The sequence below is a fragment of the Saccostrea echinata genome, unplaced genomic scaffold (genome assembly GCF_033153115.1).
Source record: "Saccostrea echinata isolate AGI-Se365-2 ecotype Australia unplaced genomic scaffold, CSIRO_AGI_Sech_v1 ptg000023l, whole genome shotgun sequence".
Taxonomy (NCBI): Eukaryota; Metazoa; Mollusca; class Bivalvia; order Ostreida; family Ostreidae; genus Saccostrea; species Saccostrea echinata.
Genome location: NW_026889772.1, coordinates 7,531,242 through 7,603,330, shown reverse-complemented (window position 1 = coordinate 7,603,330; position 72,089 = coordinate 7,531,242). Strand labels below are relative to the sequence as shown.

The window sequence follows — 72,089 nt, the reverse complement described above, 5'->3', positions numbered from 1 at the left end:
CCCAGTTTTTAAAAATCGATTTTCCTTATTCACACATTGTCTAGTTTAATGTAGATAATAAGAAAGATATATAAATGACATTTTTATTGGGTGTAAAATATTTTGATTCACTGATTTTGAGGTAGATTTTCTATTTCCGCTCTTCCGTTTGACTAACTCTGTTTATGACTCAATTTCTATGAGTCAATCCTTCAAATTTTATTGTTCAATACCGAATACTTTGACTAAGTAGGTAGCATAAGAAAACTTGCTGACCAGCAACCAAAATTATGTTTTTTTTTTAATCTTTGTGTGATTAAACAGTTGATCTTGATTACCTTCTATTTTACACAGCTGTTGAATATTTAATGATTTAAAAAAAAACACAGGAATTATCCTCCTTATACCTATTTTTCTGTCTTGAAAGTAATTTGCCAAAGATTTTTTGTAGCCCAAATGTCTTTACAGATGAACATTAAAAACATGACTTTTTGTTAAATTGTGCGATTTCCCATCTCTTTAGATAATGTTTTGCCCTCGGATATTTGCTCTAACGTTCTTCTAAAGTTACATCTTCAAATTTTTACATCGATTTTGGCACTTGTTAAACCGATTATGTATGCCCGCAGAAATACAAGTCATGCAGTTAATTTGAACATGCTGTCTATATAGCCTAGATGGCTACAAATATCAAATGTAACAATCATCTTATTAATTTGATCGTCTTTCTAATAAACGGTTGAATAATCTGATAATAGGCAAAACAAAATACATGTGAATATAACAGTTATACAAGTTTTAGACACGACGAAAGCTTCAACCTCCTGTAATTGTAATGAAAATGATACTTAATGACATTCAAAAGAAGGAAACTTCTTATGAGAATTATAAAAAAAAAATCTAGTTATAAAAGAATCTGTATAACATCGCTTCAAAAAGAAGGAAAACTTTTTATACAAAGGACCTTTGTTCTAGACATATTCATCAGGTTTAACATATGAATGAATATTATTCCAATTCCGATACGTATTTTAAAAACTGTACGCCACAAAAATAAAATGAATTGCACATCTACAACAAAAGAAATCTAAATATATTTCGCAGAAGAGTCAAGATTCAAGTAACGGGGTATACGAAACTATTAATTACAGTTTTAACTGAAGTAATGATAAGCGTATTTTGAGTATAACCTATTATGACGGCAACAGATAGACGAATAATGCCTTAAGCACGGTCATACCCACTTATTTAACCCCTATTAATGAAACTCTGGCACAACAAGTAATTAAGTGTCATCATTTATAATAATAAGATGCTACTGCAGACAGGACCCTTGTTAATTGAAAATAAAGTGATTTGGGAATTCGGAAGGCGTGACTGTTAGGATTCTATGTTGTATATCATACTGCCAACAATATTGACCTTCAGTGACACGAGGACGAAGATGGGACGAATGAGGAAAACTAATAGTGTATCTTGTTACAGTCGCCAAAATGATCACTTCCTTTGTTCCTGGGTCAATATGTCTTACAGCTGTATTCTTAAATTGATACTTAATTTAACTTCGTGATCAGAAGGGGATTTAAGGGTGGAGCGGTGGCGTTCTATCATTTTAATTGACCTGCAACTAGATGTATATATTTCACTTGAAATGTTAATTTATTGTCTTGTTTTCAACGTAATTTGTCCACGTGGTTGATCTGCCATAATTTTGATTATTTCCAATTAATAGAATGATAAAATTGAAACTAAATAAGGCAATAAAATGAAAATAAGAAATTTTATGCACAGAGATTTAATATAGCTTTTGTATACACTTTGTCAGATAAACGTTTACACATATGGTGTTTCAAGAAGCTCTCGCGCATCTTGTCTAAAGCACGATTTGGCGATATCATTATCTCGGCGATAATCCCACCTAATTTCCACTGATTTTTCCGATCACACACACTATAGCAGACATCTTTGATCACACTGTGCAGCAACTGATATGAGATGGCATTCTTAATGAGAGAAGTCGTATTATCTGTCGCGAACGATAAATACAAAGCCGAAAACATATTCGAACTTTCCTCTCATAGAGAGAATATTTGCAGCGAATGTGAAGGAATTATTCTGTTTTGAAAACCTAGATATTCAATCTTTTTAATGTAAAGATACGCGCATGAAATTATATAAAGCGGAAACAAATTTACAAACGACTTTTTAAAACTAAAATATAATACGTTTAAAGAAGGACATGTTATAGCAATGTACTCGCAACTTAATTATATATGCAGCCAAATGAATTAGGGTACAAAAACTTATTTATGTTAGGCCATCTTTAAAATAATGTTTGCTTGCCCTCTCCCGACTCGCAATAAAAAATTGGGTCGGTAGGTAGGAAAGAAAATCTTTTTTGCAGAAAATTTTGAAATATTTGTTGACGGGATGAGAAAATTCAGGAATAGAAATAAAAAAAAATATCGTGCTCTGGAAGGTTAAAAAAATTTTTTTGAGTCGGGTCATTTCTAGCCAGTCGGTGGGGAGAGGGCAACCAAACAATTTTTTAAAGATGGCCTTAACATGTACTTTTCTTTATATCGACATGTATCTTAATTATGTTGACAAGCAAAATAGTTATATGTAGGTCCAAGATTATACGACTTTCAGTCAACTAAATAATATGTCAGCTTTTGTGAAATATTTCATAATTTTTGTCTATATTTCAACTCTATTTCTTTAAATGCTTCAAGCAATTAAATTATCTTATTATATCAAGCGTATGAAATCCAGCAGTCTTATAAATGGATTTTTTGAACGATTTATGGGAATGTCGTTTTTGTTCCATTATTTTTGTTTTCGCCAGAGATTATTTTTTTAGTATATAATCTAAACAACCTTGGCTGTAGTAAACAACTTTGACCTATCTACATGTAGTACTTCAATTAGAGAGTACTATAAGCGAACATTTAATTGCCATACATGTTCACATTAACTGCATATTGACATAATTCATGTTAAAATAAATCACATGTGCATTTTGACACATACAAGTTCCGTTATTGGTACAAGAGTAACATATATATTGAACATTATTGCATTGAAGTCAAAGGTCCAACAGGGAAACAGGACAAAAACTGAATAGAAATAAAGAAGCCAAAGGACCGACAGAATCATGAATTTTCAAGGTAAAGATACGGAAATTTTTGCAGAATTTTTTTGTGGATTTACATTGATTCTATAATTTAAAAACATTAGGTCTTTGAGACTAATAATTGCTGAGATATACATGTAATCTTTCCTTATATGAAGTATATACATTCCTATATAAAATTTTACATTCTATAGGATACAGTGAAACTCATCAGCAATTCGAACATTATAACACAGTGTACAAAGTCTTTAGCAAACTGTAATCACATGCCATCTCAAAATTTTACTGGTATAGTTTGCTCTACAAAATTTTAAAAGTATTTTTCTAAACTTTTAGATAGCCTTTTGATGCTTTTTTTTGCTGAAAATTTTTGTACATTTCACCCCTTCAGGAATTATTTACATCAAGTTTTGGAGTAAATTGATCTTAGAATGTTTGCTAAATAAAGGAAGTTATCCATTTAACATTGATATTGACCTCTTGTTCATGCCATACAACTGATACACTACTCCATCATACTACAAAATCTAATTGCTGCTTTGTTAAATCTCCATCACATGTTGCCATGTTACCATAAATAAATAGCATGTCATTTATATAAAAGTTGCAAGATGAGATTCTACGTTGTATTTTTAATCTAATTATCCTGTTTGTTGACAATTTAGTTGATATGTTATGTGTCATTATTTTTTCCTTTTCCTTTTGAAAGGGGGGGAGAGGTACATCAACTATTAGAAATTTTGCAGATTTGAATATAAGCGTAAAACACATTTAAACAACCCTTGATTTAGGTAATAATGTAAAAGGTAAAGATAACAAACAGTGATTAAACTCAAAAATCCAGTAAAGAATATGATTTCGTACAGGGAAAAAATATGGACCCTTGGAAACACCAAAGGTGGGATCAGGTGCCCAGGAGGAGTAAACATCCTCTGTCAACGGATCACATCCACCGCGAGCCCTTTATATTGATCAGGTAAACGGAGTTATCTGTTGTCAAAATAAGTTAACAATAAGTGGGAAATATGTCTGTCAAAGCAATGCGACCCAAGGATATATGTATTTGCGAACGACCATAAAAATTGCGAAATGCTGATTTAAAAAGAGAAAGTAAAAAAAAAAAAAAATGAAACGTCAACTCATTTGTAAGAACGCTGCCTAGGTTTAGAAATAATCATACTCAGAACATGCTCTTGCATACCATATTACTTTTAAGATATAAACAACATTTTCAGGTGATTGTGGAACATTACTTCATTAATAGGGAAAGTTGACGATGGATAAGCTAAATTCTTATTGTTCTATATAGTTTTGTTTTTAGTTGGCATTTTTTTTTTATTCATTCATTTATTTATTTTCACGATGTGATTTAGACACATAAAAATTACAGTTTTTAGAATTTGTGAATTTATTGGACAATCAGACTTTTTGTGTCGAATGTAACTTTGTAATAGTTTTCTTTAAACATCGTTTTTTAAAACTTAAAGTCTCTGATTTGTGAGGTGGACAAAGAACAGGAACTCTCCTTCAAAGAATAACAAGGTGAGTTTTTGAATCTCTCTCTCTCTTCCAAGATCAATATATAGCGCTCACAATGGGTGTGACCGGTCAACACGTGATATTCACTCCTCCAAGGCGCCTGATCCTACCTTTGAAATTTCCGAGCGTCCGCATTTTATGCCCTGTTCAAAAAGATATATACTTTAAAACAGTTTTGAGATCGATCACTGTTCACTGTTCGCTATGTTCACCTTTTTCATCTTTCTCTTATATTATATTTCAGATTCATTGTAAGAAGAAGAGACAGACAAAAATTGAAAATATTTAAATCAATCCTTCAACGAAATCATGTTCATGTAAGTTTTTAATAACTGGCCTGTCAGAAAGCCATGCGATACTGTCAAAATCGAAGGTTTCCTTTGGCTGGTAGGAAGACCACCTAACTTGTAATTGAAAAAACCTAAAAAAAATTCCCCTTCACCCAACATGGCCGCCATACGAAGCGTCACATTTTGCACATATTAGTGCCAATTCACATAAATTGATTGATTGAGTGTATGTTGTTTTACGTCCCATTCGAGAATTTTTCTCTCATAAAGAGACGTTCCCACATACCAGTGAAGGGCTTCAAATTTAGACTTATACTCGGCAACTCAGGGCCATCGAACAGTAAGGGTTCTTTAACGTGGCAACGCCTTTCCTGACGTGGGACCTCAGATTTTAAGGTCTCATCCGAAAGACCCGTGACTTTCACTTCCTATGTCGGGCGCTTGGCGATGGAACAGTCACCACCTTTGTTTACGTCTTAGGTTTGACGCGGCGCGGCAAACGAGAATTAAACTCGGACCTTACGAAGCGAACGCCCTAATTCATGTAATAATTCAAGTAAAACGATAAAAATAACATTTGATATTTTTTTTACTCAGAATTAAATTTGTATTTCCTTTAAGGTATATTAGAGTAACACATGACCATGTTTTTCTAAATCTAATATTTGTCATAATCAAATATTCAACATCTCAAAGGACAGACAACTCAGAAATATACTATGAACGTACTTTTTTTCCCACGTGGCTATGATTCCGTGGAATCACAATTACCTTTCGATCCGCATGTAGAAAATTACGTGGATTCCTCAAAAATACACAGTTTTTACTTAAATGTACTATAAGTTCGCTGTGACAAATTTTCGCGGAAAATTTGAGACAGCATAGATAGCGTAAATTAATACCACGCGGAAAAATGTACTTCTAGTGTATTAGAGAACCGTATAAGAAAATTAAAAGACAATATGCGAACCATCTATTTTCCGTTTTCACTAAATCAGAGGTGATAGAAAATCGGAAAGACTATATGAACAATATGTTATTGTTCCATCAGAGAAGGCTTGTGACAATATCGTCTCTGCTTGTAAGGCTCATTATTATAACTGATTAAAACTATATAACTACGTCTGGAATACTCACAGTTTACTTTCTAAGGAGGAAATTCTTCAAAATCATATTTCAGCGTTCAATACTTTTAACATTCCAGTCAACCAAGCTGAGTTGGATCTACCCTACCTATACTTCATATAAATCCTTTCAAACAAAGGTACACCGCCGGGTATAGGAAATGCTCAACCAAGCACCTATCTTTACTCCTTGCAAAAATATTAACCGCTGTAAAGAAGAAACTTAATTCAGACCTATTGTGCTACAGTATATTCTAGAGGCTGTGTAAATCAGAAGTGGATTCTCAAAAACTTCAAAGAACCTTTAGAAAATTTTAAATCACCAAGTTTTTCCCTAAAGTCAATATTATAAAAACGTACAGCTTTTCTACACTTTATACAATCATTCCTCGCGATATGATAAACACCAGGCTTTATGATATAAGATAGACAGCTGCTGCTTAAAAAAATGAAACTCGGAAATTTTCATATTCTCTGATAGATCATCAACAAAATTACTTTGTTAAAAGTTACTCTGATTCTACACAAAAGTACTCTGAAATTGATATTAAATATACGCTTGAGTTTCTCATTAACAACAATTATGTAGTCTTCGGGGACCGGGTCTTGCAACAAGCTGCTGGAATTCCGATGGGCACTAATTATGCTCCTTGTAACCGACATGTTTTTGTATTCCTATGAAGCAGAATTTATCCAAAAACTTTTACAGAAGAATGAAAAAAAATTGCTGTGGTCTTCAACTCGACATTCAGATATATCGACGACGTTTTATCAATTAACAATAGTTACTTCCATTCATATGTCAACTTGATATATACCATTGAACTTGAAATAAAAGACACCACAGAATCTGCCACATCTGTTTCATATTTGGATGTTTTACTGACTCAAGACGATAAGAGCCAACTAACAACTAAACTGTATGACTAACGAGATGACTTAAGCTTTTTCATTGTCAACTTTCCTTATTTATGTAGTACTATTCCGCTATCACCTACATATGGTGTTTACGTATCCCAACTTATTCGATAATGAAGAGCATGCTCTGATTACAACCAATCTTTAAAGCGAGGCAGGCTTCTGACAGGTAAGTTGACTTAGTTTCAACAACCTCTTTTAAAGTTAGCATTTCGTAAATGCTATGATCTTTATATTGACCTTGTTTACCAATATAACCTATCATTGGATCGTATTTTGGCTGACATGTTTCATAAAAATTGTTAGGCCTTTGATTTTATACCAATTCTGACTATGGAATGTTCCTTAAATTTGATCAACACATAGGGCTCACAGCTGATGTGACCGGTCAACAGGGGATGCTTACTCCTCCTATGCACCTGATCCCACCTGGGATTTCTGGGGGTCCGTGTTTTATTTCCTATTCACAGATTAGTATTGTTTGTAGATTTTTTGAGATCGATCACTGTTCGTTATCTTCACTTTTTTCATTAGGGAAATTAATAAAATTGAAAAAAAAATCATGAAAATTCAAAATTAAATTAAATGTTAATAAAAAGAAAATTACCCATCATATGAGGATTGACATTGTGCCAATTGTTCAGGAACAGAATGATTTTATGATAAATTGTGCTGACTGCATTGCCTGTTTTCAACAATCATATTTAATGACCATGTTTCCTATTATTTCCTATATTCGTAAGACAGTTTCTTTATATTAAAAAGAATAAATTAAATTGTTTGAAATTGAGTATGTCTCTATTACATCATTATTCATATAAATTATGAGACTTGAACATAGCCTTAATTAAGTTGTTTGCGTTCTGCCAATTTAAATTGGCAAACACTTTGAAAAAATAACATTTCTGAATTATAAACATATCAAAATTTAATCTAGACTTCCAAACCTTAACCTATGTATTAGCCAGTAATTTCAACATACCAATATTTTCAAAATTCACATAAAAACTTGTATTTACTTATGTATGAATAATTTTTAATAAATTTCTACATAATTATAGACTAATAACATAAATGCATACATTTAAAACGCGCTAGTGCTTCATGAAAAATATGTCTACGTGCAAGTCTAAGTGATTTACACACCAATACTTCACACTTAACTTAAAACCATTCCTTATATTTACATTTTTTGCATGTTTAAAAGCACCAAAAATTTACTCAATGTTTGATTTTTTCGCTGTCCTATATTGTTATATTTTTATTAACGTCTATGTAGTGTCATTGTGACGTCACTTTACCACGAGTTTATCCGTGTATATGTCAAGGCGTGAGTTTACACAAAAATGGTGTTCAAATCAAATTTATCATTGGTTTAGTAAACAGCAAATGTAAAAAAGGAAATAAATGCAATACGTTTGCACTCTTTCGATCATCTTTAAAAACATATTATAACAATTACATGTTCAATGTCAGTGGTTTTATTTTATGAAACATGTATATGTTAACATTATTCCAGTTTACACAAGTTCTAAATCTTTGCTTGCAATTAAATGATGGGAAGTCCAAGGAGTATGTATTGTCTGTAGTGCACCTTCTCATGAAAGTCAATTTGTTAGCAATAAATTTACAATTCAATAACATGCATGTATTTTTTTCAAATAAATCGGGAAGATAACTCGATGGGACCAAAAAAGTTCCAAATATCAGAGTACCGGTATTTAAGATATCAAGGTAAAAATTCATAGTAGGGACTTTCAACTCGCTTTGACATATCTATGGTATTTGATTTATCAGTTTTCGAGATAACGAAGCTTTAACTGTACCAAATTAGTATTAAGTTTTACAAAAGAACTTTCTATAAGTTTGGGTATTTGTTTACTTCACAAAATTTGAAAATCAGCCCCTGATCTGAGAAGAATTCAACCATTCATTTTTTGTTCGAAATGTTTCAAACAATTATCATTTTAGTAGAAAAAAATCTATTTAGTTATTATATGGAATCTACATTATGCTAGTATAAGAAAAAAAACATTGTACAGGATTTTATTCTACGTTGTCTTTTTAGCACAAAATGAAATACGTTTAAAAAGCACAAAAATGTAATATACAATAAAAAATAAATAAATAAATATATTAATAAAAACACAATAATGGTAAATGTGTTACATGGTTTACTATTTATTTTACAGGAAATTGTGGAGAGCGGCCACATTTTACAAGTATCCGAGTGTTAATGGTGTATTTTGTGAAAGAGAACATTCATCATCAGAAGCATACCGTGAAATTGGTTCCGCAGAGTTGAGGGTGTAGCGGCTGAAATGTAAATATATGTTTTGATGTTTTATTTTTGTGGCACGGAATCGGTAAATGAGCTCATTAGTCTTGTAATCTACCATTTATTTAGAAAACAGGTATATAGTTAGAGGAAGGTTGTATTTCACTTCGCAGATAAGTTTTGAAAGAAGCGAAGAAAATGCATGATACAATTCATTCAGTCTTTCATTTATCTTTTATTTTGAAAAAAAAACTTTATCTACTTGTACAAACAAATCCAAATATATCTGACTAAATGTACTTATTATAAAATGTGGAAGAAATTTTCAAGTACATGTAGAATTAAGTACCACAGTTTATATCTAAACAGCAATAAATCCAAAATTCATTTGTCTCTTCCATATCGTACTAACTTCGTAAATTGAATCAATCTTACCAATTTTAAAGATATTCTATGTGCTTCTATATGAACATTAACAAATCAGGCACTCTTCTGTTTAAAAAACCGTTTTATGGAGTGCTGCTTTTGGAAGGGGGTGTTGACTTTCATTTGCAGTAATTGTAGGCGTCCGATACACAATATATTATTTCTATACGGACTGTAGACATTAACATTTATATATACAGTATATATATATATATATATATATATATATATATATATATATATATATATATATATATATATATATATATATATATATATATATATATATATATATATATATATATATATATATAAAGATATAAAGATATTGTATTTTCTAAATGTAAAACATCGCAATCATCATTACAATGTGCCAATAAACAGTGATTATTACATTTTGCATCGAGATAAACACAAATATTATACAGTAGAAAATATAAACCTCTGTTTATTGCCACTTCATCACAACTGAGATTCATCATGACAATCATGATGAAAAGTGACAAGGAGCACACGGCGGATGTGACCGGTTGGCAGGGGATGCTCACTCCTCCATGGAACCTGATCCCACCTCTGATATCTTAGAGGTCCGTGTTTGCTCTGCACCTATTTTGTAATGTTTAATGGACATTTGAGCTTGAATACTATTCGTTATTTCCATATATTTCATTCATTGAAATGTCGGAAAACACATGTAAAGTTTAAGTCGCCTGTTATGTATTTTATGATAATTTACCCAAAATGGATTATTATAGCATGCGTTATTACATGTGCAGTTTACATCTCGACGCAAGATATGATAATAATTGCTTTCTCTTAATAATATTACATTTTGGTTTATAGCAATGTGCATTATTTCTTGCACAGTTTACATCTTGACGTATGATATAGTTATCGCTAAGTCTTAATAGTCTTACATTATGCGTCGTTATTACAATTTACATAACATTTAATTTGTTTATTTTCCTTTGAATTTTTGCCATTTCTTAAATATTTATTTTTAAGAAAAACAGTTTAACTTCAAAATTGATGCAAAATGTATTATTTTGTTCGCTTCTGAGTTCGATCACTGTAAAATATTTTCACAATTCATGAATATGTTGAAATGTGCCAAAATATTCCACGAAATATCCTTTATTACAAAATAATTCTTGTTTTGCGAATGAGATATTACTGTATTTTGGCAGAAAAGTAAATAATAATAATAAACAACAACCTCACAACTGATCTAAAAAAGAGGAAAATATGTATTGCGTCATATACATGTATATAATGCAATGTTTTAAAATTGGTTTTAAGTGAATCTGTAAGAAGCAGCAAAAATTAACACATTGCCATCAATGAAGGTCCGCAAAGAATGATAACTCTAATAGATGCTAGTTATTTTGTCATGCAGTGCTCGAAATTAACCTATCGTAGTGGCATTCTGTATATAAGTGCTTGTAGAATTTTACTAGAATCCCCTTTTAAACTGTAAACGTGTCTGTAACCAGAATGACCTTTCCTTGTAAATGGCAAAGAAATGACTTATTTTTTTCTTATTTTTTCATTTGTTTTTAAAAGTTAACTCTACGAAGAAAAAAAAATTTCTTAATTTACTTCTTGAAATAGATTTCAATTTGAGATTTCTGTATGCATAATTGGAGATGCAATTTGTTCGATTTAAGCATAAATATCTATTTACGACACCTCACGATTTCATTTAAGTTTACTTAATTTGCATGTAATTCTACTATTTCGATGATAATCCTGAATACAATAATAAGCTGTAGTTTTTTTTTTTCACATTTAAGATCATATTGAGTGGTGTCGTTCCTTTCGTCGTGCTTTAGACAAAACGTCTTTGAGAAAAATCAATATAAGTATCCGTAGTCAATTCCTTATATCACTGAGGCAAACGTACATAAACAATATATTTATGTAGATTTCTCAATGTTTGCGTGATCTACAAGAAAGTTAGCTTTGGATATTTTCTTGCTTTTCTGTACTTAAATTTGCATAAAATCGATTTATTTTATAAAGTATATTAGAGAAGAGAATCTAAGGTCGTCTTATAAGTAGACACAATCTCGGTAGGATTTGTGGTATTCTGCGTTTGATGGTTCTCAATTTATTTTACAATTACAAAAGAACACACCGCTAAAATTGACCAACGACAGAAACAATAGAAGTTGAAAACATTGACTGTATTGGTGGTGATCGGAAGGTCGTGAGTTCGAATCTCGGCCGCGACTGACCTAAGTCGATAAAAAATGGGTAGCAACTGTCCTTTCGCCATGCGCTCGGCACTTTGAAATGGAAGTTGCGGGTCCTTCGGATGAGACCTTAAAAACCGAAGCCCCGTGTCACGACAGACGTTGGCACGATAAAGATCCCTCTCTGCTCAATGGCCCTGAGTGCCGAGTTTTTTGTGGTTTTGTATTTACTCAGTAGGTGATACAATTTAAGTTTTTTTCCCCTTTTATCCGATCATGACAACGAGCACAAGGCGGTTGTGACCGATCGACAGCTGATTCTCACTCTTCTATGGCACCTGATCCCACCTATGTTTTCAGATGTCCGATTTGGCTCTGCTTATATTAGTATTGTTTAAATGGACATTTGAGAATAATTCCTGTTCGTTATCTTCAGGTTAAAAACTTTGGTTTGTTTCCTTGTACGATGCAAATCATGTGTCACCACCTCTTCCTTTTGAAAGAAATTAAAGTAGTATGGATACCTCCATGTTATGACGTACTTCCGTTTGAAGTATCGTTTTGATTTGGTTGAGTGCTTATTATTGGGTCAAAAATTTGTAGATACATAGAAATACCGTTTAAAAGAACTATCTAAAGCTATTTTAACGCAAATTTTCACATTGTGACATTTCATTTAAAATAGACAAAATGTTTAAGTCTGTAACTATTTATATTTGTACCATGGACATTTAATAAAAATAAACCCTATGAAAGACAGTTAAAACACCGCTGCTTTTTAACACTTATAAGCAAAAACATTACATATATTTCCATTGTTTGAGTAACAGTACACCACCTTGAGAGCGGTGAGGACAAGTATGGTTACTTCCTATTGTGCTTCTTATTTTCTTATTTCTATTCAAGAAGTAACTGTGCTGCATCTTCATTCTCAATGACCGTGTAGTGTAGTGGGGCTCCGGGAGAATTCCTTTGGCATCGAAAGCAAATTTTTTGACTTGCCAAGATGACCAAGCGGTATAGCTCACTGCTCCTATACTGCTAGGATACAGGTTCCATAGGTCGAGAGTTCCACCTCGGCGTAGGGCGGAAGTAGGTATATATATATATATATATATATATATATATATATATATATATATATATATATATATATATATATATATATATATATATATATATATATATATATATATATTCAATTTCTATATTTCACTTCTTCACATATTCAGGCACATTAATTAAGTAATTGTAGAATACCATGTTGCCATGTTATCCATATGTTTTCAAGAAATGAAGTTTCTCCAGTGTTTTGCCATATTTTCTTTGTCGCAAAAAGATACTTATTTGAGTTTTTGGTTTTTATAATAACACTATAATTAACTTTTTCAAAAATAATATTAAGCTTTTAAAACAGGAATTATATAAGAAAAAAAATATTTTTGTATTTTTCATTAAATTAATTAAAAAAAATATTAAAATTACAAGCATACTGAAAGGTGGGATATTTAAAATCCTACTAATTTAGGCAAATAAATATGTGGGAGAAATTTCGTTTGGTATCCCGTTCAACCTAAATATGACTGAGTTACAGACAAACAAACAGACAGAAACCGGATAAAAGTAGTCATCCTTAAATGTCTATTTTTCAGGAGACAAAAATAAAGGACGAAATGTAAAAAAACACCCACTGACTAGTTAGCTAGTGACAACTCCTTCGTAAAGTGCCCTTAAGTGCCGATTATATTTTATAGAGCAATTGTAGTAAAACATCAGTCATGCATAACTACAATGTCAAATAATAATAATGTCAGTTTTTTCCAATGTTCAAACAAAGATATTTTAATTCGACAGTTTAAAAAATTGCTTTTAATTTTCAAATATATTGTTCTGTCAAAAGACTTGCCTATTGATATCTTCCTAAAAATTAACCGAATTTCAAAGCCTCTTTCCTTTCTTCTTAATTGTGTGCTGAAGGCATACTTATAGTCAATTATAGTCAATATAAGTGAAACATATTTCTCTATTTGTTGATTTGAAATGCATTCAAACAATTAAGGCAACTTAATAATGCAGTCTTTGAGCATGGTGTGTTGTCCTTTTAAACAATACACGCATGGAAATGTTTTATTTCTTTTTAATTGTTTCTGATAAAGAGGAAAATAAACAGCAGTAAATAAATGGAATACACAGATAAATATAACTAACATGGCCGCAAAAAGAAAAAAAATCGTTCTGTTGACAATACAATGCACTTAATTTAGTCACTTGTGTTTCAAAATAAATGAAAAAAAATCTATTTTAATTAGTGTTTCTTTCAGGTTGTTTGGAATTTTATATTTACAAATGAAATATTGAGATAACAAAGTTTTCAAGGTCAAAAGTTCCATTCAAACAATACAAATTAAGAGCAGAGCAAACACGGACCTAGAGGTGGGATCAGGTGCCATGGAGGAGTGAGGTAATACATGTTTACAAATACTTCCAAAATACCATGTACAGCTGCTGTTCGGTAAATATCAATGTAAGAAAACAAGAGATGTATAAAAATAATATACAAATACAGTACTGATACACTATTATCAATTGTTAAGAGAAATATTGACTCATTTTTTTAATGCAAATTGTTATTCTTCATACTGAATTGTAAACGGAATATTCCGGACGCAGGGCGGGTTTGACCGATCGATAGGGAATGCTTACTCCTCAGTGGCACTTGATCCCACCTCTGATGTTTTCAGGGATCTGACTTTTGAGCACTATAATTTTCTGTCATCAACACATTTCATGTATGAGACATATTTTAACACATGTTTATGAACATTTGATAATCTGTCATCAAGACGTATGATTTTTCTAGACTTTTATCAAGAATTTTTCACGATGAATTAAAAGCTATGCTTTTAGATATCACAGACAACTGCCTCTTCAATGAAAATGAGACTCTGAAATTTTTATATCTTGTGTTTGGCCATCAACAAAATTGTTTTGTTAAACATTACTCTGATTCTACAAATAAGTTTCTGAGGTTGATATTTGAAGATGCTAGATTTCCTCATTGACAATGTTAGTCTTCAGAGTCCATGATTTTCATCAAAGTGTTGGAATTCCGAATGATTCTGCTCCTTTATTTACTGACCTGTTTATATATATTCCTCTGAAGCAGATATTCAGAAACTTCTACATGAGAAGAACAGAAAGCTTGTTGTGGCATTCAACTCCAAATTTAGATGTATCGACTACGTTTCATCAATTAACAATAGTTACGCCCATCCATATGTGGACTCGATGTATCCCAGTGAACTAAAAGTAAAAGACACCACAGAGTTTGCGACATCTGGTTCATATTTGGATGTTTTACTGACTATTTTGACGATGAGGGTCAACAAACAATTTAACTGTAAAAAAAGATGACTCTATCTTTTCTATCGTCAACTTTTCTTTTTTATGTACATGTAGTGATATTCCGCTATCACATATTTCATACCAATTGTTAGGCCTATGTTTTTTTATATACTAAATTCAACTACGGAATATTCTGTCCACCTGAACAATACATAGGGGTCACGGCGGGTTTGACCGATTTACAGGGAATGCTTTCTGCTCCTAGGCACGTGATCCTGTCCTGTTCACTGATTTGTATTGTTTGTAATTTGTTTTAGAGCGATCACTGTTCGTTATCTTCAACTTTTTCATGTACATATATGTTACTTGTTAAATTTTTGAAACATAAATTACACATATGTAATATATGTATTGCTTGTTTTTTTATGGTTATCATGTTTTTGTTATTTCAAATACATGTTGCCATTTTTCCTGATAGATAATCATTTCCCAGATTATGGATTTTAAACAAACAAACAAACAAAACCAAAAGCAAATATGAAAAACAGATTTCAGAAATAATTCATAGTTCAAATCCAATGTTTTTTGGATTGTGTGGTTCACCCTTTCCTGATTATACGTCCCCGCGAACAAACTTTTCTTACGCATTGATTCATTTAAGCTTCTGATTATACGAATTGCCTACGAATAACATTCTCCAGGAAAAGTGAAAATTTAATTGCACTCGAGCATAACCAGTTACGAATTAAAATGATTTAGTGAAATGAAATTATTCATTAATTTTCATAAAACATAGCTCTAGATAAGCCTTTATGTAGATGTATGTGGCTAATGTTTGTTTATGCACACAGTATAAAAGTAGCATACGTACCGTCAGTTCAAAGAATTAAAAAAAAATGTTAAAAATTTCTGAGATAATAAAATTGCTGGTAAATCAACAGACATTTTGTAAATTGAGATTTCTGATTTTGTCTGTGTCTTTGACTGATATTTTTATAAACAGACATTGATTCTTTCTTCTTCTTTTTTTTTAATTTAGTTTGAACTAATTAAAATGGTGATTGGAGGACGAAACATTTCAGCAAGACAAACTCAGCTGATGAATAATGACATCAGAAACGATTCTTTTTGCCAAATATAAAACATCATAATTATTGGTCAAGCAAAGCTCGTTAGAGAGCAGAAAAGAAATCAATTCCTTGGTTTGACCTCAGTACGCTTTATGGAACATTTTTGCTGCAAATAGCTTGCACCTTTAGTTAATGTTCGACAAAAATGACTGTACACCTTGCTACTTATTGATTGTAAAGAATTCATCAAAGGAGAAGGCAGCGATTAATTGATTTGTTACAAATGGAGAAAGGCATTTGATTACCTGAAAGTCAGTTTCTAGATTTTCTATATTTCTGACGACACAGTTAGCTGAAAGGTCATTTTCTACATACTGAGTTTACTATATGAAGTTAGAGATATCTCACTATTTAATGGTACTTATGGCGCTTGTATTGATGTCGATAAACGAAATAATTTTGTCTTTCTTTTGACTGATGTTTAAGATGCATACCTACTCTCATTGAATTTTGTTTTCTTGTTTCGCAAACGGTAATTTTATTTAAGATTAAAATTAAAATTATGAATATATAATTACATAATGCTACTAACTTTCTGGAAATAGTGAATGTAATGAAATACAAGCACTGTCAGGCTTTATTGTGTATTTGTACCTTCCCAACTTATGGATAATTTTTTGTAGATGGATAATTTTTGTTCTGTGTGGATTCTAACTTTGATTGGACTTTGTAAAGGTAAGTGTTATGTCTTTATTGGTAAACTATGAATACTTGTACAGTACGTTATTATCCATCATTATTATTTACTTTATTTTATACTTCAACGTGAAGAAATATACATGTGGTTGTATTTCATGTAATAAGATAGGTTACTTGTAAGTCGCAAGGTCAATATTGGTGTAGGGTTTTTCGAACATATTCAGAGTTTTTACTTAACTTAATCGAATTAGAAAGGAATCAAATTACTCTTTACATGTGAAGGTTTCTTAAAGAAACTTGTTTTGTCTTGAACAATTTTTCTAACAAAAGCATTTGTAATAGCGCCTTGTTTTAGAACACAAAATTTGAGAATATGGTTTTTTTTGGCTTTTATTTTATTCTGCTTTTCATTGTGTTTTATGTAAAAAATAAAGAAATATTTGATATAATTCTGCGAAAGCATTTTGGAAATTTAACTTACGACTAAAGGCAATGTGTCAGAAGTCAGAACCATCAGAGACTTTTGTTCATACTTGATCTTATTTTTTTAAAATTAGTTAGTTCACATGATCTGAATTTATCAGACCTAAAAATAAAGTAAAGAAATGAAAATAATAAATTTTCCATATCAAGGTTTTCTTGTTTGTTTGTTTATTATTTAAGTTCCTTTCGAGATTTTTTCACTCATATTGAGACGCCACCACTTGCCGGTGGAGGGCTTCAAATTTAGACTTACACTCGGTATTTATTAGTTACAGCCTTTGATCAGTGAGGGATCTTTTTCCCTCTTTTCACGGGACCTCGGCTTGTACGGTCTCATCCAAAGGACCGGTCTTTTCGTCGCACCTTGGGTTCGAACCCGCGATGTAAGGATCGATTCCTTGCTCTGCAATTCTAAAGGAAACGCTCTAACCACTGCGCCACACAGGCAACAAGGCATATTTACAAGTAATATTCTTATGAAAGATTAATTTTAGTAAAACGACAGGAAATTATTTCAAAAGTGCTGACGATTTCATACTAAAGGAAAAAACTTTGGTAACGGCCGAATTTGACCCATTGTTTTTAACAATGTAAAGTTGAAAATAACAAACAGTGATCAATGAAATGTGAAGATGACGAAACGTAATAATTCTTTAATTCCAATTAAAAAACAAATTGAGAGCAGAGCAAACACAGACCTCTGAAAACAAGGTGGGATCAGGTTCCATGGAGTAGTGAGCATCCCCTGTAGATCGGTCAATCCCGCCGCGTGCCCCTTGTCATAATCGGGTAAATGAAAAAATCCGTAGACAATTCAGCTTAAAATACAAATGTTATTGCCTTACAATTTGTATAAAAGATGTCCATCAACATTCTACCTAACGACATATTGTATTTGCAAAGACAGCCAAACGTGTCTCTTATTTCGAGTTCACTTGGATATATCGAGTCGACATATGAATGGAAGTAACAATTGTTAATTGATAAAACGTAGGTATATCTAAATGTCGAATTGAATGCCACGGCAATTCACAGACTTTTTTCTTTTTATATAGAAGTTTTTAAGTAAATTCTAATTCATAAAAATAAAGGCAGTTCTGCTAAATACGGGGCACATTTAGAACTCATGGGAATTCCAACTGCTTTATGGAAGACCCGGTCTACAAAGATTACAAAGATACTGTTTATGAGAAAATAAAGCATCTTTCTGATATCAACCTAGTAGTTCTTGTGTGTAGAATAATTAATCCACTAAAGAATACGAAGCGTGAACAGGGAAAAAACGCGGACCCCCTGAAGACGGAATCAGGCGGTTATAGGAGGATTCGGCCGGTCACATTCACCGTGAGCTCTATATACATGTGTTGATAAGGTAGAGGGAGTATTCCGTAGTAAAGCTTAGAATTAAAACAATGGCTTTACAGTTGGTATGAAACATGTCAGACAAAATACGACCCAACTATAGGCTGTATTTGGAAACATTTTCCATCTACAGAAAAAAATCTCTATAAGTCATTAAAAAACCATATGATTTTCGAAATTCTGACTTTGAACAAGGCTATCAATATCTCTGTGACAACTTATATGTTAATAACCTGCCTCTGTTTAAAAATTGATTGTACTCAGGGCAACCTCTTGCGTATCGAGACATTAGCAACAATAACTGTTGATAGTGATATACAAATCTAAACACAGTTAAAAGTGTGATAATTTGCAATTTAGAACTTGTTTTATTCGAAACAAAACACGGAAGCCTAAAGGGCTGACAATTCAAAACGTTTTACCGAATTTTCAAGTTTCTGAGGAAATTTGGTCACACTGAAATACTTTTCATTTCAGAAAAAAAGAGCGCTAGCTTGCATCTCATCTCAAGATGTATATTGTATGTTGTTTTACATCCCATTCTAGAATTTTTCATTCATATAGAGACGTCACCATATACCGGTGAAGGGCTTCAAATTTTGACCTTTACTCGGCACTCAGGGCCATTGAGCAGTGAGGGATCTTTATCGTGCCAACGCCTGCCGGGACACGGGACCTCGTTTTTTAAGGTCTCATCCGAAGGACCCGCAACTTTCACTTCAAAGTGCCGAGCGCATGGCGTAGGAACAGTTGCTACCCATTTTTTATCGACTTAGGTCAGTCGCGGCCGAGATTCGAACTCTCGACCTCCCGATCACGGAGCGAGCGCTCTACCGACTGAGCTACCGTGAAGGGTCTCAAGATGTATAAGTGCATGAAATATATAAATTTGGAAAATAGGCAATTTGCACTCTGTATTTTTTAAAAACAAAATGTGCTTTAGAATTAATGAGGTTTAAAGAAAATAAAAAAATGTGGAAATTGAAAAAAAATCGTGACCCTTCTGTGATCTCCACGTATCCTACCAGTCAAAATCAATACTCAAATAAAAAGAAGGATAACAACAGGTTTTTTGATCATAAAAGTTATATGTGATGAAAAAATGTAATAATATGCAATGTGTGTTTATTTTTGGTTTGCACGTAAATGATATCCGACCTGGAACCACATGATAATTACCTCACATATTCCGAAACAAAATTAACAACAATTTAAATTCACTCATTATTTATTACGAAATATGTGGAGATAACGAACAGAATTCGAGCTCAAAACTCAATTAAGCACTTCAAAATAAGAGCAGAGCAAACATGGACCTTTAAGACATCACAGGCGGGATTAGGTGCCATGGAGGAGTGAGCAACCCCTGCCGACCGGTCATACCCGCCGTGTGTTCCTTGCCATGATCGGGAAATAACGGAAAAATCTGTTGATAATTCAGTATTTTTTTTATTATCAAGTGTTTTATTATGATAAATTTCATATCTAATTTTAGCTTGCTCATATATCGATCACGGGTTTAATCAGAAGGGAACAACGTCCACCATGCTATACACCAAGTCCGGAAGCCTAGATTTCTGTAAGACAGAGTGTTCTTCGGACCCAGATTGTAAGGGATTCGGAAGAAAGTCTGACACTTGTTATTTTTCTACTCTCTCTGTTCCTGTATATACTAGTACCTGTTCATCATGTTCCTACTTCTCAAAAGGGTTTTGCAGTACGTATTTGTTGATATAATTATTATAAGCTATTCAACAGTTTAAAATAGCAAATCATTTCATTTTGTGGTAATTTGAAGAACTTATATTTTTGTGTGATGTCATAGTAAGCATCTCCCGTATAAATTAGGCCCCGCCTCCTTACTGCAGCCTTAACTGTGCTGCGTAATTTTTCTTATAATGACACACATAAATGACAAATCCCATCCTTATTTTATCAGCCCCTGTTGTTGTTGATTTTTATTTGATAGCGTTTTTTATACACCGTACTGTTGCCAGTTTGCTATGATGTTTAGAAAAATACTCCTGGTTGAATTTCATTTAATTAAATTTGAGTTGGTGTGGTAAATGTATGTCGTGTAGTTTCAAGTTCACTGAAATATATCGAGTCAACATATGAATGTAAGTAAGTATTGTTAATTGATAATACGTCGTCGATATTATCTAAATGTCGAGTTGAAGGCCACAGCAAGTGTTTTCTTCTAATGTAGAATTGTTTTAAAAATTCTGCTTCATATGAATATTAAAATAGGTCTTCTGATAAAGGTGCGCAATTGGTTACCCTGAGAATTCCGACGAATTGTTGGAAGACTTGATCTCCAAAGAGTACATACATTATGTTAATCAAAAACTCAAGAATCTTTTTGATATCAATTTCGGAGTACTTTTTGTTTCAGATGTTCGATATCTAGGCATTATAGAGTTTTTTTGTAATGAAGAAGTGTGGAACAAATGCTATTTATCAAAGCTCCATATCTTTAGAAGACAAAAGTTAAAAAAAAGGTTCGGTGTATCCTGGAAAAGTAGATCAAAGATCAAGGTCAAGCGGACTGTAACGCTGGTATTTTTTTCCAAAATTTCTGATGACAAGCAGTGCACATGCTCAATAGCACAAATTTACTTCTCTAAGATGAAGGAACACATTGTGTATCGGCACTATGATGTATTTTGGAAAGTAGGTCAAAAATAAAGACGAAAGGACACAAGTTCGGTATTCCTGTTAAATATCATATCCCTACCTCCAACAGTTCTCAAGATATGAGGTGTGACAATTGGAAAGGCAGAAGGAAACACAGAAAGACGCCCGGCAAAGTGATCCCTAGGTGTCGCTCCTCTCTGCAAAAGACTAGAACATATCTTAAGAAAATTTTATTTTGTAAATGTGAAAAATACAATTTTAGGATTATCTAGTCATTTCAATCATTCTTAATTAATTTTCTTCCAATATGTTTAGCCTTACAAAAGACAACAGTTCTAGGAGCGGAAAAAGAAGAAAAAACAACCGATCAGACGTCAACAATACCAACGTCACAACCAACAACAGATCAAACGTCACAACCGATAACAGAGCAAACTTCACAACCGACAACAGAGCAAACGTCACACCCGACAACAGAGCAAACGACAGAATTGGCAACTGATCAAACGTCGCAAGTAACAACAGAACAAACGTCACAACCAACAACAGAGCAAACATCACAACCGACAGCAGAGCAAACGTCACAACTGACAATAGAGCAAACGTCACAACTGACAATAGAGCAAACGTCACAACTGGCAACAGATCATCCGTTACATTTGACAATAGGGCAGTACAGTATCAATTGGACTGGCCAATTTCAGTGTACATGCACGTGCACTGAAACTAACATCACGGTCGAAGAAAAAATAAAAGAACGTAAAATTGATCTATATATGGATAAAAAAGAAACATCGTCCGCAAAGAACGCCCATGTCTGTGTAACGGACAACAGGAAGTCCGCTGTTATACTTGGAACAGTAGGAGCCATTATCCTGGGAGTTCTTGTGATGGTTATTTTACTTCCTGATATTTTTTCAGTCATGCATTACATGCATAATAGAATTTATGTAATGAATCATATCAAATGAATGATAAAGAAGAAGTTCATTATTGCATGCAATGATGTTTGAAAGTACATAGTTCCTCAGTAAAGCAATGTCCGTAAATGAAATGGCACAAGGAGGAAATTCAACCAAAATTTTATTTACTGGAAATTTCAAACATCTCTTACGAAATTTGATTTCAGCACTGACAGACCAATAAAAATTCTTAATTTTTTAAAATAGCTTTTTTATCTTTTAAGAGAAATTAAAAATTATTTTGGTTGTATGTCTACTATTTCATGTGAGTATGCTCAGGTCTTATTAAACTTTTTATTGTTGTCTGTCTAATGAAAAAAGTGAAGATAACGCACAGTGATCGATCTAACAAAAACCTACAAACAATAAAAATCGGTGAACAAGGCATAAAACATGGACCCCCGAAAATTCCAGAGGTGGGATCAGGTGTCTAGGAGAGTAAAGCATCTCCTGTCGACCGGTTACACCCGCCGTGAGGCTTATGTATTAATCAGGTAGACAAGGTAATTCGTTAAGACCTAATAATTGGTATGAAATATGTTAGTCAAAATACGACCCAGTGATAGTATATATACTTGTCAAAATTTCTAAGTTTCCACTTTTATTAATTTAAAAATTTAGTAACCATTGTATCAATTTATAAGTAGCATACAATTTTGCCTGCAATTTACAATGTTTACCTGTCAAGGCAAAAACATTTTGATCGAATGTGTAATAACTCTACTGTGACAGTTTTTCTTGAAAAGCATGAAGTGCGAGTTCCATATGTTTTTGGGGTGTGTTTTTCAAAATTTTTCAAGACTATTGTAACGAGTAACGACACATCGACAGGACTACTACATGTACATAAGAAAAACTCCTTATGGGGAGGAGACCTAACCGCATGTGCAACTGCACGGCACACATTAAAAAAATTCATGGAAGTTTCCTCAGTGTCCAAATTGTACGGAACAAACCGGAGAATGGGGAATGCATGTAAGGAGATGTTATGTACTGTAGGTTTATTATTGTCGGCAAGGCACAATTTCAGTTAGCCCCTTGTCATCCAAATCTCAACCCTAAAGAGCACATATAGGATAAGATAGACCGTAGAGTGAGACAGCCTCTCCAGCCGCAGAATCTAGCGGAACTAGAGGGTGACCTCGTCAACACATGGAATAACCTTCAATAAAGATTTTTTTTTCTTTAATTGTGTGAACTCTTTGAGAAGCAGATGCCATGTTGTTAATTCGTTTGAATAGAGGATAAATGCAATATGCGAATTTTGAATTCTAGGGTTCCTTAACGTTTCTGCATTTTGTGATAAAGCGCTTCAATAAAATTAGATTTAGTAAAGAAAACAAATTGTGTTGCTACTTTTAATCCTATATACTTATTAATTTACATTGTCAAAATATTTTCATATAGAAGCAGTTTAAAGCAAAAACTTCCCCTGGGACTTAAGAATTTTTTATTAGTATATTTGCTATCAAGGTCTCAATAAAGACCATAGAATTTACGAAATGCTAACTTTAAAGTAAGTTGTTAAAATTCCCGTAACTTACCTGTCAGTAGCCTGTCTCGGTTTCAGAGCATGCTCTTGAGTATTGATTAAGTTGGGAGACAGAAGTACCATATGCAGATCAGATAATAACGGAATATTACTTCATACAATCTATCATTAAATCATATGCTGACTGACTTTTTTCATACTAATTGTTAGGCACATCAATATTTTTATTTAAAATATTAAAATGTATATCTGAATCTTCTTCTTGGCTTCTTTTATTATGTACAATCAATAACGAACAAAGTCTTTGACCTTTTCTGGTTCCCCACCATGGGATATGATAAGTACATTATTTGCTAGAGATTGTTGCTGATTATCATCCAGCGATTCAGACGGTTAAAGTAAGGGTGCTGTGGATTTTCCCTTTTTAAGTGGCTCATCTATCCTTATGTATTCAATAATTCAGAAGTGAAAAAAAAATTAGATAGATTACACGATCAGTACGTACTGGTCCCTGCTGACAAAGCAGGTAACAACATTGTCTTTGTTTGTAAAGCTCATTATATAAATTGTATTTTAGATGAACTGGGATTTAATTCTACAAGTGGTAATCCAACTTATACCCATAGCACCCTTTCTAAGGAGGAAATTCTTCAAAATCATATGTCAGTTTTGAATATTTTTAATATTCCCAAAAACCAAAATGAATTTGAATTATCTATATTGGATTCCCAAACTTCATAAATATCCTTACAAACAATGATATATAGGTTCCAGTAAATGTTCTACCAAGCCTCTTTCTTTACTCCTCACTAAGATATCAACAGTAGTGAAGGAGAAACTTCAAGAGTACTTTGCAACAATATATTCCAAATGTGATGTAAATCAGATGTGGATACTAAAAAATTCCAAGGAACTTTTGGAACATTAGAAATCACAAAATTTTACCAAAATCAACAACATAAAAACTTATGATTTTTCAACTTTATATACAACTATTCCCCACGATAAATTAAAGTCCACACTTTCTGACATCGTTGACAGCTGCTTTTTCAATAAAAATGGAACTCGTGAATTTGGTTACCTTGTCATTGGTCATTTGCAAAATTATTTTGTTAAAAACAATTGGATTGTACACATAAATACTCCGAGGTTGACATCAAAAAGATGCTCGAGTTTCTGATTGACAATATCTATGTGGTTTTTGGAGACCAGGTCTTCCAACAATCTGTTGGAATTCTCAGGGGTACCAATTGCGCCCCGTTATTAGCAGACCTATTTTGTATTCATATGAAGCAGAATTTATTCAAAATCTTTTACGTGAAAAGAAGAAAACACTTGCTGTGGCCCTCAACTCGACTTTTAGATATATCGAGGACGTATTGTCAATTAACAATGGTTCTTTCCATTCATATGTCGACACGATATATCCCGATGAGTTTGAAATAAAAGATACCACAGAGTCTGACACATATGTTTCATATTTGGATATTTTACTAGAAAAAGACGTTAATGGTAATCTAACAATAAAGCTTTATGATAAACGTGATGACTTTAACTTTTCAATCGTCAACTTCCCTTACTTATGCAACAATACCTCATCACTTGCATATAGGGTTTATATCTCTTAATTGATTCGATACGCAAGAGCATGTTCTACGTATGAAAAATTTCTAAAAAGATGTAAGTTTTTGACAGACAAGTTGATGAAACAAGAATATCAATAGTCTCATTTAAGGTCATCATTTTGTAAGTTTCATGGTCAATACAATAACCTTGTCAGCAAATACAATCTATCATTAAGTCAAATGCTGACTGACTTTTTTCAAACTAATTGTTAGACCATTATTTACCCACTGAATTGTCGGTTTTCCCGTTATTTCATGACAAGGAACACAAGGCGGGTGTGACCGGTCGGCAGGGGATGCTCACTCTTCCATGGCACCTGATCCCACTTCTGATGTTTTAGAGGTCCGTGTTTGCTCTGCTCCTGATTTGTTTATTTGAATGGGCTTGAATACTGTTCGTTTTCTCCATATATTTCATCTCTAAACTATCTTAAGTTTACAACGAGTTGATAATAAAGAAAGATAGAAAACACAAAATCAATCTTTATTGCAAAGAAAAAAATATATAGGTACTCAGTATATACATGTAGTAGGCCGTATTGTCTATCAATGTGTATAAATTGTAAAAGACTAAAAAAAAAAAAAAAAAAAAAAAAAAAAAAAAAAAAAACCAACAACAAATGATATCAACATACAATTAGCAAACATTTATCATGTAAACACTCTGAGATATCGAATGCAGTAAAAGAATGGAAAAATGATTAATTGAAAGATTCAATTATTTTGGCACAAACGTAAAATAGGACATTAATATAAACTACAAATAAATACGTACTTGTGGAAGAATACAAATTGACTAGAACACAAAATAAAAAAAATTCAAAAAATATAACTCACGATATAAAATGTCATTTTGGTGGTAACTGTAACAATGAATTTAAGTTTCATAAAAATATTCTGAAAGATAAACTTAAATATTGCACAACTTGAATCCTCGTGAGGCTGGTAACATTACACTGAGTGAACGACTTACTCGTCTAAAGCATGAGGATTGATTCTTGGTTGAGGGTTTACTTCAGTGCACCCGACAGCTACAGGCTCAATAACCTCTACGACTTCGGTACAGCTGGTTCTCCTCAAGACGGTCACATATCGATACACCTCCCGGCATGTCTTTCGTACACAGCCGTCATCGTGCACGCTACACCTGCACGCACACTTAGCTTCGATGAATTCTCTTGGAACACGATTTTCATCGTTGTTTTTTCGATAATACCACGGACAGGAAGCAGATTCTGCTAAAGTTAAATGAAAACGTCCTCGTGGAGGATACTTTAGTTCTTCACACGTCGTCCTGTCGGAGTAGTCGCTGTACTGTATGTTTATGAAGTTTGCGTCAATCGTATAAAGAGTCCCCACCCCGTATCGTATTCCGTTGTTTCTCGGTACTATATACTTACTTTCTTTTTGAATGTCTTTTTCACTTTTTGTGTAAGCAAGAGATAATGGCTGATTACATCTAATAACCATCGCTGAAGACGACGACAGCATAAAAAATATCTGCCAAAGGAAAGGAAACACTTATAAGTTAGAAAATAATAAAAATCATTCGCTTAATTATACTAATTAATGAATTAGAGAGTGCTGTGATATGTAGAGGGAATCTACGTGTCTAGCACAGCGAGCAGTGTGTTAAGTACTTTAAAGAAGGAAAAGCAATTATTAAAAATAAATTACAGACATTGAGGAAGACGGTTTTATTTGACGTTTTTTCTTATTTGAAATTTAATTTTACTTATTTCAGATTGATAAAAGTTATTTTTTCATTTATGTAAGACTTATGTAACAAATCATACCAGTAATATAATGCTTTTAGTCATAACAGGATCTGTGTACGCTTTAACAAGGAGACGCATTCTTGACAGATGTTGTTTTGTTCAGAAGAGTATGTATATGATACCCCAGATTCTAATTTATACCGAAGTTCACAAAATTTCAAACACGCTAAAAATAGTTAAAAAGAGTTCTTCATAAAGAAATAGAGAATAAATTCATTTTTATTTCTCAACCGGAAGGAATCGAAGTAAATCTACTGGCCACGTCAATTATTTTTACACCTTAATTAAACGTTAGAGTTTCTCCAGTTTTTGCGGTATTCCCCGCAGAATGCGCTTACATGTATAACCATATTAAAGGGAGGATCGAAGTGGGGATGAATGAAATAACTTTTCTACAAATCTGTCTTTAAAGTACTTTAATTGTCCTCAAATTGAATGGTGTGGGATCGGCTAAAATATAAAGAATGTGTTTAAACTTCCTTCTTTTGCGGTAGTGATTGAATTTAAGTATTTTGCTGAATTCAATTTTTTTCTTTATTAATATGAGGATCTACAACATAATATCCCAGTTAAATCGAGAATGTTTTACACAAGCTTTGTAAGAGCACTGACACTGGTTTCATATTTTATGTAATGTTCTTGTTACAATAATATCATTTACTGATTTAGTGCATCGAAAGAATAGAAAATTAACAAAGAATGTGATGTTCTTTAACCTCTTTTATTCGGTGGATTTTGCTCTGCGTTATTAGAAAAGTAAACAAACACTATTATAGGTTTGTGTACTTCATAATTTATTTGTAGTTATTATCCTTTAAATAAAGATTTATATAATAAATATAAGTATCAATAGTTTAATAAAGACAGGAAAGACATTTATTAAGATAAAACGCTCAGGAAACGTAGGAACATTACTCATTTATTGTACATATATCAAATTTGAGAGGATATTGATGCTCATTATAAGAAACTCAATAACGAGAGAAAGTTGCCTTTGAGGCATAAGTAGAAATTCCCTGGCAATTATGCTGCATAATCTTCGGGGGAAAAAAATTCAAGTTCTTCTTTTTTTCAACGAAAATTATTCAGGGCTATATTTTAGAATTAATTTTTTTTAAATATTATCTCTTTCTTTCATTAAAATATTATTTTTCATAATTCAGATTTTTGAAATTAAAAAATTGAAGAAAGCAAAAGACAAAGAATACACAAATACATGCGTTAACTCTAAAATGATATTTAAAAATATATTTATTGTCAATTATATGTCAAATTTCCTTTCCAGATATAAGGAACCATGCAATATTTGAGGGAAATTCATGCAAGAAATCCTTACAATAGCTTTTATTCACTTTATAGGGATGATACAAAATGTAAACAGGATAGTGTCTATTTTTATTTTATTCGAAAAAATTTGAATGGGGCTTCATCTGCCTATGCAGTAATCGGATACGATTTGACACAATACATATGTACAAGTATTTTAATTAATGAATGATAGTATTCGTCATGCAGAAATATTATGTTTCTAAATAAAGTACATTGTACATTAAAGAGGGTATGAAACATTATTGTTTTTACTCATTTGTTCATTTTGCAACAAAATAAATTAAAATAACGGTTAGAAAACAACCTATCAAGTAGAAAAAAAAATTATTGAAGAGTATGGGAAATAGTATCAGGAATATCGATCGAATCAAAATCTCGTAATAAAAAAATGATTCACTCTATTAAAACCTCTAATGAATGGAACCAGATGTATAGATTAAGTGCACAAAGTTATTACCTATATGAACCCAGAAGTGATCAGTATTTAAAGGCAGAGACATTTTACTGGTTCATTTTTTATACTATAATTATATAATAATATCCATAACATCAACATAAAAAGAATTAAAACCCTTAGCGGATATATTCGTTTACAAACAGTAAACGTTTCCGTGTTAAATCTATCTGTACGGCGATCCTCATTCATATGGCTAAGGTAGATATATGTCTCTTTAAATTCAAATATAGAATGTAAATCAGCAAGGTACAAATTTTCAATGAAATTTCATGAATAATTTTTTTCCCTTTCTTTGGTATTTATGTCAAACTTGAAAACAAAGTTTGTAGGCATTTTTCTCTCCCAAAAAATCCATTCTTAAACAAATAAAGGGGAACATTTTCTGTGACTATTTATTCTTCATAATAAAATTGATTTAAAAATAAAAATTTGAATAAATAAAAAAGAGATTGCATTGGCGTATATCATAGAGTTCAACAGTAGCTTTTACATACCGATTCAAATTAAAAACAAAAGCACAACTTTTCAGTATTTTTTTTTTATAAAATAAAGATCGAATTTTGAATATCTATCCCCCAACACCTCCCGATCACCTTTACCAATATATAGAAAGAAAAATCAGAAACACTTTTCAAAATGTTAGTATAGGAAATATTATGTTGGAGTAATTTATTCAAGCTGTCATTCCTTACTAATGAAATATACGGAGATAACGAACAGTATTCAAGCTCAAAGTCCATTAAAACAATACAAATCGGGAGCAGAGTAAACACGGACCTCCAAAAACATCAGAGGTGGGATCAGGTGCCATGAAGGAGTGAGCATCCCCAGCCGACCGGTCACATCCGCCGTGTGCTCTTTGTCATGATCGGGAAATAACGGAAAAATCCGTCGACAATTCAGTGTGTAAATAATGGCCTAACAATTAGTATGAAAAACGTCAGTAAGTATTTGACTTCATGATAGGTTATATTTGCTGACAAGGTCATTGTATCGATCATAAAACTTGCAAAATAATGACTTCAAACAAGACTGTTGATATCCTTGTTTCATCAACTTGTTTGTCAAAACATTGCTTTGTTTTAGATATTGCTCATACGTAGAGCATATTCTTGCGTATCGAATTAACTTGGAGACAAAAGCCCATATGCAGGTGATAAGGGTATATTTCTACATAAGTAAGGGAAGCTGACGATTAAAAATTTGAAGTCATTACGTTCATCATAAATCTTGGTTGTTAGGTTATCATTAACGTCTTTTTCTAGTAAAATATCAAAATATTTAACAGATGTATCAGACTCTGTGGTATCCTTTATTTCACGCTCACTGGAAGATATCGAGTCGACATATGAATGGAAGTAACTAAAGTGTATAATTGTTAATTGATAATAAGTAGTCGATATATCTAAATGACGAGATAAATGCCACAGCAAGTGTTTTCTTCTTCTCATGTAGAAGTATTTTGAATAAATTCTGCTTCATATGAATACAAAATAGGTCTGCTAAAGGGGGCGAAATTGGTACCCATGGGAATTCCAACAGATTGTTGAAAGACATGATCTCCTAAAACTACATAGATATTGCCAATCAGAAACTCAAGTATCTTTTTAATATCAACTTCAGAGTACTTTGTGTACAATCAGAATGCTTTTTAACAACATAATTTTGCAAATGACCAATGACAAGGTAAGCAAATTCACGAGTTCTATTTTTATTGAAAAAGCAGCTGTCTATGTTGTCAAAAAGCCTGGACTTTAATTTATCGTGGGGAATGGTTATATAAAGTGTTGAAAATTCTTAAGTTTTGATGTTATTGATTTTGGTAAAATTTTGTGATTTCAAATTTTCTTGGAGATTTTAAGTATCCACATCTGATTAACACCACTTCTCGAAGATATTGTTGTACAGTACTCCTGGAGGTTCTCCTTCCCTGCTGTAAATATTTTAGTTAGGAGGCTTGGTAGAACATTGACTGGAACCCACTATGTGTCTTTGTTTGTAAGGATTTTTATGGAGTTTAGGAATCAAGTATAGGTATGGTAATTCAAATTCATTTTGACTGTTGGGAATATTAAAAATATTTAAAACTTACATATGGTTTTGAAGAATTTCCTCCTTAGAAAGGGAGCTTTGGGTATAAGTTGAATTATCATTTGCAGAATTAAATCCTTGTTCCTCTTAAATACAATTCAAACTAGTTCTGATTGTAACGATGACCGTTACAGATATGTCAGAACTGTTGATTTAATTTAGTGTGAAAGCACTGAGTTATCACGGAGTGTGTTTCGTGTGCTAAATAAACCTCCGAAGGAGGTAAAGAAGACGGAATACCTTCTTGATGCCATTGCAAGAAGTTTATAGAAAAAACTTCGGTTGTATATTTAGTACACGGGCGTTACTTTTTCTAAACGATTAATAAAAAGTATGTTTTTGATAAGTGTCGTATTTCTCCAATCATTTTTAGGTCACCTGAGTCACTCAGGTGACCTATTGCTATCCGTTTTTGTCCGTCGGCGTGCGTCGTGCGATGTGCGTTAACATTTGAACATTTTCAGCTTCTTCTCTGAAACCGCTCAACCAATTTCAACCAAATTTGGCATATAGCATCTATGGGTGAAGGGGAACAAAAATTGTGAATTTCATGGTCCCTCCCCCCCCGGGCCTGAGGGGTGGGGCTAAAACCACCAAAAATAATGCAATCTTTAAAAATCTTCTTCTTTACTCCTGTACATCAAGCAGTCAAACTGTTGGCATAATTGTAATAAGCATTCAGCCCTCTACCAAAATTGTGAAATTCATGGCCCCAGGGTCAGGGGTTCTGGCCCCAGGGTGGGGCTATATAGATCATATAGTGAAAGTGCATTATTTCTTTGAAAATCTTCTTCTCTGCTCCTGGGTATTGAATAAAGTAACTAAGTACATAGTTATGAAGAGCAAGAGTCTTCCAAAATTGTGAAATTCATGGCCCCAGGGTCAGGGGTTCTGGTGTAAGGGCGGGGCTCTATTGATTATATAGTGAAAATGCATTAATTCTTTGAAAATCTTCTTCTCTGCTGCTGGGTATTAAATAAAGTAACTAAGTACATAGTTATGATAAGCAAGAGTGCCTCTTCCAAAATTGTGAATTTCATGGCCCCAGGGTCAGGGGTTCTGGTGTTAGGGCGGGGTTCTATTGATTATATAGTGAAAAAGCATTAATTCTTTTAAAATCTTCTTCTCTGCTCCTGAATATTAAATAAAGTACCTAAGTACATAGTTATGATGAGCAAGAGTGCTTCTACCAAAATTGTGAATTTCATGGCCCCAGAGTCAGGGGTTCTGGTGTTAGGGCGGGGCTTTAGTGATTATATAGTGAAAAAGCATTGATTCTTTGAAAATCTTCTTCTCTGCTACTGGAGATTATTTAAACAAACTACATGTAAGTGCATGATTATGATAGGCAAAGATGCCTCTTAAAATTTTTAAATATTTGGCCTCAGTTTTTGGGGTTCTTGAGGAGGAGGGGGGGGGGCTCTATTGATTATATACTGAAAAATCATTAATTCTATTAATTAATCATTGATTAATCCTGTCTGCTCCTTAGTGTTGAGCTGATAAATAAATTGCTTAGCTATGATGAAAATGGGAGCTTCGAACAGAATTTTTAAATCTTGTGGTCCTATGGTCAGGGGTTCTGGCATAACGAAGGGGGGGGGGGGGGGGCTTTTGATGATATAGTAGAAAAGTTTTAATTCTTTAAAATCCATAGTTATGATGATGAGGGTAACTCTTCCAAATTTGTAAATTTCTTGACCCTTGGTCTTGGGTTCTGGTGTTAGGGTAAGGCTTTGTTGAATCTGTAGTGAAAATGCATTGTACCTGTGAAATTCTTCTCTGCTTCTGGCATATCGGAAGCAAACTGAGTAAAAGTTTAAATGATATAAGTAAGCGTATTCCTACCAGATTTTTGAACATCTGGACCATTTGTCTAAGCATTCTGGTCCTGGGCAGGGCTCTATTAATTTGTATTCTACTGAGAGAAGTTATTCCCCTTTTCCATTCACCTTTGATAATTAATCACTGTTAATAATGTATTTGAGAGGTTAATAGAATAAGATAATTATGCAAGAATGTTTATTGTATAATTCAAAAAGTACTTTCTTAGTTTTAATAATCAGGTAGACCTGTAAGTAATAGATAAATAAAAATGAGACAAAAATAACTTATCTTATTAAAAGTTCTTCAAAGACCATAAGAGAGGTCAATGCTAGAGGTTTTAATATGGGTTTAAAAATAGTACAGAAGCACTAATAGTTTGTTAATAGTCTGCATGGTGATAGTGTTAAGTGGGGGACAGATTGATCTTAATTTATGAGTTGATACTGAATACTAGACTAATTATTTTTTTGATCCTGATCTTCCTACTTCTCTTGCTTTAGGGCAACAAAGCTTCATCTATCAGTGTATTTAACTTCTAAATTGTTGTATTATACTCAGGTGACCGTTAAGGCCCTTGGGCCTCTTGTTTTGTTGAGTAATGCTTTATTTTCACATGCAGATTTCAAATAAAATTCTGTTAACTTATAAATGTAAAGTCAACAGAGTTATTGTGCATTTTACTTACCCCCCCCCCCCCCCTTACACACACACACGCACGCGCGCCTCACCCAGAATAACAACAACATAAAAATTCTCTTAACCCGAAATCGACCTCTAATCGACTTTAAATCTACTAGAGACCCAAAATAAATTTTCTTGAAAGTTTGTTTGCCTTTGACCCTTAATCGGCAATTTTCTGAACAAATGAACAGAGATAAAAATTTTCTTTTTGTCTTAAAGTTATTCTGATGTTTATTAATAAAAAAAGGTTTTCCTAATATATGAGTTCTTATTCCGCTGCCTTTATGCTTTTTCTGCTGTGTGTGTGTAAATCATCTTATTTACGATTTCTTCACTTGTATTAGTTAAATTATTTCCGGTATCTGTGGTGACTATAAACTAGCGATTTCATTCCTTCAATAGAATCCAATTCTCCTGATACATGTATGTTAGTTTTAGTTACTTCTATAAACATCTGTGTTCTGATTATTTCATGTTCACTCATTCAGAAATAAAACAAAAAAGAGGTTTTTGAGGAAATCAAATTTTTTATCAATTACCAATCCTGCCTGTCAAAACGATTATCTCCGCACAACAAATCCTCCACAATCCAAAAGTCGGTAGTCCAATCCCATCAATTGGACCATGTGTTTTAGCTTCTTTTAAAAAATCTCAAAACAAAACACTTTAGACCATTTCTAATAAAGCCAGTTTGGGGCGACATACGCTATTGCTTGCAAAAGCAGACTTTCTAGGGTTTTTTATTTGTAAGTATCAATAAACATAGACGTTAATGGAGAGTATTAAGTAGGATAATGCTCATTCTTGATATAACTAGAAGCTTGATCCGATCTCAGACATTTTGAATCATTTGGAGTTTTACATTTCCTGTGCAGATGGGTAAATCATGTGGTTAATGTACCTACAGAATGTTTCAAAGCTTCCTGATAAAACTTATTTTTTGATGTTGATCAGAAAAATTCCAATAATGTGTCAAACAGGGGAACTTTGATTTAAATCCAAAATCGCTTGTAAAGGTTACAATTTTTTTTAAATACCAACGAAGTGCAATTTCAATGCCTTAAGATTTAAAAGTCTTAAAATATTTGAAATACATGTACATAGATTGTTATTAAATAACTTATCTCGACCAATGATCGTTATCTTTATCTCGTTGGATATTAATTTTCTTTGTATTAAAGGAAGGAAGGAACCAATCCGAAACTTTAACTTCCAAACTTTGAACCAACAGAATTCATTAGAAGAACCATATAATTTAAAAAAAAAAACATTTCTGTGTGAGGAGATAGTGTTTATGAAATGGCCCGAATAATAGATGTAACTCATTCATCTGCAATGCTGAAAAGTAAACTTTATCTTAAATACTAAATTAGATTCCGCAACAAAGAAGAGGAAATTCAGGGAGTAAGAAGCACAATGAACTGAAAAACTCCAAGGCTTAATAACCCATGCTTACAAAGTAGGAAATCTAGAGTGAAGCCAATCTCTCACCAGAGGGCGTACTACGCTTCGCTACAACACTATTAGTGGAGCTATTAATACTATTAGTATTAGTGGAGTGCAGCAGGAACGATAACTCTGGGTAGAGATTGGAGTCAAGCGTCCCATTGAAAACGATGCATACGCCCGGTACTCCGGCCTGCCGTAAGCGTAGGGCAAATGAGCCTAGTAGATGCAAACTAAGCAATAAGCAAATAGTGATAACAATCGGCTCGGGAGTTTGAAGAAAAAATGGAAAGTTAAGATGAAAAGGTAAAGATAACGAGCTGTGACCAATCCTATAAATTATCTAATGAATACGAATTGTGAAGAGGGCAAAAACATGAACCACTGGATCAAATGCCATGGATTAAGCATCTTCTGTCGATCGGATACAGCTGCCGCGAATCCTCTATCTTGATCCATCCTGATCATCGGTCACCGTAGTCTAGTGGACGGGTGTTCATCCGGGTTCGATTCTCGTTCGCCGCCCTGCGTCAAACCTGAGACAAAAACATGTACTGTTTCTTCACCTGGCCGCTGGCATTAGAAGTGAAAGTCACGGGTCTTTCGGATAAGACTTTGAGTGCCAAAAAGGAGTTATCTTTCTTTAATTCCTTACACGCACCAAAAAATTGTCTCTCCCTTGGCTACAAATAAACTTTTATCAAATATTTCTTATAAGGTATTCATTCAACGTCATATCAAACTGTTAGTAAGCATGTTACAATGGTTGAAAAAGGGCTGCTTACTTGATTGTTTTGGTGCATGACAAATTATGGACAATGAATTTATCTAACAAGCATTTAACGCCAACGCCGCCGGTACAAAATAGACTTGTTAGTTTGTCAGGCACAAAGTGAAAAACACTTAAGTTTTTGTTTATAGCATTTATTCAATGTATTTTATAAATAAAAAAGGCAATACTTTCAGAGACAGGAAGCCCTGAGATCAATTAAACTAGTCTTGATATTAGTTACTTGTCACCTGATAACGATTAAGGTGTTTGTTGGTATCATAAAAGTAGGTCTAAATTTGAAGCCCTTCACCGGCAAACGGTGACGTTTCTATATAAGTAAAACATTCTCGAATGGGACGTAAAACAACACACAATCAATCAATCTTGATCAGGTAAATGGACTTATGTCAAAATTAATATAATAGGATTTTTGATATCATAGACAACTGCTTCATCATTGAAAATGAAACATAAATTTCTTATCTCATAATTGGTTATCAACAAAATTACTTTGATAAAAATCACTCTGATTCTACACAAAAGTACTCTGAAGATGATATTAAAAGGATGCTGGAGTTCCTTGTTGACAAGATTTTTGTAGTCTTCGGAGACCAGGTCTTCAAGAAAACTGTTAGAATTTCGATGGGTCTAATTGTGCTCCTTTGTTTGATGACCTGTTCTTATATTCTAATGAAGCAGAATTTATTCCAAAACTTTTACACGAGAAGAAGAAAACACTTCTGTGGCCTTCAACATATTAACGACGTTTTATCAATTAACAATAGTTACTTCCATTCATATGTCGTCTGGATATATACCAGTGAACTTGAAATTAAAGACAACACAGAGTCTGCTATATATATTTCATATTTGAATGTTTTTCTGACAATAGATGATAACATAATTGTAAGACGAAAGAGATAACTTCAGCTTTTCCATCGTCAACTTTGCTTATTTATATACTACCTTCCGCTATTACCTGCATACGATGTTTACGTCTCCCAGCTTATTCGATACTCAAGAGCATGCTCTGAGTACAATCAATTTTTAAATCGAGGCAGGCTATTGACAGATAAGTTGATGTTACAGGGATTTCAACAATCTCGTTTGAAGTTAGCATTTCGTATATTCTATGGTCGTTATAATGACCTAGTCATACAATTATAACCTATCATTGTGTCGTATTTTGGCTGACGTGTTTTTTACCAATTGTTACGCCTTTGTTTTTATACTAAATGTGACAGCGGAATGTTCCGTCTAGCTGATCAATACATAGGTCTCACGACGGTTGTGACAGGTCATCAGGGATGCTTACTCCTCCTAGACACATGATCCTACCTCTGGAATTTCCGTGGGTCCGTGCTTTATGCCCATTTCACAGATTTTTTGTTCGTCGATTTCTTTGAGATCGATCACTATTCGTCACTTCACCTTTTCCAGAATAATAATAGACTAACAATTGGTATGACAAAAATAGGGTGCAACTAATCACCATAAAGTCCATTGAAATTGCCAAATGGCGACTTTTAAATGAGCTTGTTTAATGCTATATAACATCAATTCATCTGTTAAAAGCTTGCCTTGGGTTAAAAAATTAATCAAACTCAGAAAATGCTTTTTTATACATGCACCGAATCAGTTGCAGGAAATAAACAAGAAATGCAGAAGATAATGGAACATAACGACTTTATGATGGAAAATTTAAGTCATACCGTTGTTAGTTTGCCAATAACCTCTATATTCAGTAAAACTGATGTAACTGACCCTGTGGTGTCATTTATTTCTAGTTCACATGGTTATATCGTTTTTTGAATAAAAATAATTATTGTTGATTGTTGAAACGTTATCGATATTGCCGAATTGAAGGTCATAACAAGAAATTTCTTCTTCTCATGTAGAATATTTGAAAATAATTTCTGCTTCATAGAGATATAGATACAGATAAGTATTGTTAAGATAAAATTGACTAAAATTGATTAAAATTCAACTATTGTTGAAGAAAAAACGTCGTCGATATTATCAAATTGAAAAACTCATCACATTTTCTTTTTCTCATGTAGACATATTTTTATAAATTCTGCTTCAAATAAATATAAGAGAACTTGATGGCTAATGAAAGAAAACAATTAAAGTCCATCGGAATTCCGACAGATTGTTTAGAGACATGGTCTGTAAACAGTACATAGGTATAGACAATGAAGTACACAGGTATAGACAATGAAGTACACAGGTATACACAATGAAGTACATAGATATAGACAATGAAGTACTCTATTCCTTTTAAATATAACTTCAGAGTATTTGAGTAAAGAATCGGAATGAATTTGAAAATTTTGTAAATGACCAGTCAAAGGTAGGAAAATTTCTTGTTTAATTTTTAGTTAAAAAAATCCACACTATACAAACAATGAACTGAAATTCCACTACTTCCTCGGAGTTCGCCGCTTTCCATCTTCTCTCGCAGTTCGTGGCACCTGACGTTGACTGGAAATCAGGAAAATTTGTTGTTAGATTAGAATAGAATGGAAAAGAGTCTTTCTTTCGATGACCATAGATGTGTATTCAATATGGATTATAACGGGCGTACAGATTCGTATAGTGAGCTTTAAAAGAGTTTCCAATTCGATATGCAGAATTATTTTGACCTGCAGTATTTTATAGAGATGAGAACCATCGAATCTTCTCATAAGTACTCTGTAGAAACTGGTAAGCTATGTTGCTTACTGCGATAGCCAAAGTAACTCATTTATTTGTTTGACTGTACAGTTTATAACCATATCAAAATTCAATCATTTAAAGGACTTTAATATCTAAATAATTTTTATTTATGGACAACTGTATGTATCTCAAAACTTATAGATATAAAAATATATTTTTTGATACATTTAAAACTTTTATTCATAAAATAAGCTGGAGTAGACAATTACCATTGCGTAATTCTAAAATTCATTTTTAAACACCAACTTAATTTAAATTATTGTGAATTCTGCCTCAGAAATTCGCCAAAGGTTGCACTACAGTATTAAATTTTGCTAGATAGTCTTACCAAAAATGCACAACTTTAAGTAGGTGGTCTTAATTTGAAACTAACTTGTTAAAAGTTTCCTTTTAAGATCTTGTAAAACAATTCTTCATAATTATTTTAGTATCAAGAAACAAATAGCCAGCCATCCAGCAATGCAAACAAGTTTGTTGCGGTCGATGTCGAACAGGTGCTTGGAAATCACGTACGCGTGCAGGACCTAATCAACCCCTCCCCCCCCCCCCCCCCCCCACCAATACAGTCTATAAAAAAATTAGCACGTCCTAAATTTTAATGAATTAGGTTAATACAGAAAATTTACATACATTTTTCACCTTATAAAACAATTCAGCTCCAGTCTCGTTCAAAAATGCCCGAATCGGGAGTGGAGATTCGGGAATTATTTTGCATCAGCCATGTTTTGACGTGAATCTCAACTGAAAATGCTGTTATGACACCTGCATCATTGTACTGTAACAACCCATAATTTTAATGAGCAGACAGTTATTAAAAAATGTTAAACCATAATGATTGCAATATTGGTGATTGTACAGCAAGGGTTTTGGTGAAATAAAACATAGGTAATAAAAGATTACGAAGCTCACCTTGACGGGCATGACCTAGATGAAAGTTGAAGTCTCACACCAAATGAATGCTCTGGTAATGTGAATCCCTGGTTTGCAGTTTTGATCTGGATAGGACTTATAGTTATATTGGAAAGGGTCTGCTCCAAAAACTTCAATTTTAATTTTCTATTCAATCATCCTGAAAATGTAGGTAAGATCCAGCATCAAAGGCAAACCTGGTAATGTGCATCTCTATTGGGATGTTTCATGAATGCAGGTTTAAGGCTCAAATATTGGGACTGGACATGCTATAAAACTTTTAATCTGTTTATACATATAAAGAAAAAAATGGATCAGATCCAACATCCAGCATCATTCAAACATGTTTGGTCACCATGGATACAAGTGTTTCATTGAGTGTTTCAACTCAAAACTCCACAAATAGTAACATAAATTGAACTTTCGACATTTGTGAGCAATACCATCAATCGTCAGTATATTCTTCGTATCATTAGATTTTGTTTCTTCAAAACTAAAAAGGATATGTCATTGCATTAGGGTTTTTTTTTTTGTTCTTTGAGTTTTAAAGGACAATGCCTTCAGAATATGACTTCATTATGTGTGTCGGTTGAAACCTCTCATGGGTACTAAGTATCTTTTAGTTAGTTAGCTTAAACCTTCTTTGTATGAAAAAACTAACCTCTTTGTATTTTCACTGTCTCACATAAAAACGCTACGCGCATTGATGAAAAAAGTTTTGCGTCCAAGTGATACATTGATCAAGGAAAAAATTATAAGATTTATTTTTTATCTTTTAATGTTTATCTTTCAATGATGAGATTAAACATGAAAACAAATGATTCCCGAACATATACTGCTAAACTTTGACAGTATATGACGTAGCTAAATATTCATAAGCGGAGTAATACACAACGATCAACGTTCACATTTAAACAATAACACAAAAATGACTTACCAGTTATACTATTAACCTGTGTTATATTCCGTTAGGTATATATGTACGTAGAACTTTTCCAGGTAAGCTGCAGATATTTTAAGGTTCGTAAATGTAAGGGAAACTACTCCAAATAACCCTGAGAACTCTCTTTAGGTCACCGAAATTTTGAATTTCATTTGCGCATCTCATCCTCTGAATTTCAATCCCAACTTATATAAAAGTATCATAAATTGTCCATGCATAACGTAAAATCTGAAAGAGTCCTACTGCCGAGTGTTCAACATTGAGAAAATTACGTCCTGACTAACTGTCGTTTTTCTCACGATTTCGTTTCCTAAGAATTAACAGATAAACGTCATTTCCCCGCTTTGGAGGCATAAAAACATTTCTTCACAGTTCTATTGTTCATACCAGTTATCTCAAAGACAAACATTTAAAAATATGTATGACGATTTCTTTCTTTCTCGTAACTGCGTTATTGTCAGGCAGACGATCTGATCTGTTTAGCAAAGGGGGATAGTTCGAAAGGAAACGAAAGGAGAAAATAACTCATGAACGTATCGGACAAGTCTTGAAATTCAGGAAAATATGGTAAAAATATTTCATTTTTTTTCCACAAAGTACTCTGGAAGGGTAAATATGCAGAGTCAGCCAAAGTAGTTCTGACTGCTAAGTGTAAGTGAACTCCAGATTCTATTGCTGCAGTTATCAAAAGAATTTTTTATCCAATCAGAATCAATTATTTTATAGAAATTTAATTATATTAAAATCAAATTAAATATATCCTCTATCAACTTTTGCTTGATTGACAACTAGCAAGTTGATTGACATTAGCATGTTTATTCATTAGCAAAAATGTATGCATTTCAACATTGATCAATAATATTGTATACGATGTCCTTTTGCAAAGTTACATGTATGTTTTTTTTAATCATAATTTGCAAAATGTACGAGCCAATATAAAAAAAAAAGTTTATTGACAAGCTATTGAAAATAAGTCCTATTAACATTGGGGTAGGAATTTCTCATTTTCAGATCTCTCCCTTTTGTATTTTTATATTAGGGGACTATATTCAAGATAAATCTTTCGTGCAATCACCAGGGGTACGACAATATGCCTAACGTTTCTTGTTATTATTTACCTAAGTGACTCTCCATACAACATGTTGAATTGACCTGTAAACAAAATGTCTCGCGCCAAGTCCTCGTGGAAAAAGGTTCTTCTTATTGGTGATTCTCTAACACAGGTATGACTTTAATTAAAATAATAATGATGAATTAATGTGTTGTGTTTATAATTCTGTGAATGATTATAATGCAGTAATTGCACACAGGTACCGTTATACCTCCCCCCGGAAACGTATGAAAAATATAAAGATGAAAACTTTTACATGTTAACTACAATTTTCACATGGTCAAGTACTTTATCTACAGGAAATATCCGCTATGTTATGTTTTGGTCGCTCCATAAGTTACACCTCGCCTGCTCAGTAAACGGGTTTAAAAGAAAAGTGAAAATACGTACACTACGGAAAACCGATAAGGTCATCAAAAAAAATAATCTACATTTCTGCTTTATTTCTTATGAAATCCACGGTTAATGATACAGTATTTAATGCATTTAAACGTACTTTATCTAATTATTTATACACACAAAAATATAAACAATAAAATGTTTTTCTTCGTTTGTTTGTAAGGGAATTGAACTGCTATTGCAGAATAAAAAAATATATACCTTGCTTACGTTAATCTCATTTTGTCCGTCATTCGTCAGACCATCCATCTATCTGTAAACTTCTCACATTTTTGATCTCATCTCAAGAACCACTAGGCCAATTTCAACCAAATTTGCCACAAAGCATCCTTGGGTGCACGCGACTGTTAAAACAGGAATTAACTTTCACAAATTGACCAATTATCGAAATAGTATCAGCCAGGAGAATTTTAATTATCTCCAGATTAACTAAATTAGATATCTCGAAACCCTACCATAGCAAGGATCTCTTTTGTGAAATGAACCTTGACTACATAGACTTCAAATATTTCTCGGAAAGATACGAATGTACATGTTTAGTCGTAAAAGTGTATTTTTAGGTAAAGTGGGTCTTTGCGCCATGATTTGTTAACAGAAATATGAAGTTTTACGCATACCTTGAGTATAACCTTTCAAAAAAAAAAAAAAATGGAACGAGGACCTACTCTTATGGAAAAATTCTGATATATTATGAAAATAGTTCATTTTTTTGCCCGCTTTGGTGTGTATATGCTATTTCAAAAGACGAGAAATTTCAATCCTTGAGATTATTGCAAATTGTGGAGATTTTAAATGAAGTAAACGCTAAATGTTAAATGAAATATCAAAGAAAATTTTGTCACCACTGAGATTTAAATTTTTCACTTTCTTGTTTGCCACACAGTGGGTATTTTGCTCGCCTTGTACGACCATCTTCTTTGCTGCGTTTGTTTAAATAAGAAAAAGACATTTACCTGTTTTTAAAACAATACTACCTATAATACAAGTATGCTTAAGTCAGTGGAGAGGCAAAATGACTTCGAGCTTTCAGTTCCAAAGAAAAATGCCCTATTGGAATATGTACACCAAGAACAGATCACTGCCATATTATGTATTCTGTGAGAGAAAGAGTTTAAACCAATATAATAGATATATTATAAAGAATTTTGCGGAATGTTTATATAAGATTTTTAGCTCACTTGAGCGAAGTTGGGTGAGCTTAATGTAATACTCTCGACATCGGCATCCCAGGTAATTTTTTTGGAGCAGATTTATTTCCAAGTACTCTACATGAATCAGAGATGCATGGATAATGCTTCTAGTATGTTTCATTGTATCAGTATGTGTCAGGTTTCAGATGCTGCATTTGCAGCCAAAGAACGACCAGGTAAATGATTTTGGAGCAGTTTAAAGTTTTTGAAGCAGGTTTCATTCCCAAGTAACTATGAGCCGTATATTGACCAAACTTGAATGGATGATACACCTTAGGGTGTTCACTACCAGACCTGCTTCGGTTGCTGAACCTGAACAAGTTAAAGTTTTTGGAGCAGGCTCAATCTAAAGAATGTATAAAGCTTATTTTGACCAAACTGCATGGATGATACATCTAAGGGTGCACACTACCAAATTTGCTTCAGATGCTGGATCTGACCTAAATTTTACGAATGAGTGACCAGGTTAAAGTTTTTAGAGCAGGTTTATTACCAAGAACTATAAGACTTACCTCGACCAAACTTGCATGGGTGATGTATCGATTTAGTATGTTCTTTACTAGACTTTTCTTTAAACAATATTTTATTCACAGAAGTGAATGGGATTAGGCAGCAGGCTCAGATTGTAGCCCTCTCCCTACATCAAAGTCAAGGTGAATACATAATTTTTTTATATCAAATAAGCAAAGCAAAAAAGTAAAAATGTACAAAAGAAGGAAAAAACGAGAAATAAAAAGGAAGCAAAACTACAGAGAAAAATGAGCAAAATTACAATGAAGTACCGATTTGAAAATTTTAAAAAATGTTACAATAACATATGTATGACAGTGTTATATAAATCGTTTTGTTGTTGCATTTTATATATTATATATTGATTGATAAAGTACATCTCTTTGAATTGTATATTTTGGACATACACAACAGTAATAGTAGTCATCTTCAACAGAGGCAGTAGCCGCAGTACAACGTTCACACATTCATTTGGAGTTTCTGATAAACATTGGTTATATAAATCTGACATCAAAGTATTATTCCTTATCTGACAATGTATTATATTACATTTTCTTATTCCAACATAAAAATGTTCATTACTTTTTCTACAAAAGTAAGATTTCAAATAACTCTTGAATGAAGGTATTCCAGGAGCATTTTTAATATGATCTGGCAAGATATTCCATCGTGTGACTGTTGAGGGAAGAAAACTTTCCATATAAGATGTTGTTCTTATGTTAGGACTTTTGAATTGTACAATGTTGGTTCTGAGATTGTATGAATGAAGTGATGGGCGATAAGGTTCAATCAAGCTTCTTTTCTGGACTTGTTCTGATGCTGGATCTGACCTACATTTTCCGGATGAGTTCGAGGTCAAGATTTTTGAGCAGGTCTATTTCCAAGTAATTATAAAGCCTACCTGGATCACACTTGTGTGGATGATGTAGCAAGGGATGCACACTACCAGATTTGCTTTGGTTGCTTGATCTATATTTTTCAAATGAGTAACCAGGTTAAAGTCTTTAGAGCAAGTCCATTCCCAAGTAATTGGATGCCCTACCTGCACCAAACTTGCAGATATATTGCACACTACTAGAATATTTGTTTAATGTAATATTTTGCCTTACTAAAAGATAAATTCGTTGAGGTGAGCTATGTAATCTTTGATTACCTTTGTTTTATAGTAAGATCAGTAAAATGTATGTTTACGACCAATTTATGTATGCTAAGGGGCCAACAATTTCATGTTCAATTGCAGTTTGGTTTTTCAAAAGATGGCTGTTACGCGTCTCTGCTGGCCGACTACCTTCAAAGGTAAAATATGTAAGCGAAAAAAAGTAATAATAAGTTATTCTATAATCGTCCATATAATTTTATTTATTACATTTCCTGACCTGTAAATTAACAAGTATACTTTTAAATTATTTTAGAAAATGTGACGTCATAAGTCGAGGATTTTCAGGATACAATTCTAAATGGTGTAAAATCATTTTACCAGACATCTTGAAAGAATTTAATCCAGAGGACATTGCCTTAGCAACAATTTTTCTTGGAGCCAATGACTCCAACCTTCCGGAGAACAAAAGACAACATGTTCCCTTAGCGGATTACAAACAGGATCTAAAGGATATGGTTGATATGATGATGGTAAGGCTGATGCCTTACTGTTGGCGCAATTAGGAAATAGTGCTTTTTGTTTATGCATGTCTTTATTTAAAATTTACATGTTACATTTAATGAATAATTTCTATATTATTTCTGATGTTAGTCGATTGCTCTTTATCTGAAGCAATAAACACAAGTGACTTCTTTAATAGTGTATATCAAATTTATTAATGTAAATGCATGAATTCAGTTTGAATTGATTATTTTCTTTCATTTTCTTTTTTTCAATAAGAAAATAGGAATTCCGAAAGAAAGAATTGTTTTGATATCACCACCTGCATGTGATGAAAAGGCATGGAAGAAATACTGCTTGGAAAATAGTAGGTGTATAAATATGTATCACACTAGATGTAAAACATGTTAAATATATAAAAGACATTGTCATTCTTAATGTAAAAACACATGAACCTGCACGCACATTTTGAAAAATCTTAGCAATTGTGATTAATCGTTGAAAGAAAACAAATTCACTCTTGGAAAAAAAAACAAACATAAATCTCATTTTATTTTTTAAAATTTATTTTGAGTTTCACAGAGATCTAAAGTTTGAATGGAAAATTGATTTAAATATTTAAATATTTAGCTTGATGTAACTAAGTGATTAAAAATAAATGAAAATATCAAAAATCTTGTCAACTTCTGAAATTAATTCGATATCTAACTATAAAACATTGAATATCATTTTTTTTTTACATCACATTTTTACTTACTGTTGGAAATAATGCAAGTCTCTTTTTGATTTTGGTAGACAAAGATTTTACCAAATGTAATCTTACAACGGGAAAGTATGCTGACGCCTGCTTAGATGCCGCTAAGGAGTGTGGCACCAAATCGGTGGATTTATATGGAAACATGATGAAACGTGATGTATGCATATAATTTTGTTTCTTTCGAAATATCACTGATAGTAAATATATATATATATATATATATATATATATATATATATATATATATATATATTAAGCACTAAAAATGACCAACTACAGGAACAATAATAATTGTCAAATTTTTGGGACGACCTGTCCCTTCCTCAGGACAAAGAAAAAAGTTAAGAAGTCACAAAAACAAAGGAAATAAAGAAACAAAAACAACTAGCACTACTTCTAAACTACCAAACACTAAATATTTACAGTATTACATGTTTAAATTGAAATTTATAAACAGTTGTGAACAAAGAAATCCGGAGCGCTATGAATTGCGTCCGATCTATAGGGTGTACTCTGGTGAAGTGCGATTTACATAATTGAACGAATTAATTATCGCTAATTAATTACGACCAAGAAGTAAATCGTACATTGTCTTATTCTCTCATAATAGCGTAACTATACATGACAAAAAGAAATTAAAGATAATACGAAGGGCACCACATACCATCCCGTCCTTAAGAACCTCAGCGGTATCCTTCAAAAGAACCTGCCAATTCTCCACTCAAATAAACGAATGGCAGAGGTCTCTAAGGAGCCCCCATTGGCTGCATACAGACGCCCGAGGAACCTTAAGGACATGGTAGTAAGGACCAGATTGGACAATCCATTACCCAACGGGGGCTTTAAAACTTGCTCTGAAGAAGATGTCTTCTGCATGTGTATGTAAGCACAGCTCTGACACAGACAGCTTTAACAGCCCTGTTACAGGCCGCAGCTACAAAATACTAGGGAATTTGTCCTGTCAAACAGACAACTGCATTTATCTCATCAGTTGCAAAGTTTGCTCCAAACAGTATGTTGGTGAAACAGCAGATCTCCGCAGGAGAGTCAATAATCACCGTTCTACCATTAGGACCAAAAAACTCAATGAACCCGTTGGGGAACATTTCAACCTTGAAGGTCACAAATGGGAGGACATGACAGTAGTGGTTATTGACCATAATCCAAGATGGACAGACACTCAGAGAAAAGGCAAAGAAAAGTTCTGGATGCACAGGCTGAAGTCATTCCGCCCTAATAGTATTAACAAACTTAATGACTTCACCAGGATGAACGTGAACTAGACCCAATCCCGGATTGTAACAAACAAGTTCATTCTCTCTATATAGTGTAAACTTTACCGTTAATTCGCATAAGCAATTCTGGAACAACCTACCCAAATATTTACAGCTTACATTTTTTTTTATTTCTTATTTCTTTTATCAGATTTCCAAATTTATAATATATCCAAATTCATATTTTAAAATTGCCCTTCCGTATTATCTTTAATTTCTTTTTGTCATGTATAGTTACGATATTTTGAGAGAATAAAGACGATGTACGATTTACTGCTTGGTCGTAATTAATTAGCGATAATTAATTCGTTCAATTATGTAAATCGCACTTCACCAGAGTACACCCGATAGACCGGACGCAATTCATAGCGCTCCGGATTTCTTTGTTCACAACTGTTTATAAATTTCAATTTAAACATGTAATACTGTAAATATTTAGTGTTTGGTAGTTTAGTAGTAGTGCTAGTTGTTTTTGTTTCTTTATTTCCTTTGTTTTTATGACTTCTTAACTTTTTTTTCTTTGTCCTGAGGAAGGGACAGGTCGTCCCGAAAATTTGACAATTATTATTGTTCCTGTCGTTGGTCATTTTTAGTGCTTTATATAAATTTCCATCCGTGACCTTGTATCTACTTAGTAGATCCGACACTTAGGATATACAGTGTTGTTGGTTTTTAGTGCGTTATATATATATATATATATATATATATATATATATATATATATATATATATATATATATATAGCTTTGTTTATGTTGTATTATATTTCTTTACTGGGCAGGATTGGCAGGATGCACTCTGTGATGGACTCCATTTGTCAGCGGTAGGGTCCCTCCTGTTGTTTAAGCTTCTGAAGCTTGCTGTGGACCAAACGACGTCTGACCTTCCTTTAGTTTTCCCAAACTTTAATGATGTGGATATTGAGGATCTACATGGTTGTTTAAAACCTTTTCCTCAGTGATGGAGTTATTTGCATCAGCATGCAAGTTATAAGGGAACTTTAATAAAGGAATATGTCGAATTGTAAATCCACAAATTTATGTGTTGGATAAAAATCAAAATGATAAATTTACTTCAATGTTTATATTTGATATAATTCTTTAATCAATATTAGAACTTAAATACCTCATAAGACTTGATTTTTTGTGTGTGTGAAAAAAGTGGAAAGTGCATATATAAATATATGTGATGTTTCTCATTTATTCCAAGTTCTCTGATTAGCTCGAACATGATCAAGTATATATATGATCACATGATCAAGTATATATTGTATTACTATTTAGAGATCTTGACACACACATAATGACTTAATATTTCTAGGCGTCTCCATATGAGTGAAAAATTCTCGAGAGGGACTTAAACAACAAACAAACAAACAAACAAATAATATTTCTAAAAATTGAAATAATATTCTGTAAAACAACAACAGTGCTGACTTCACAATAGCTAATGCAGTGTATGAATTGATGTTTCTGACAAAAAAATTATACTTCAACTCCTATTTATAATTGTGATATTCTGCAAGAATTCATAAGACGTAACATTGCCTTTTTATATTAAAATATATATATATTAGATATGTTTTAATATGAATTGATACGAAACATAAAAAAACAAATGTAGATTGTAGAATCTTAGATTAGTGAATTCCCTGAATGACTCTATCAGTATAAAGGAAACACAATTACATTAAACAACTTAATTTATTTTGATCTTTAGTCTCTGTGTTAAAAAAAACAAGAGAGAAATATTGTTAAATGTTCCATTTTTTCAAATTTCATTTTGTCAGTCTCTGTAAAAAATAATATAACAAATGTAGCACTTTCATTCGGCCAATTCATAGATATATCGACTTCACAGAAAAGCTTATAGACCTCGCACTTCGTGCTTTTCGAGATTATAATTTATGATTGTCAGAATCGTTTTGTGTTTTCTATTTTGTAAACTACTCTAAACAAAAAAAGTTATATATATTTCGATTTTAAAATCGCTTAAAGATTATGAGTGCGAACTTTTATTAAGCAAATTAAAATGAGGTTGCAATGTTCCTGGTTTAACATTCTAAGGGACTATGGACTAATTAAGATCACAAAATTAAATAGACGCTTATTATTGATTCGTTTAAACATAAAAAAACTAAAGCTACTTTTTTCTCAATTTCATTCTCTGTAAAGAAGACATGGACAGCAGGGGACTTTAAAAGCAGTAATTTATTTACACAATGAAGGCCTCAAAGGTTCGAATTCAACATCAATTATTAAACATTGCACTCTGTTAACCCTACAAACTAAGTATGAAGTTTTCTTGGTGAATTTAATGATTTCTTAAACATGACATCAAATGTTAAATACAAACATTATGTTATTTATCCTCAGAGAAATGCCAGCTTTCTGACAGTGATAATGAAAATTTACAGCCGTCTTGTCAGTGGACTTTTCCTCTCTGCTTTTCTCACATCAGTATGGTCTCTTTCAAATTTTTACGACAAATTCAATCTTGGCAAACGCCTGATTGGTCATACTCTTTTTAACATGACAGTCAGGGGCCCCCAGATGTGCATTGAAGAATGTAAATCCCGGAAACTCTGTATGTCTGTCAATTTTAATAAACGGTTGATGATTTGTGAGTTGCGGACATCCACCGCCAACAAGTTTCCAGGAGAACTGGTGGACGACCCTAATTTCGACTATCTTGACGCCGGAATAGTTAGCTACGTGAGTACCATAATTTTCCAGAGAAAAATATGGTTATTGTTTTTTATTCAAGTATTTGCATGGTTCCATTACTTCAGGTGATAGACAACATCTCTTTTTCCCCCTTCGCATTTATATACTTAAATTAGATAATGGCTATGGCTAATGTTATTTAAAGAAAATATTGATGAAGAGAATGATATTTTTAAAATTGTAAAAAGTAAAATGTAATTTCGAATAAGAATACTAATAGATGTAATTTGTATCAACGTTAAACACAAAAAGTAACACTCTCCTTTGGATTTCAAAATTTATAAATTTGCTTTTCCCCTAAATGACAAAACAAATTTAAGGAGGTCAAAATTTTTCGAAGTTGACTTGTGCCGCAAATTAAGAACACTTTTCTACTAACTAAATGCATGAGATTTACTGCTTGCTTGTAAAGCGATGAATTGTACATTTGAAATTACAAATTATAAAACATATGAGTCGCCCTCAGATTAAATTATATCTTGACACAAAGGCAGAAATCACCGAAAGGTAGTTCTATATGAAAAGAAACATTGTTAAAAAATACAAAACATTTCTGTAAAGTTCATACTTGTATATAAGATGAAAAAGAACAAGCTACAGGATTCCGCTAGTAACCAAACTATTTCGAAAGTTCTAAATAACCTCCTCGAATTAAAATTGATGTGCGTCAGAGATGAAACAGCTTATTTCTGTAGAAAACCAGATTGAAGTCAACGTATTATTTTATTTTTGATACACCCCCAACCCCCCTCATTTTTGTCAGACTTGCTTTTGTATAAATACAGAGTGTGATACATCACTTTCATATTTCGATATTCAACTTGAAGAAGACGTTAATGGTAACCTAACAACAAAACTTTATTATAATAAACGTGATTACTTCAATTTTTCTATCGTCAACTCTCCTTATTTATGTAGCAATGTACCATTATTACCCGCATATGGAGTTATGTCTCAAATTTGATTCTATACGCAACAGCATGTCCTACGTACAAACAATATTTAAAACAAGGTAAGCTATTGACAAAAAAGTTGATGATACAAGAATATCAACAGTTTCGTTTAAAAGTCAACATTTCGCAAATTCTATGCTCGATACAATGACCTTGTCAGCAAATACATTCTATCATTACGCCGAAAGTTGATTGATGTTTTTCAAATAAATTATAAGGTCATTATTTTCACCTAAATTGTCTACGATTTATCTGTTTGTCCGATCATGACAAGGAGCACACGGCGGCTGTGACAGGTCAACAGGGGATGCTTACTCCTCCATGAGCACCTGATCCCACTTCTGATGTTTTCACAGGTCCGTGTTTGCTCTGTTCCAAATTTGTATTTTTTCAATGGACTTTTGAGCTTAATTACAGTTAGTTATCTACATATTTCAGACGATTATTTGTAACATAATACATGAACATATTTGTATATACTGCATTCAAATATCAATTTGTTTATAAGAATAAATGAATGAATATTAAGAAATAAACCTCATCAATTTCTATTTTGTACAAATACTTTATCTAGAGTTCGATGGAGCCCAATTTTGATTACAATGTACATGTAAAACCTTTTTCTTCATTTTAATCAGTACTTTTCTGACCAACTGATTATTCACTACCTGGATTTTCTTTTACATATAAATTATCGTGCGACACAAAAACAGACGCAGAGTCCAACTTCATTTTCAAAATTTAAAATAATGAAACCAACCTTTTCTAATTCAGAAGCCATTTTCACAAAAATTCTTACAATTTTACGGGAGATTTAAACTTAAAAATCGCATTCAAAATGCTTTTTGCAGGAACACATTCTTAACAGATTGAATTTGTTTTCACTTAAGATGATTCTTACTATAGCAATGATACTCAATATGTTTTATAATCCTTAGATGTGTATAAAAAATGGTATTAGATATTAGTTTTCAAAACTGGTAAAAAATACAAAACCAAATCACTGCCCACAAAATTGAGTGCAAACAGTGTGAGGCAAGAATATCAAAAAATCTGCTCTATTGGTGGGTGCTTTAAAAATTTCGATTCAACATATATTTCAATGCTTATCTAATTATTTTTGCATTATAAGGGGTCAGGTAATATTTATGACCAGGGTAGGGCCGTTGCCCCCCCCCCCCCCCCAATGAATAATAATAATAAAAAAACCATCTTCGTCTTATACCTTAAAAAATGAATGTATATGTCTTATCCTTATTTTGTGTGAAAAAAAGTCAAATTGTTATCCATACATGTATAACATAATTAATATTTATCCTTATTTTAGCATCAGTCATCTATAATGGTTGTTAAGATGACTAAGGCTTAAAAATTATAGATCCATTCTTTTGAAAAAAAAAAAAAATAGTACATGTATATTCGTTTCAGAACTAAAATTGTGGGCATTTAAAATGTGATTTTAAATAATATCAACCTCTATATGATGATTGTTTGATTGACTGTATGTTATTTAACATCTCAGATTTTTTCACTCATGTAGAGACGTCACCATATACCGGTGAAGGGGTTCAAATTTCGACCTATACTCGGCACTAAGGGCCTTTGAGCAGTGAGGGGTTTTATTGTGCCAAAGCCTATTGTGACACAGGAACTTGGTTTTTTATGGTCTCATCCGAAAGACACGTGACTTTCACTTCTAGTGCAGGGCGCTTTGCGAAGGATCAGTCACTACCTATGTTTAGTTTAAGGTTTGACGCAGCGAACGGGAATCGAACCCGGGTCTCCCTATCACTGAGCGAAAGCCCTACTACTAAGCTACCGTGACCGATACCTTTAGATGAAAATAGAGGTTGGATCAGGTGACAGGAAGGAGTTAGCATCCTCTGTCGAACGGTCAAACCAACCTTGTCATAATCGGGTAAACGGAAAAATCCGTAGACAATTCAGTCTGAAAAAAATGGTCTAACGATTTATTTAAAATACGTTAGTCAAAATTCAACCTAACGATTGATTGTGTTTGCAAGCAAGGTCATTATACAGACCATGTAATTTGCAAAATGTTGACTTGAAACGAAATAATTGATATTCCTGTATCAACAACTTATTTTATTTTTCATAAGCCTGCCTTGTTTTTAGAAGTTGTTCGTACGTAGAACAGTCTTGTTCTCCATCCTTATTATGCTTGAATACTTGGATAGGATGAGCCATGACACCAGACTAACCTAGAACATTCTCCTGCGTGTTTGTTAAATGGCAGGCATAAATTCCATATGCTGGTGATAATATTAATGTTATATTGCTATATAAATAAGGGAAGTTGGTGATAGAAATATTGAAGTCATTATGAAATGTATGGAGATAACGAACAGTATTCAAGCTCAAAAATCCATTAAACGATACAAATTTTGGAGCAGAGCAAACACGGACCTCTGATTCCATTTATCTTCACCAAGTAAGGAAAAGTTTTTATATAAGAGGTGGTATCAGGTGCCATGTTTATGTTTATCATAAAGTTTAACGTTTGAATAAAGAAAATGAGCTATATTTTAAATTTCCAGGAAGAAAAGAGATACTACAAACCTTGAAAATCTAATCTAATTTTTTAAATGTCTCTTCATTTGTAAATAATATTAATTTCTAGATAATTTGGACAAAAGGAGACTTGAGAATTTTCTTAAGAACTTTTATGAAAATGAAGAATTTTCTTAAGAACTTTTATGAAAAGGAACTTAATTGTAATTTTTCTCTTACATCGAGAATAAACCGCAAGACTTTCTTATATAGAGACCTACAATATTTTTTTATTTACAGAGTACGGGAGACTTATGTTTAAAGGGAAACAACTGTGATCCGGGAAAGCTTTGTATAAGGTTACAGGACGCTAGTCACACGTGTATTTCTGATATAGGTAAGTCAATTCCAAGCAAGGACAACCATAGGGAACGGTAATTTTTTTTTGCTGGATTGATGAAGAATTTCTACGATTTGTGATGCATCAACGAGTTATAAGTCTTATTCAACCAAAAATAAATAAATATGTAAATTTAAAAAAAAATTGACAACTCTGTAATTTCTTTGTTTTATAAAGATACTATTTTTAAAATATATACTGATGTAATAGAAATATGTTTTTGTTCTGAACTACTTTATCTCAGCTACTTTTAGGAGCATGGGGATTTTTTTCTTGTGATTGGTCATCTATAAACTTTGTTTAAAATCAATCAGATTCACACAACTCTGAAGTTGACATTAAGAAGATGCAGAGTTCCTCATAGACAATTATGTTGTCTTTGGAGACCAGGCCAGGCCTAGGTCTTCCGACAATCTGTTGGATCTCTTATGGGTCCTAATTGTGCTCTTCATTAATCGATCGATCTGTTTTGTGTTCTTATTTTTTTTTTTTTAAAAAAAAAACTTCTACATGAAAAGGTGGCGTTCCATTCGACATTTAGAAATATCGATAATGTTTTACCAATTGAAACTTTAATTTTTATTCGTACCTTGATTTGATATATCCCATTGAACTTGAAATTAAGGACATTACAGGGTCTGACACATATGTTTTCATATTTAGATGATTTATTTATTAGAATAATACATTGATTGGAAAACTAACATCTAAACTTGATGATAAACGTGGTGACTTACACTTTTATACGATAATCTTTAACTTTCCTTATTTACGTAGCAATATCTAATATTCAATAACAGAAGTTACCAAATTTATTTCAGTGAACATGATGTTTAAACAACATCTGCTTGTAGACATGCTAAGTGTATATGATACCACAATATATACACAGTTTTACAAGTCTGTGTCCAACCGTTTTGACACTTTCTCTGTTAGATGATCGCTCTCTTTTCCCGGTAGTTATCCTCTGTAGTGACTGTCAATTTGTGTTGCTAATTTACTAGTACAGTTCACATGTTATAATTTTAATATAGCTCACGACAAATGCACCGCTGAGCCCCCATACATACGTGGGACGGCCATTAATGTCACAGACCGAGCAGTAGGGGCAGTCTTAACCTACGAATGTCTACCCGGCTACAACGCGACGGGAGACAACCCAAATACGACGTGTCGTCTGGACGGATCCTGGTCACCTGCCAACCTGACATGTGACAGTATGTTTTTGTCAGTTGTTTATATCTTTAGTACAGTTACTCTCGATATCCAAAACACATTGTCAAGTATTTATGAAAATTAAGACAACATTTATACACATAAATTGGTAAATGTGTAGTTTAGGACGGAATTCGAAGTATCAGGGATAGAAAAAAATATTTGGAATAACTAGTACACGAGAAAGATTTAAAAAGAATCGATGATGAATCTCTTTTTCAGAGATTTAAAACTTAACGAGGTTGTAAATTTGTATCATTTTTAGATGGCATCGAGACCTGTTTCGTGGATCCAAATTGCATTGTTAAACAGGACTTTACCTTTGACGATTCCTTTAATGCTTGCTATGGAGACATGTACATAAAAAATTCGACATACAACCCTGGGAAATACGTGGGCATTATTCTGTGTAGTCCAACAAGGTATTCTGAAGGTAGCAGAGAAATAAAGGAGAAAAATGTAGATACACTTATGCAATATGGCATGATAAAAGAATAGTATAATTTATTTCAGGTATCATCTGTTTTTGAGTGATGATATAGATGGTATGTTTTATAACATCGCTGATGGGTCCGGATCCGGTGATGACCACTGTGAACTGATCGGAGGTACTTCCTCCACTGCTGTAGAATCCCCGGATTATCAAGACAGTCCTGATATACAAGGTGCATAGTAGCAGTACTTCTTATATCGAACGTTTATCTCTGCCAAAACTTTTATTTGGGGCATGGAAACTCATTCAGGCACAGAATCGATTTTCTTTAATTTTAAATGAAAAATAAATAAACCAATAACCTATAAGTTTTATGTTAACAGGCAACTACAGAATAAACATTTAAACCCTCTCAGATAAAAATGCAATATTATGTTTGGTACCTATTGATTAAGAACATGAGTCCTCTATTATTTTTCAGGTTTCTATCGGTCGAGCATGAACCAAGCCTTTTCTTTCGGGGATATTGGTTATCTTGGTCCGTCCTATAACTGGTTTGGCACATGGTTAGAGTGTGGTGTTACCATTCCTGGAGACTTCACTGTATACTGAAGATTAAGTTGTTTTATTAACAGTAAAACGTAACCAAAGATATTGTCAGGGGAAATTCAAGGAACAAAATTGCTTTTACAACCATTTGAAGACCTAATATTAATAGGATTACTAAAATTTAAATGAAATTTTTTCGGATGTGTTTTCCATACAGTAGCAAAACGTGACAGAGAACTCAACAAAACTTTTCTGACAATTTAATGTAATTAACTTATTAGTCTTTAGATTTGGTTAGTTGTAAATTGTTTGTGCATGTAAGTTCATTATATTTTTACACTTCGAATTTCTTATTTAAAATGAAAACTATTTTTAAACTAAATATTTTATTTTTTTAAAATTTGATTTAGCAAGTATACAGTTAAAATAAAATTCTCATTGGTTTGCAATTAAAATGTCTCTAATACTTTTAGATGGAATAATATTTCTCATTTATATATATATATATATATATATATATATATATATATATATATATATATATATATATATATATATATATATATAAACAATGCCATTTTGTAAACAGGCGTATCCCCTCATATTGACATCAGCACTTTTCTACACTCATGGGAAAAAAGGCACTCAAGAATTTAATCTGGCAAAAGACTTAACTTGATATAAAGTTGTCAAAATAGTGCCATCTATCTCTTAAGATGCCAAATTAAATGAAAATTTGACCAGCTTAGGTTTGTAAATCGTTTAGAACTAACAAACAGAATTGTGAAATGGAGGATAAGTTACATGTAGAAAGGTTTACCTCAGCTGAACTGACAGTACACAAAATTTTAAAAACGCTTTCAAACCTCTGAAATCATTGTAGGCAAGGCACCAGCATATTTTCTTTCAGTTTATAAAAAATAAAGTATTTTAATGATTTTTTTTCTCAAATGTATTCTCTCTAGAGGCCTATTTGTTTTATTTTAATGAAATGGAATGAAAAATTGTCGATTAATTACAATACACTACTACCATTACTGTAAACGTCTTCTTGTATGTCATTACTGTAAATTGAAGCAGTGTTCGAATAAAACTCATCCTCCTCAGCAATAAAAGTATTTGTTTCCTTTCTCTTTGCAGATATTTCTTCCCAATTTCCGTATTCGTTACTATTTGTGTCTATATTACCATGTACACTCTTGTTTTCCTCGGAAATCCCTCGAAGATCTTTTTCTGCTCGAATCTTTTTCTTGACACCAGATTTTCTTTTAGATTTATCAGTATCTGAAGTATGTTTGCTTTCAAGATTTTTTACATCATCTTTATCAACATCAAGTTTATCTCCATTTAAACTGTTATCATTCTTAGCATCTTCATGCAGACTCACACAATTTTCAACTTTTAGATTACCATAGTTTTCCACAGTTTCGCTGACAATATCCTTATTTTCATTCATTGTGACCTCAGTGCTTGTCGGAGTAGTTTTCGAAGTGTTGTATACGGTATCCCCTAAAATTTCAAACTTTTTTGGAATTAATCCACATTTGCTGTATCCTTTATCTTCATGACTGACAAAGGAATACACATCTTTTTTCTGTGTAGTGGAGGTATTCGAACCCTCATGTAGATGATTGTAAATTCCATTTTCTTTGGTTTGGTTTCTCTCCCTATTCTCTCCATGTTTGTTACTGTTTTCGTTGTTACGATTAAGGGAGGACTGTCGATTTCCAGGAATGGGCGTAGATAAACCATTAGAATCCTTCTTCTTTATATAACCTTGTTTTCTTTTTTGTGGGCTTAAAGCTACATTCATGTCTGAAGTTGACGCATTCGATTCCTGTGGCAGGACAGGGGCATGTGCACTTTGGCATCCTCTGTAACAGCAAATGAAAACATGGCGACAAAAATATATGTTTTTCCAAGTTTTCCAATTCACAAAAGCAGCATTATTTTACAGGTTGATTATTTGCTTTATCTCATATAAACTGGATGCATTACATTTGTAAAGATAATGAAAAGTTTTTAAAACAATTATTAAAAAATATTACTTCTGGCGAACAAGAAATCCAGCAAGAGCTATGACAACGAAGACTAGAACTCCTATACAGACGCCCATGGCTACGGTGGTAGCGAGGCTGGTTCCTGAAAGTACGTGAGCGTATTGGTAGCAAAGATCTAGTTGTTAGTATTCCAATGTATTACTTTTCAAAGAAACTTCATAATTATAATAAGAATGTTTGAACAAAGATATCATACGAGGGTTGTTCATAAAGTTGGGGAACAATGACGTGTTTTGTCAAAATGAATGATCCTAGATATACTTAATGAATACCAAAATATTTGTTTTTAAAATACAAGTCAAAATAGTTTCGTTGTTTGAACTTAATATTTTCGTAAAAATATCGCAGTCTTGCGACCTTTAAGATCGCAGGTACCTCCAGGGCTTAAAATGCCATAAACTTTGAAATAAAGTGTTCCGATTAAAATTATTTTCTTTATAGAACAAGTCAAATCTTTATAAAATTAAAGGTGTCGCAAATACAGCGGCTATAGTTATTTTCTTATAGCTTTAGTATCGCTTACTATACAGACAGTGAAAATATTAAGTAAAAACTGCCAGAAATATATTTAAAAAATTGACAGAATAAGCGACGTCGGCCATCCGAACAGAACAGCGTCCGGTCATAAAATTATGTTTTAATATGGTTGAAACGACACTAGAAAGAACATTCAAACAAATTAAAATTTATTGACGTTTACGATTTTTAACTGTGTGTACAATTTTGTAGACACTACAAGAAGTGAAAAACCACTGTCATTTGATGAAATAGGATATTCCTATTCGTGAGGTTTTTATAAATCTATTGCAACGTAGGACTTGGCTGCACAGTCTGCATATCCGAAGTGGTTATACTGATGGATCGTGAATTGGATTGAATTTTAAAAATTAAATCAATTACGGTCTATACATAAAAATTACTGCTCACATTTGGCAGTGTGGCATAATATAGAAAATATAGTGTGTATACATGAATATGTGATAAAAATTCAAAATCCATATTTTTGACATTATCATAAAATTAGCTTTACGTCAGACTGCGGCTTGCATATACAAAGTATTTGAACCCATTATGTTGCTAAAATAGTGTGTTTTCATTTTTATACTTTTACTAAATCATGTTTTATATTAAAATATTATCGGAAATATTACCAGTGGGGTCATTATTAAGAAAATCATGGCATTTGTCCACGAACTTTATGGACAAACCTCGTATATTCTTTCCAAGTAAAGAGGTTTTGCGAGGGTGGACAAGTTTTCGGTACATTAATGATGCATTAACTTGTAAATTCAATGTAACACAAAAACACTCTAGTAAAGAAAATCAATCAAAGTTTATTTGTATGAAATAGTCTAAGTTATCGCAATTTACGCTTGTGTTTACGAATATAAAAATTTTAAAGTGCACGGTTTCCAAGACTGTTGACATGAAAGTTAATTGCAGAAAGTACCGGTAATATGTATCCTCTTATTTCAATATTGATTTAAGTAAGCAAATTCTTACTATATGACAAAAGACCCTTTTTGATGTCATGGTATTCTGAATGGTCAGTTTGTCCGAGAGTTGACATTCCTAAGCAAATAAAAAATGTATAAGAAATATCAAAGATGTTGGATTATTAAAAATATAAAGCAATTCTGAAATTTGTGTTAAACTTAATCAAAATTATTTGTAAAATATTAAAAAAAAGTTTTCGATGAAATGTATGGAGATAATGAACAGTATTCAAGCTCAAAAGTCCATTAAACAATACAAATTTTGGAGCAGAGCAAACACGGACCTCTAAAACATCAGAGGTGGAATCAGGTGCAATGGAGGAGTGAGCATCCCCTGCCGACCGGTCACACCCGCCATGTGCTCCTTGTCATAATCGGGTAATAACAGAAAAATTCGTCGACAATTCAGTGTTTAAATAATGGCCTTACAATTAGTATGAAAAACGTCAGTCAGCATTTGACTTAATGATAGATTGTATTTGCTGACAAGGTCATTGTATCGACCATTGAACTTACGAAATGACGACTATTAATGTCGATTATGATCATGATAAATGACGATTAAATTAGATTTTTTTTCATTCACTATTATACCTTGTTCAAAAAATTCATATGAAACATTGAATCCTTTAAATTGACTCCCCTGATTTCCCCGTGAGACGAAACGCAAAGTGATCGAGTGTCCGGAGCTCAGGTATTGAATCAGCTCATCTTTGTCTTGCTTTCCGCAATGAATGTCATCATGAGAGCCGACATAGCCAGAATCATGGATCTACAACACGTTCAACTTAAATTTGCAGAAGAAGAGGAAATTGTATTTTAAGATAGTTAACTTAAGTTAATGTTAATTTGAAGTACCTCCACTCGGTCACCGCCACATTTCTTGTCGTTTGTCGATTTACCGACATCAAAGTCTTTAAATGTAAGGTTGATATGTTGTCCGATAGGGGCAGTGATTATGTAGAAACACGTTTGATTTATGAAATATTTATCTGGATAACCTGGAGATGTAAACGTTCCATTTTCTCCGGTAAATGTCTGGTTGCATGCTTCAAAATAACATTTTAAAAGATTGAATACTTAGAAGTAAATTTTCTTGTCATTAAGCATGATAATATTAATCATAATACAAATTTAAAAAAAAAAAGTTACACAGTTGATTTTAATTCATTGCGGACCAAAAGTGGTCAGATTGTGACTTTGTGGAACTGTATTTTCGTTCAAAATGTTTTTAAATAACTTTTTATTAGTTTTTTTTATATTGATAATATTAAATACTTAATGATTTAAACATGACTGGAATTCTTTTTTAATTACAAAGATTTAATAAAATTAACATGAATATTGGGTTTACGGCCTAGAGTCCTCTCAAAATTCTGCTCTCACCTTCCCAGTGTACTTGAAGACGGCACTGTTGTCTTGTGTTGTTTTGGGGGAGGTACGACATATTTACAGGACTAGGGAAGTGGAATATAGTTGTATTTAAATCAGTAAGATTGTATCTGTAGTCATCTATCTGAAAATTCAAAACTTATGATAAAATATGAATAGCAACCTTTTATTGGAAAAAAAATAAATAAAATATAACCAAAGAAATCGTGTAAAATGAATCATGGGATTTTGAGAAGAAATATTTCTTATATTTATAGTTTTTGCATGGAGGAAGTATATCGCACAACTATGGAATGTTATTATACCTAGTGTAGGTACTTATAATTTGAATTTTACATATAAAACAAAGGATAAATCTGACTATTTTCTAATTCATTACCATAAACCCTTCTAGACAGTCATTATTTGTGATTATAAGGTACAGAATATAGCTGTCGGTATCAGAGGCATCCAGTATCAGGGGGCAACTGGTATTCAAATATTCGTACAATACTAAATCGACAAAGGTCAAACCACGTCTTGCCTTTTCCACGGTACCACAAGCTGTAAATTAAAATAAATACTGTAGTTATTTCTTTCTAAGTAATAAATTAACGCCGGAATTACTATTAAGTAAAAAAAAAAGAAGAATTTAAAAAATAATAAAACATAATGATTAAAAAATAAATATATGGTATATATCACCCACTTATGACAAAGTTTGGCATCCATTACATAGAGATGAATTTGCATTTATTTATTATAATAATCAAAATAATATGAATCTATAGATTTTATTAACCATCTAGATTGACAACTATCATATTTCTGCGTCCACAAATACTGTAAATAACATTTTATTAACGAGAACTTTATTTTAGCGTACTTATGCGAAACCGTCTGTTCGCAAAAAAATTATTCTCGCGTATATTTGTATAATCATAGGTTATAATAATAATAAAATTCGTGAAAATGTGGTCTCGCTTATTGCTATTTATTAACTATCTCGCGAAATAAGGTGTCGCAAGAATTTGGTGATCTAAAATAATACAAAATACTGTCAGTAACAAAGAGTAATTTCATCATTAACCGCTGAAATGTTTCTAGTAGTGGTAACTACAATGCTTAATTATATGTTGGTAGATTTATCAAGATTTTATGTATAATAAGTGGCTATGGCATCCTCAGAAGAAGTTAAACTTACCAATCCATGTTAGAGAAGGAGAATCGGACATCAATACAGACAATGGTATTTCTATTTCAACATTTCCAAACGTCTTCAGGAAATTTGATGTGTGGTTGCACAGTTGTATGGTTTTATTTTCAGTGATACTCAGCTGAAACAAACACACATACCATGAGATATAATTCACGAGAGTTTTTTTTTCATCATATGATTATCGAAATTCAGCAAATCTAGATATAGATTATATAACGAATGATCTTTTTTCAAATAACAAAATGTACCATTGTTACGTTTAACGTTATTACTCAGTATTCGACAAATAATGAAGAAGGTAAAGATAACGAACACTGATCGATTTAAAAAAAATCTATACATAAATGATTTAAACTTACCTTTACAGATTTGTTGCAATAATCAGAAAAATTGTTGTTGGAACGGATAGTGATATTCCTTGGAGTAAGGTGGCCGATTCTCCACAGACACTTTTCTGAGATACTTTTGTCACCACTGAGTTTAAATCCCTTGATTTCTCCCGAATACCCATCAAAATATCCTCCACATTCTTTAGATTGGTTTAATACGAATAAAAAAATCATGTTAAGTTAAACTTTTGTACAAAGAAATTAAACTCAGGAAAGATTTTAAAGGATAGCTTTTTATGCATAAGTAATAATTCATTTGACACTTTTGCTTGTTGTACATAAATAATATTCAAATTCATATACACATTAGTTACTTCTATGAAATATTATGCAAATAAGAATATTGTGACTTTATAATTAACCTTTTCAACTTCAAGTATAATATTGACTACAATGTGTGAAAAAAATCCCACATAAATTAGAATTCAAAGGAACATGATATGAATGGGGTTTCATACCTGTAAATTCAATATGAAATCTAGCATTGGAATCATCCTGGTTTCCGTTGGTGTGAAACATGATGAAAGCCCTGTTGCCAGACAACAATTTATGGTGGTGGTATTTGTCACCGCAGTAACGCTGCGTAGTACTGGTTGTACTACTGACATCCGTAATCTTCAATTGATAATAATTTGATAATATATTAGTATAGGTTCTAATATAATTTTCTATTGCCTCCCGTATTGGGAAAATTAATACTTAAAACAATTTAAATCACTCACCTGCAAGTAGTCTGTACAAATTCCATTGTTTCTTTCAGGCAATGATACATTGTTCAAGACGAGCATTATACGACTGTTTTTCTGCGTATTAATAGAGTACCGACAGGAAGAAGCCAGTGTGTTGGTAGGATTAAGTATTTGTCCCTTGTGGTAGAAAACACTCTGACCACAACCTGTCGATACAATGAATAGTTATAACTATAGCTGTCTACATTATTTACTAGTATCTGATCATAAGAGTAAATGTAAATGTGAAATAACAAATAGCGATTAATCACTTAAATCCAGTAAACAAAGCGAATCGTGAACAGGGTAAAACACCAAAAACGCCTGGAAACACCAGGTAGGGGATCAGAGGCCTAGGAGGCATCCCCTTTTGACAGGTCACTACCGCCGTGAGTCCTATGTATTGACCAGGTATACGGAATACTCTAAATTCAAATTAAGTACAAAAGCAATGACCTAACAAATGGTAACAAACATGTCAGAGAAAATACGAACCAACGGTAGGTTGTATTTACAAAGTCATTAAAACGACCGTAAATTTTGCGAAAGGCTGACGGGGATTGTTGAAATCCTTGTAACATCAACTTATTTGTCAGTAGCTTGCCTCGATTTAAAAATTAATCATACACAAAGCATGCTAATATGGTTAAACATATGGGTATTAATTTTGTTGTTTCCTTATGTCAATGAGAAGTTCATTACTGTTTTTAAACAATCAGTCATAATAAACTTAATCTTATCTTTCTACATTTAAGAATAATATTTTTTGATGTAAGAATTGAACATTTAAAAATAGATATACAAACGTTTGATGCTCTTATTAATATAGTAAATACATGTATGATAATTTTGTCAGCTGAGATATTACCTTCTCTTGGTAAAGCTTTTCCAGAGAAATTAATCTTTAAAGCTGATCCTGTGGAAAAAAGCCTGAGCATTATCCTATTGGTTGATATGTGTGTGATGTCACCCCTAGAATTATTGCAGTACTGCTTTAAAAGTTGACCTTCTCCTTCTACGTCATATAACTGAAAGTTAAATATAAAATAACAATATTCATGTTATTACTTTAACAAAAATATTTCATACCGTTTAACAAAATAAAACAATAAGCTCCATAAGACTATCTTTGTATATTAAAGAACAAAGAATTTTTAGATAAACTCATTGAGAAAGTTGAAAAAAAAATTGAACATATTTTTATTCACTTTCAAATCAAACCTGTAGAAAGTCTTTTTCACAGTTTGTTGTGGTTAGGGAAAAGTCTGTAAGAAGAAAATCAAATTTTTCAGCCGGTTTCCTTTCCAGTAGAAATAAACAATCCACATTAACAGGTGCGCCACTCTCATTGGAGGCTGAAAAGTTCACGGTATTATTGAATATCCCACCGCAGTCTACAGGAAAGAAAGAAAAACACAAAAGGATTACTATATTTCTGAAATTCTTTTCACAAAATAAAACTTTATGGATATTTTAAATTCTATATTTGGGTCACAATTATTATTATCATGCTTAAATCAATGAAAGCCTCTGAGAACTTTTGACGTAAACTGTATATCTATATGGTTCTCTTCGAGAGGTTGGCTTGTTAACGGTACTTGTAACTTTGTACCCATCATAATCATTATTTTAAAGAATGAAGACATTTAATTTCATGGGGACGAAAATTAATTAATCTCAGTCTTTAAACTCATTCAGATTTCTATACTTACATGACCAAGACACGTTTAGAATCATCGGAGAGTTGTAAAATCCACCAGAAATAGATTGGTATTCTAATTCGATGTAGGATGTGTTCATAATTCTGAATGTTGTGACATTACTGTATGTACCAACTATGTTTTTAATCTCTGATCTTCTGTCTCTCACCTTGAAATAAACACTAGAAATAATAAGACTGTTCATATAGATAATAGTTTATAATTATTTTTATGACCCCGTATCGAAGATTCGGGTGTATATAGTTTTTGCCCTGTCCGTCCGTCTGTCTGTCTGTCTGTTTGTCCGCAAAAACTTTAACATTGCCCATAACTTTTGATTGGTTGGAGCTATGGCTTTCATATTTCACATATGTATTCCTCGTGACAAGACCTTTCTTTGGGTACCACCATATTTGACCTTTTGACCTTGGAGTCTGACCCATTTTTTCAAAATTTTTCCCAACTTTAACTTGGCCATAACTTTTGAACAATTGGTGCTAGGGCTTTCATACTTCACATGTGCATTCCTTGTGACAAGACCTTTCTTTGGGTACCACCATATTTGACCTTTTGACCTTGACATTGGAGTTTGACCTACTTTTGAAAAACTTTAATATTGGCCATAACTTTTGAACAGTTAGTGCTAAGGCTTTCATACTTAGCATATGTAATTCTTGTGACAAGACCTTCCTTTGGATACCAACAACTTTGATCCTTTGACCTTGACCTTGGAGTTTTCTTACTCTTCATATATAATCCTTGTGACAAGACCATCCTTTGGATTCCAACAACTTGGACCCTTTGACCTTGGAGTTTGACCTACTTTTGAAAAACTTTAACCTTGACCATAACTTTTGAATCGCTGATGCTAGAGCTTTCATACTTCACATATGTAATCCTTGTGATAAGACCTTTCTTTGGATACCAACAACTTTGACCCTTTGACCTTGAACTTGGAGTTTGACTTACTTTTGGAAAACTTTAACCTTGGGCATCACTTTTAAACCGTTGATGCTAGGACTTTTATACTTCACATATATAATCCTTGTGACAAGACCTTCCTTTGGATCCAACAACTTTGACCCTTTGACCTTGACCTTTGACCTACTTTTCGAAAACTTTAACCTTTTGAAAAGTTGTTGCTAGGGCTTTCATATTTAATATGTTTTTTCCTTTTGACAAGACCTTCCTTTGGATACCAACAATTGTAATCCATTGACCTTGACCTTGGAGTTTGACCTACTTTTGAAATACTTTAACCTTGATCATAACTTTTGAACGATTGGCGCTTCAGCTTTCATATTTCACTTATATATTTCTTGTGAGAAGGCCTTTCATTAGGCACCATTAATTTTTACCATTTGACCTTGATGTTTGAATTACTTTTGAAAAACTTTAACCTTTTCCATATCTATTCAATAGTTGCTGCTAGGGCTTTCATATTTACAGGTATATTCCTCGAGACAAGACCTTACTTTGGGTACCAACATATTTGATTTGCATTTGAGAAAGTTTAACCTTTGCTAAAAGTTGCCATATGGGGCATTGTGTTTCACAAACACATCTTGTTTGTATGGCTTTTCAAAGTCCATTCTTTAGTTAAAAATAAATTGTTCTCCATGTTTACAAAAATGTTATAGTTTCAATTTCACCATAGAAATTCTACGATTTAAAGCCTGAAAGAAAATGTCGTAATAAAACAGTGTGTTAAACATTCGAAACAACTTTCAAAGGAGACAAGTATGTGCATTTGGAAATATGCAGCTTGAGTATAATTGATTGATTTGTCATAATTCAAATTAAAGTGCAGTTAAAACACCATATTTATAGTATATCTTAAAATATCAGAAACTGTCTACAAACACTTGTTTCTATGTTTGATTTCAGAAGAAGGAAAGTTTCGAGATCTCACATATTATCAGGAAAGACTCCTTTTTATGGAGATACTTTAAGTCTTTTTTGAGATGGAATGGTCGGCAGGGGATGCTCATTCCTCCATGGCACCTGATGCCACCTCTAAATTTTTAAGTCAGTGATTGCTCTGCTCCAAATTTGTATCGTTTCATTGGACTTTCGAGATTGAATACTGTTCGTTATCTTCATATTTCATTCTTTTAAAAGTCGGTATAGATGTAAAACACAAGCAGTTTAGCAAGTTGGCTATTTTTTTATACAAGGTATATTTCTAGGATCATAATTCACTTACAATAAGCGTCTCGTTTTCCCTCAGAATAACCCTCTTTATTTTGAGATCAATAGAATAATACTTTGGTAATTCAATGGTGTATTTGCAGACAACGGATGTAACATGGAGCTGTTCTTTTGGAAACTGGAGGAATATGTTGCCAACGAGATCGGTGAAACTTCTATTACATTCTACAAAGAAACCAAAATATAATAAATAGATTATATCCAACTGTATATTGTATGTGTATTTCATGCAAGTGAAAAATATTGGAGGTTTAGGAATTAAAGATCCTTGGCTAACCACAGTTATAAGTAAGCCCTAGTGAACGCATAATAAAGATACATTTCAGTTTTTTACCGTATCTTGAAATATGGAACAAATCTAACGGTGATGAGATGTTTAATCTTATATAGACTGTTGTTTCTGTTAGAATGGTTATGTTGTTACATGTAGTGGAACAACTTGTTGAATTCCAGAAAGATTCTCCAAAGTCTTCATACTTTGACATCTTCAATGAAAGAAAAGAAAATAAAAAGCAGTAACCCAAGAAATTATTGACCCATTGAAAGGAAAATAAATGTTGTCCCAATGATAATCATAAATTGGGTGCGATCCTAGTGCAAAAACTGGGCAAAAAATAAATAAAATTTTCATTTCATATCTTAAATATATCAATCAAATCATTCAATCATTAAGAAATGAGACGGGATGTTTTGGTCATTTATTTTGTATGAAATGTTATCCGATTTTTCTTGAAGTTCTTTTGGTTGAATAGCAGGGTTAGTGTATAGAAATCTTCATTTAAAAGAACTTCATCTCGGTATATAGCTATGTCTAACAAAATTCAGTTAGGAGTTTCTTATAGCTATGTCTAACCAAATTCAGTTAGGAGTTTCTTATAGCTATGTCTAACCAAATTCAGTTAGGAGTTTCTTATAGCTATGTCTAACAAAATTCAGTTAGGAGTTTCTTATAGTTATGTCTAAACAAATTCAGTTAGGAGTTTCTTATAGTTATGTCTAAACAAATTCAGTTAGGAGTTTCTTATAGCTATGTCTAACCAAATTCAGTTAGGAGTTTCTTATAGCTATGTCTAACCAAATTCAGTTAGGAGTTTCTTATAGCTATGTCTAACAAAATTCAGTTAGGAGTTTCTTATAGCTATGTCTAACCAAATTCAGTTAGGAGTTTCTTATAGTTATGTCTAAACAAATTCAGTTAGGAGTTTCTTATAGCTATGTCTAACCAAATTCAGTTAGGAGTTTCTTATAGCTATGTCTAACCAAATTCAGTTAGGAGTTTCTTATAGCTATGTCTAACCAAATTCAGTTAGGAGTTTCTTATAGTTATGTCTAAACAAATTCAGTTAGGAGTTTCTTATAGTTATGTCTAAACAAATTCAGTTAGGAATTTCTTATAGCTATGTCTAACAAAATTCAGTTAGGAGTTTCTTATAGTTATGTCTAAACAAATTCAGTTAGGAGTTTCTTATAGTTATGTCTAAACAAATTCAGTTAGGAGTTTCTTATAGCTATGTCTAACAAAATTCAGTTAGGAGTTTCTTATAGCTATGTCTAACAAAATTCAGTTAGGGGTTTCTTCTTCGGAGTAAGACTCTCACATACATTTAATAGTCCTGACACTGTATCAGCAAATCATAACTTACAATGCCATCATGAGAGCATGCTCCTTTGAAAATGGTAATCAAAAGGGTTCCTTCTGTTGGTTTTATTCCCCAGGCACAATGGGTAGTGTTTTGTTCAATAACAGCAACTGTCGAACTATTTCCAAAGTCAACTTGCGAGCAATTCAAATATCCTGGAAAAAAATTGGTAATCTGATACTAAAACCAACAACTGAACACACACACACACACACACACACACACACACACACACACAAATCTCAATTTTTTGAGGTTATAATCCATTTAGAATAGAGGTTTTATGTATATCTTGAAGCCTGGTTCCCATTTATTTTTGTTTTTTTTTTTGTTCTTAAACACTGAGTTTGTTCAATTTATATGAGGCCTGGATCTTCTTTGTTAATTCCCTATTATTCAAGTCAAATTATATTGTTCAGCTACAACGATTTTACTCACAGCTTCCTGATAAATAATCGATCTTGCTGATATTTGCAAGCACCCACATTACTGAATTAAAAAGCCTAGGGGTGGGGTCCAGAAATATCTTCTGTACTCAAGAACGTCTTGCAAACAGACTGTTTGTATCATTATAAGGAACAACTGGCCCCATACCAAATGTATGCCTCGTGGTTCCAGGGCTTGCGCCCCAGGTTTGGGGATAGTTGGTTATTTAAAATTCATTACATTTTTGGAAATCTTTTTTACTTTTGGACAAGCTGTACGATTTAATAGTGAAATCCGTCCAAAAAAGCGGCTAAGCTGATCTTGTATTAGAAATACTTTTGCTCTTTGAATATTCTTTACTCCAGTATATCTTTCAAACTAAATTGAATTCATCATGAAATGCTATATTAGCCCTTTGACAAATTTGTGAATTTCCTGTCCCTTGAGTTGGGTCCCAGAGTGTGGCTAAATGGCTGAACTACTGAAATCACCCTAGAGAAATCCATTTACATTTGAGCATTTAACAGACAGGATTTCTGCGTTGTGTTGGGGATATGTTAAAGATTATGCAATTATATAATATATGAAACCTCTAAGAAGAATTTTTAAAATCATTTTCCCATCAACAGTCATCATGCGGTCCTATCCTGAAGTAGGAATGATATGTTTTTCAAAAGGAAAAACATGTTTATCAAATCATTGAACTATCGAGTAACAATGACAAAATTATCGAATAACATTTTTTGCGTAAGAATTACAATTTATCGATTAGGAATCACATTTTTTGAATAGGAATTGTATGTTTTAGAATTAAAAAAAAACAAGATTTTTGAATAGGAATAACAAAAATGTATAATAATGCAACGTTTTATACGCCATATCTTACTGTGTTATAGAAAGCATGTGTATTATTCTGTCAGACACATCACTGCAACATTTCATCCATGAACTTAAAAAGAGCATTGTCAGAGTACTATGGAGTAGCTACAGGAATGTCATTTACATCAACAGATTTAATTTTCGTATTCAAGAAACACTAAACAAGAAGCCATGATTTAGATTGTGAATATTTACAAATTTTAAAATTATGAGTTCTTTATACTTCAAGCATGAATGTCACCAATGGAGAAATAAGGAAGTATGCTCTCAAAATAAGGTCTCCTTCTTGAACAGAAATAAACTGTATTAAAATGCTTTAAACTATTTAACATTAATGCAGTTTTATGCAATACAACTTTATTTCAATATGTAATGGTGTTTAGAAACAAGGAAGAGGTTCGGGTTCAATTTATAATTTAGTTCCGGTAGTTTGAATACAAAGTGTAATCTTATCTGCAAATCAGAAGTACACAATATTCCTCAAAATAGCAATACATTTTAAAGCTTTTAACTGTTTAAAAAACACTACGCTGAAGCAGTGAAACGCCCTGATATCGTCAATCGATAATATGATATGCATCCCTAAACAAGAGATGCTATCTGTCCCCTATACATGCAACATAAATTATGTTACGTAACTTGCGAGAAAAGTATGTCATTATGCCTACGTGCAAAATAATCAGGTTGACATACAGGATACCGATCTTTTTAAAGAATCTGATTTTAATATTGGTAAATTTACTTACTTACGCTGGCCAGTATATGACATCATACGCCCAAGATGCAACATTATACATTCATTAACTGGGTTCAAGGGCAACATGCGTTTTACATAGGCACTCCCCATCTTAATTGTTAAAAAATATATATCTACCTTGTTATGTTTACTTTATAGTATAGTATAGATATATATATTTTTTTAACAATTAAGATGACTGTTTACCTGAAGTACGGCCTCATGCAAACAGTTTGGTTCGAGGGGTCGAAAACACCCCCGAGAACACAGTCAATAAATGTTTTGTTATACATGTACCTTTTACTTTTAATTTTGCCATATCTTGCTCTTGCTTCCATGTTTGCTATAATTGATAAAATATAGCTGATCCCGCATACAGTGTGATGTAAAAAACGTCATAGCGGTTCAATATCTCATCGACAGGTCAAATATCTCACTCAGCTGTCCAAAATCGATACTTTTTTTAGGACCGCTCAGAAATTCATTGGAAATGTTAGACTATTTTTAGTATAAATTTATATGATTGCGCCCATGAGAAAAGGGTGCTTATGGCATTTTTACTAAAACAGAGAAATAACGTCATAAAGATGTGACGTTGCAGAGTGACGGTGAACGTCAACGCAGATTTTTTTTTTACCACATGTTTACGTTTTGAAACTAACTTTTGCCGTAAATGTGAATATTGATAATAAAAATTGAATCATCGGTGCATGTTGCATAAACATTTGTTGTAAATTGTTTTATGCGATGTATTCTGAAAGGAAAAAGAAACGCAGGGTAAACTTTCTAGGTGAAACAAGGTTACATATTTCAGACGTATTTTCCAGTTTTCCTTTCTAACATTTAAAATCATCTTTAATAAAAATGTAACCAAAATCTCATTTGATTTTCCCCAATAATTCATGAGTTATTGAAACTCATATGACGATACCCCCCAAAAGTGAAAAATGAAAATTCTCATTATCTCACATGTCTCCCTCGCGCATCTGTCACAACCTTGATTCTCCTATGCATGGAGTTCATCAGTGTGTTTATCCTTCTAATAGGGATATTATTCAACCCTTCCGAGAAGGCAGCCCTTAATTGATTGAGACC

The 72,089-nt window shown here is 32.6% G+C and overlaps 3 protein-coding genes across 3 annotated transcripts; 2 read left to right on the top strand and 1 right to left on the bottom strand.

Moving 5' to 3' along the window:
- The first annotated feature begins 41,670 nt into the window (after nucleotides 1–41,670).
- LOC133191409 (isoamyl acetate-hydrolyzing esterase 1 homolog) lies at nucleotides 41,671–48,434 on the top strand. The gene is made up of 6 exons (XM_061327163.1): nucleotides 41,671–41,734; nucleotides 44,962–45,017; nucleotides 45,134–45,350; nucleotides 45,601–45,688; nucleotides 46,117–46,235; nucleotides 48,134–48,434. Exons 1-6 carry the CDS (start codon nucleotides 41,675–41,677, stop codon nucleotides 48,311–48,313), a joined length of 720 nt encoding a protein of 239 aa, XP_061183147.1. The 5' UTR covers nucleotides 41,671–41,674; the 3' UTR covers nucleotides 48,314–48,434.
- A 1,248-nt stretch (nucleotides 48,435–49,682) lies between these two features.
- On the top strand, nucleotides 49,683–56,364 carry LOC133191646 (uncharacterized). Its single transcript, XM_061327390.1, has 6 exons — nucleotides 49,683–50,066; nucleotides 53,843–53,939; nucleotides 54,977–55,159; nucleotides 55,423–55,579; nucleotides 55,671–55,822; nucleotides 56,072–56,364. The coding sequence occupies exons 1-6, from the start codon at nucleotides 49,683–49,685 to the stop codon at nucleotides 56,200–56,202; spliced, it is 1,104 nt and encodes a 367-aa protein (XP_061183374.1). The 3' UTR covers nucleotides 56,203–56,364.
- A 735-nt stretch (nucleotides 56,365–57,099) lies between these two features.
- On the bottom strand, nucleotides 57,100–67,798 carry LOC133191645 (cubilin-like). The gene is made up of 16 exons (XM_061327389.1): nucleotides 67,648–67,798; nucleotides 67,309–67,478; nucleotides 65,115–65,271; nucleotides 64,624–64,796; nucleotides 64,271–64,430; nucleotides 63,397–63,569; nucleotides 63,133–63,289; nucleotides 62,645–62,814; nucleotides 62,271–62,403; nucleotides 61,467–61,630; nucleotides 61,082–61,211; nucleotides 60,554–60,744; nucleotides 60,290–60,467; nucleotides 59,703–59,771; nucleotides 58,188–58,281; nucleotides 57,100–58,013 (listed from the first exon to the last, which is right to left on the bottom strand). The coding sequence occupies exons 1-16, from the start codon at nucleotides 67,796–67,798 to the stop codon at nucleotides 57,155–57,157; spliced, it is 3,129 nt and encodes a 1,042-aa protein (XP_061183373.1). The 3' UTR covers nucleotides 57,100–57,154.
- Between the last annotated feature and the right edge of the window lie 4,291 nt (nucleotides 67,799–72,089).

Bases quoted from the DNA above. Each gene is read 5' to 3' on its own strand.
- LOC133191409 (XM_061327163.1), top strand. From the start codon at position 41,675: ATGTCTCGCGCCAAGTCCTCGTGGAAAAAGGTTCTTCTTATTGGTGAT. The intron at 41,735-44,961 runs GTATGACTTTAA...GTTCAATTGCAG, and splicing joins TTGGTGATTCTCTAACACAG to TTTGGTTTTTCAAAAGATGG. The intron at 45,018-45,133 runs GTAAAATATGTA...AAATTATTTTAG, and splicing joins CTGGCCGACTACCTTCAAAG to AAAATGTGACGTCATAAGTC.
- LOC133191646 (XM_061327390.1), top strand. From the start codon at position 49,683: ATGACATCAAATGTTAAATACAAACATTATGTTATTTATCCTCAGAGA. The intron at 53,940-54,976 runs GTAAGTCAATTC...ATTTTAATATAG, and splicing joins CACGTGTATTTCTGATATAG to CTCACGACAAATGCACCGCT. The intron at 55,580-55,670 runs GTATTCTGAAGG...AATTTATTTCAG, and splicing joins ATTCTGTGTAGTCCAACAAG to GTATCATCTGTTTTTGAGTG.
- LOC133191645 (XM_061327389.1), bottom strand. From the start codon at position 67,798: ATGTCAAAGTATGAAGACTTTGGAGAATCTTTCTGGAATTCAACAAGT. The intron at 67,479-67,647 runs GTAAAAAACTGA...GTTTCTTTGTAG, and splicing joins GTTCCATATTTCAAGATACG to AATGTAATAGAAGTTTCACC. The intron at 58,014-58,187 runs GTAATATTTTTT...TTGCTGTTACAG, and splicing joins GGATTTCTTGTTCGCCAGAA to AGGATGCCAAAGTGCACATG.